This window comes from Heterocephalus glaber, unplaced genomic scaffold, assembly GCF_053883595.1.
Source record: "Heterocephalus glaber isolate CG9 unplaced genomic scaffold, H.glaber_assembly_v1.0 deba00001457, whole genome shotgun sequence".
Classification (NCBI taxonomy): Eukaryota; Metazoa; Chordata; class Mammalia; order Rodentia; family Bathyergidae; genus Heterocephalus; species Heterocephalus glaber.
Genome location: NW_028258305.1, coordinates 2,484,199 through 2,556,287, shown reverse-complemented (window position 1 = coordinate 2,556,287; position 72,089 = coordinate 2,484,199).

The window sequence follows — 72,089 nt, the reverse complement described above, 5'->3', positions numbered from 1 at the left end:
ATTCTCCTACGCACAGATCCTGTCCAAAATGTAATATGAAATTATCTTTAGCAACTCAGGGATGTAGTTGTTGAAACAAATGAAACCTGAAATGCAGAATGACTAAAATACAATGAGAGATTATTTCTTGCTCACTTAGCAGTGGCAAGTGATCCTTGTTTAAGGTGTTGGCTTTTCTCAACTTGAGGAACAGTCATTTGATAACCAAGTTGACAAAGGCTGCCATCTTCAACCCAATTTCTCCAAAGCCTTCTTATTTTTTTTTCTATCCAAAATACTCAGAAGCACTTGGAGTGGCAAAAGGTTGGTGAGGGAAATTTTCATGGACCATGCCTGAAAGTGATTTCCAGCACTTTTACTTTCTGACAGTATGCCAAATGTTTACTAAGTTTGCTTATCAAAGGTCTCACAAATTTTCTGCTTAGCTCACTCTGCATTTCCTCAATATGATGGAAACCCAATTTAGGTTCCATGTCTGAGAATGAGTAAGAAAATGTGATAGATATTATCAATAAAATAATTTACCCTGGCAATACCCTAGAGACATCAAGCTCAACCAGGAACTTGAACTGACTTTTAGGGTACTTTATTGAGGAATTAACCAAAGTAAATTATAAGCAAATTGTTGATTATAGAGTACCACAGTACTGCATTTGCATGTTGCTTCCAACTGCCCCTGAGGTATCTTGGTACACCATGTTTATTCATGGAAGGTCCTTTATATTTTGTGTAATTCTGTGCTTGTCACATGTTAGGGACAAAATTTCCCCATGCATGACTTTAAATTTATTAAATAAATATGGCAATATATTCCAGCTATTTTTGATTGCTTCATTTTAGTCTACCTTTCTCAAATGAATAAAAATATTTTCTCTAAGTTTTCCTATTGTATTTTATATTTATGAGTTTTTCATCTCTCTTCCTTCTCTTTCTGTCCTGCTGAATTTCTTTTCTCTCTAACACAAGAGGGCTGCAATTGATCCAGTGTAAAGATGCGAGGAAAAGAAGAAAAAATGTTTCATCCCATACCTCACTTGCATCTGAACCTGGCCACTAGCAGAGAATTTAATTTGGCCACCTTCTTTCAATGCTCTCCAAATCTGTATAGATGGCGGCAACATAATGGATCCCATGATGGCAGATTTCATTCATAAAACTAATGTCAGCAAGATTGCAAACTGTCAGTAAATATACTATCAAGAGGTTGCTAATAGTTGAAAAATTATTTTAAATAGTATAGGCATCTTCCTTCCTTATAGAATAGTTGCCTTCCATGTTTTTAATATTAAGAAATTCACAGGGGGCGGGGATTTAGCTCAGTGGTTCCGCTGCCTGCTGCGCAAGCTCAAGGGCCGGAGTTCGATCCCCGGTACCAAAAAAAAAAGAAAAGAAAAAATGAAATGGCCCATTTCCCCACATATATAAAAAGTCACTTGCACTGGCTGTTTTTGGGCTGAGGATTTAGCTTAGTGGTTCCGCTGCCTGCCCCGCAAGCGCAAAGACCCGAGTTTGATCCCCGGTACCCCCCCCCACTCCAAAAAAGAAAGAAATTCACAAATTGAGACCGATGTTCATACTGAAGGTAGCATACTCCTAAGTTTATAAATTTTAGGTATTCTAGTCTATCATCATAATTCGATTACTTTATTCTTAATAACGCTGAGTCATCTTGGTGTTGTAATGGAAATGACATGGATTTCTACATCAAAGAACCTTGAATTTAAATTCAGACATATCTCCTTTGAATCTCAATTTACATATTTGTAAAGTGAGGATAATAATTCTTATGGTCTAAAGAGTGGGAATTAAGTGACAGATTATGTGTACTATGCTTACATTTTAGAATCACTCAGATTTTTTCCTGACACTAAGGCTATCTTTGAGGAAGTTATGTCTGATCTCTCTGTAAACAAATAAATGGATAGATGAGTGATTGAATAAGTCCATCTAGTCAGTTTTCAAAAAATTTCTAAACTCAAGACATCAATTAATATGCTAACAGCCCTAAGTCAGAAACATGCTATCAACAAAATGGAGCAAATTTTGGGTTAAGAGTACAGTAGCCACAAATAGCACAATCCATTGTCCAGTCAATGCCACAAAAACATTTGGTATCACTTATTTCTGAAAACCTCAGAGCAGAATGTCCAAGAAAAATTTAATGCACCCTTTGCACCTTGCATTCATTATAAAGTGTCCTCTTTGATCCTCTAGTATATAGACATGGAGAAAGATGTCTGGAGACATTACTGTAAAAGCCTAAGAGAAGAGCTCTCTACCTTATCCCCACCCCCAAATTACTTAGACTATAAATTCAGAAACTCTAAAGTAGTTGAAATCTTATTAGAACATCCTACTAAAACATCCTAGTCAAGAGTTCTGATCATTAGAGATTCCTTTCCTGGCACTGGTTGAAATGTGTGTAACAGGGGGTGGGAGATGAGGATAATGCCAGAATCTCCCAGCTGCTGTATTTCTCTCTGTTGTGTTATGATTTGACTATAGAATGCCTTTAGTCATATCTTGAATCATAATATATTCCTGACAGATAGGATTTGTTCCTGTAAATGAGTGTTCCGAGGACATTTTCAACATTCTGACCTGCTCTTCTTGGAGAATGTATCTCTGACATTTATAATGGAATTGAACAATATAATAGGATTCACTTAACAATATTGCTATGCTCAAACTTTAATGCACTTTTTACTGAACAAGGGATGCCTGTTTTAACATTGTCTTGGTTCTATTTTCTGATAGACACAGAAGCAACAAAGGCATACAGGCTAGGCCTCTGCAAAAATGAAACCACATTTTCATTTTTTTCTATAGTGGAAATTCATATAATGAAGGCAAAAATAAAGCAACATTTTATCTTTTACTTTTTTGATAAAATTCTCTCCATACTTATGGAAGACAATATTTCAATTCTCTGCCCAAACTTTAGGACAGAGTCTGGTTTCATCCTGCACATTGAGCCCTTCCTAAAATCTTCCAGCATTGTTGAAGTCTCTGGAGCTGTGCTACTGCTTCCAAGTAGCTAATGTGCTGTTATTTTACAGTGCTCTGCCAGAGTTGCTTTCCTAAAACAAGAATCCTACTAGCTTTACCGTTTGGCAGCCTTTAGCATGTTTAAAAAAATCTATAAACCAGATGGCGGAAATACAGAGGAATCTGTTTGGGAAACCCAGGTTATAAATATATGCATGTTGGGAAAAGGGCAAAAAGTTGAGGTAAAGCAGCTGATGCGGCATTCAGAAGGGGACCCAGCCATGACCATTTTTAGAATAGTGCACTGAGATGTGTCTATATGTTTATTTTCTATTGTATTTTCCCTCTCCTGCTCAGGAAAAATCCAAAGGGGCTAGTCCTGGATATTTTCCCACACTGGAATTCAAAATGAATACTGACTTAAAAGGTTTAGTCAGTGTTTTATCTGCATGACAGTGTATTCTTCTATCAGTGTAGGAAAGGTGGTGGGGAGATATTGAGACTGTGGGACAACATAGTATAACTCAATACCCTGCTTTCTTGAATATCTATCTCTGTAGATATATACATATAGATATTATATGTCCTTATCCCAACCTTAACATCCAAGTGAACTAAAGCTAAAATGAAAATAAAATTTAATATTTAAAGAACAGGTTATCTTAAACTACTGTTCTGTATGTGTTGAGGGTAGGTAAGGAAAGTGGAACCATACAGTAAGAGAAAAAGAACAAACTTTACCCTTGTATATGGGTTTGTCCGGGGGAATAACTTGTGTAAGACCATTGCATTCATATGAATAGCAAGACTTTCTCATTTTTCAGTTATTAATTGCAACCTTCTCTCCTTCAATGGTCTTCAAGAGTTATAGTCTACCTACCACTGATTATATCAAGCCATTAAAAGGTTATCTTCTATAATTTTGCTGTTGTTTCTATATGGTAGGTACACTTTATAGGCATTGCACCAGAGAGGTAAACTAATGTAGCCCACATCCTGGAGATTTATACTCAAGCACTCACACAACATTGCTGTTCAATGTGCTAAAGTACTACAAGTAAGCCCTGCCCTTGCACCCTAAGGAAGAAAGTTGAAAACTATGTGCCACAGCCTCGTAGATATAGGTTTTTAGGGAGGCCTCTGGCTATTATCAATCCTCTTTCACTCAAAGGGTTCCTGAGATCTCTCTCCAATACTCCCAAGGACCTCCATCCTTCCTTAGCTGCTTCTGGTGGCCTGCCTCTCCTCTCTTTGCTCTTGGCCTCCACCACTGCCTGACACCACTGGCTGTGGCTATATTTCTGTTTTGTTTTTTCTTTTCTCATGACCTCAGCAACACTAACATAATCTCACTGGGTCTGCTCCTATGGCTGCTGCATGGAGGAGAAAAGAGAATTCTCTTCCCGGTGGTGCTTTAGTATTTATTGTTAAAGAACAAGTGAAACCTTGTAATATTCCTATGATCATCTGCATCTCTCAGCTTTTGTATCTTTCCTCTTCTTGAAGTTAGTCATAACAGTTATAGCTATGGTCGATAGCAGCCCTCCCATTTGAACTTCCTATCACAGTCACAATCTCAGCCTCCACGTTCCCATGGAGGGTGCCCAGGGAACTATCTAGTTTTCTGGAATGTTTTTCAGAGGTAATCCACAAATTCTACAAGAAAATTCTTCACAGTTTGACATGCTCAATTTTCAAGTGATTTTATAGTTTAAATTGATGCTCTTGCATCCTTTCCATGTTATTATTATTTACAAATGTCCTATGTTATTATTTAGGGTTCCCTGTGATTGCAAGGTGCTCAGCCCTACATGAGTTTATAGCATCAATTAATTATTTAAAATGGTAAATAATACATATTTATTCACATTAACTGAAAAAAGTGAGATGTTATTGTAATTTTAAAGTGTTTACAAAGGCTATTTTTCTCAAACATCAAAAAAAAAGTCAACCAGCAGCTTTAAGCCCCTATAAAATTCTCCAGAGTCCATTTGAAAGCTTATACAGGTTTTCAAGAAGACCCATGACCATAAGGTGCTGGATTATCTTGCCTCAAACTATCCCTGTAAGATGAGGTCCTCTACAGACTAAATTGTGTTCACCTTAAATTCATGTGTTGAAGGCTTATCATCAATGAGACTAGATTGGTGACAAGGCCTTAAAGAACTAATGAAGATTAAATAAGGACATAAATTTGGGCAATTATTAGAGAGTAGTAATTTCCTTAGAAAAAGAAATATGAGAAGGGGGTTGGTCTCCCCACCACCCTTTCCCACATGCCGCAGAAGAAAGGTCATGTAAAGACTCACCAAGGAGGCAATCATATCCAAACCAGGAACCAAACCTTTATCAGAACCTGGCTTTCCAAATGTCAGTCTCAGACTTCCCAGTGTCCAAAACTGTGAGAAAATAATTTTCTGTTGTTTAAGATAGCCAGTCTATGATATTTTCTCACAGCAGCCCAAGCAGACTGATAGACACTCCATCAAAATGAATCTAACACCTGGCTCACCAAGGCTAATCAGATTTGTATTTCCTCTGTTCTAGAAGCAGAACCCAAAATTCACATTCCCATCTGTTTTCAACAAGAGTAGAGGAAAACCAAAGTAAGTATCAAGAAAGGTAGCATAGCGGGAGTATGGCATAAAAGACATTTAATGTTCAACCCTCATCAGAGGCAACATGAAAAAGCAGAGAAAGCCAGATATCCTGGATTACGGAAAAAATGTAATTTATCTAACTCAATGAATTTTTATTTCAGAGCCAAATGCAAGTCTTTTCTGTCTGAGAACTGTGTTCTTGTTTATAAAATGAAGTCTGCCCTATCTCACAGTTCATTTATAGCTATTGCTGTGGAATCTGTAGAAGGATTTTCAAGGCACAGTTTGTCTACTTTCCTTGCATATTCTCTCATTCTGGCTTAAAAGAAGACAGAACCTTTCAGTTCTTTTCACATGTAAGGGCAGGAGGATCTTACTTGAAAATAATTGAGTTCCTTATTTTCTATAACTGTTCTCTTTCCCTGGCTCTTTTACCATTATGCTTAGACCTGGATTCTTCCATCTTTGTCCTATAGCTCCTTTTGTTTAAGCTCTAAGGATTTTCCTGTGTGGAAAACATTATATATTATTTTACATATATAACTTTATCTTTCCATGTGTGAATAAACTACAAATCTGTATTGTCATCTTTATCTCTCTCATAGGTTCTCATAAATCTAAGAGGTTCCTAGATATTTGAGAGAGGATATCACATATCACCAGCATATCATAGATCCCATATTCAACATGGAATTCATACCTTCCCCCACATTGTTCTATTTCATGTATTGTAAGACTGTTTAATGCTTCACCTACTCCTAAGTGAGGATTCTAAGCAGAATCTTCAAGGACATCAACTTATCTCCTTCCCTAGTTCCCATGCCTTACAATGTCATCAGTCATCAAATATTTTTGTTCCCTAGATTCTTGTTTATTTTAATTATATATGGCATATATTGCTGAAATCATTTTTTTCTAAAAGTGTATGGTCAACATGTAGAACTAGAATTGAATTTCATCTTTATTTTATACTTGGCAAACCCAATAGATTCCATTACTAATGCTAATGCTTTTCCTAGAAATTATTTTGGGATTTAATAGATTACCCTGTTACATACAGATCATAAGAGTTTACTTCTTTCTTTGCAATTACTATTATTTTGTATTTTTCTTGCCTTGTTGTGCTGGCTAAAATTATGACAATAAAGGTGACAAAGGGTGATAATAGTAGGTATTCTTGTTATTAGGTATCCTTTTGATTTTAAAATTATTATTATTATTATTTTTATTTTATTGATACATTTTAGGTATACATAGTGATAACATTCATCATAAGGAATTTGTACCTGTACATGATATATCTTATTTCTTCTTTTTTCCCCATTCCTGTCTCCTCCCTTAAACCCCTCTTCCTCAAGAAATTGAAAGTGTAAATAAGGACCAAAATGTATAATAGATATTGGTAAATGGAAAGAAAATGTTAAAAACTATTTTAAATTTTCACAACTAAAATGATGTTTGTGGCTAGTTTTCTTTTATAACTACCCTTCACAATTCCTTGTATTTTTAGTTTGTCAAGAGTCTTTTTTTAAATTGTAAATGAATGTTAGATTTTATCAAACTCTACTCCTTCACATTCAGCTTTGCTCTGTTAATATGCTAATGTACTAAACTAGACTGTGGACATTTTAAATTTTAAATTCATCTTTTAGCATAACTGAGTTAAATCAACTTGGTTATTTTTATATATTCTGAGATTTCCTTGGCTAATTTGTATATTTTTGCATCTATACTCATGGGTGAAATTAAGCTGTAAAGTTGTAATTTGAGGCTTCTTATTGTAGCCTCATAAAAATATTTAGAAATATTTTCTCATTTTCTGTTTTCTGAAGGGATTACCTAAATATTTACAATTGCCTTTCTAAAAAAACACGTACTGGAACCACTATTTTCTTCATGGAATTATTTTTAGCTATTGAACAGTTTAAAATTATAGGATAATTTATATTAATTTTCTCTTGAAATATATTTGATAATTCATATTTTCTTCAACTTTGTCCATTTTAACTAAATTTCAAAATTTATTGGTATAAAGTCATCCCTAACATTTTTTGACTATCTTTTGAAAGCCCTATTCATCTTTGTTTAGGCTTTCTGTCCTCAGATGGATCATACTAAGTTTTTAAAGGAAACTATTAATCTCTTGCTATGGAATCTTTGTTTTCTAGTCTGTTCATCTCTGCCTTAATATTTTTTATCACTTTTATACTTTTTTGTTGGTGTAGTCTTTTTGGTTTCTAACTTTTAGGTGGTTAGCTCCTATATTCCCAAGTCCTTCTTCTTTCCTAATGAAAGAATTTATGGTTATGCAGTTCCCTTTAAGTACTGTTTTAGCTGCATCTTTTTGTTTTTATAAATAGTATTTTTTACTCAGTTATGAGTACATTTATTTTCAATGTAATGTTTTATTGATAAATTATGTAAAGATGTTTTCCTATTTTAAAATATGTAGTTATTACTCAGTGATTTTTATTAATAATAACTCCTCTACACTGCCTGTAGAGAATATGCTTTCTATGATATCTCACCTTTTAAAAATTATTTAGACTTACTTTAAAGCCAGTTAAGGCTGGGGATTTAGCTCAGTGGTTCCACTGCCTGCCTTGCAAGCGCAAGGACCCAAGTTCAATCCCCGGTACCAAAAAAAAAAATTTCCTAAAGCCAGTTAAGTGGCTAATTTTCCTAAATGTCCCATTCTGCTTGGAATCAAGTAATTCTGTAGTCTGGGGAGATTGACAGTGTGAGTGACTTTTCCACTTTTGTCTATTAGATTATGTTTGTCAGTTGCCATATGGAAAATTCTATATATTCATTATTTTTTTGTCTGCTTGATAATTTGCACACTGAGAGTTGTATGCTATAAATGATCCAACAGGTAATTGAGTCATAATTTGTTTTTTTTTGTTGATTTTTCTTTTACGTATTTTGAAGTTTTTTAATAAGTACATGCATTCTTGCATTTTCTGATAATTTGGACATTACCAATGCTTACCTTTCCCTTAATTTAATTTTCATCTTTTCTGTGTCCTTCTGTGTTAAATATGTCTGAGGCTCATACACGTCCTTTTCCCTTGTATAAGTATTTCTTCTAGTAATTATTAATGGCTACATAGTTTTACATAATCTGTAAATACCCTACTTTGAGAAAATTTTATTAAGGCTAACCATTATGAATAATCGTGTTATAAGCTCTTTTATACATGTGTCTTTGTAAATTTCTGTTCATTTACTTACATAAATTCCTAAAACAATTTCTGGTTTGAAATTTATTTGAAAATATTTTGAAGCACATAGCCTTTTGAGAATATTTCCTTTAGAGAAAACCTTGAGCCAACTAACACTTTCAAAGTTGACTTTTTCCTATACTTTTATCTGTGTTAGTAGTCGATAGTTGTTTTGACAAGTAGAAACAAATGAGCAGGGGGCCGGGGATTTAGCTCAGTGGTTCTGTCGCTTGCCTGGCAAGCGCAAGGACCCGAGTTTGATCCCTGGTACCAAAAAAAAAAAACAAAAAACAAAAAAAACACAAATGAGCAAAAACACATGCTATTCAATGTATCTCATAGTTTTTGTCTTGTCTAACCATGGTCTTTACTTGTTTTTTTTTTTAAACGACTATTTTTGATATATAAGAAATCCATGTAGTAGGAATTGTCTACCTAAGAACAATCAGAGAGATTCTCCAAAGAACGGTAATAGTTCTTTAGGAATAGCAGAACATGACAATGGAAATAGGTGTGCCACAGATAATTAGCAGCGTATTCAATGAGGTTGATGCAAGTGGAGAACTTTCAGGATGAAATGAAGAAGGATGCATAAGATAGTTTGAAACAATAATTCATTGCTGTAGAGATCAATCACAAGGGTGGTGTCAGTCCAAAATTAAACAGGTAGTTGCTGGGCAGACATCTTGCAGAAATATTTTCTGTATAAAGCTACAATGGCCATTGTGTAAGCTTATGGTTCTAGTAGATTCATTTGTGAATACTTCTTGTTTTCAGGTATACATGCATGAGATCCCCTCCTTCATAGCTCCTGGGTTTTATTTATTTTTTGGCTAAGAGATGACAAAGTAACTCTATTTTGATTCTGATAACTTTCAGAGACTACTAACCCCCTTTCCTATAATTTAAAAATATTGTTAAACTTTTTAAATTTACCTTTTAATTTTATCAGTAATTTAATTTTATTAGTAGTACACATTCATTTTTATATTTCTCAGTAATAACATCTAATAGTCTATTTGTGGTTTATTTCTTTCTTGTTATTCTTGGAAAACAATCCTCCCCTCTCAAAAATTATATAAATGATCACTTATATTTTTGCTCAATATTTTATGGTTTCACTTGTGCTATACAAGTCATTATTTATTTGGAATTTCAATTGATAAATTCTGTAAATACAATTTCCTTCTCAAACAAGCAATTAGGTATTATACTGAATTTTTTTTAAAAGATCAATCATTCTTTTCTCACTGCTTTATAGTGTAGCTTTTATTGTATATTGAATGTATAAATATTCCACAGATGTTTCTAAGCTTCTTGGTTTTTTTCATGGATAATGTTTTTTCTTTGGCTATTTTTATGTCCTTGTTTTATAATATGATTTATTATCTAACAGTCCAAGAGCATGTCATTTTTTGAATTTTACAATATTTACTGAATTTTTATATGATTATTTATGCAGATGAACTTTAATTTTTGAAATCCTCCCACAAAACAAAATACCTTTGAATTAGATTTAGATCGATTTTATCAATTAAATCAGGGATCAACTCTTTCAAAAACAACACGACTTTAATTCTAATTGATGGAAAGGCAAAAAAGGCATCTATTTGACACCATAAGTATGGCAGTAGGTACACACACGAATGTTCTGTAAGAAATATTGAAATCCTGGAGTGCTTTCCTTGATATCCTGAACCTCAAGGAAATAGGGCATGGAAGGGAGCTTTTCTTTCAGTGACTTGGTTGCCTTTCCCCATGTAAAACATTTCACAGCTTGTCTCATTACAGCGTTTGTAAAAACATAGTCTGAAAGCAGTGGTGCATAAATGAATTATTTAAGTTTTGCAGCCAATCGTCCTGATCTTGCTTGCTGCTTCTTAATGCACTTTAAGCGAGCCCAGGGAGGTGAAGCAGAGTAGGCACTAGGTGGAATGTAAACCAAGTTTTATTAGCCACAAAAAGCCACACTATAACATTTATTAAGTATCAGAGACAGTGTGTTTAAATAAGTTTGATTTCCTGAATAATCATCAATGTTTCAACCATCTTCCTGGGATAGGAGCACTCCCTTGTCAAAAACATTTATTTTCTTGTCACTTTTGTTAATATAATGGGCTCTTGGGGTTTTGTGAGAGTTTCTTAGCAAATCATGATTTTCAACAAATTACTATGCGTCTCCCACTGAATACAGCTTTAACAGCTGGGGGGAGGAGAGGAAAGCCACACACATCATTGTCTGACAGTATATCATCTTATTATCAGTGCCACATTTAGGAGCTTTAGCCGCCCTAGGAAAATGAGGAGCCAGACACATTCCTGTGTCCTTTTCAGTCTTTCCTCCAATGAGCAGTGTCAATAAACTTGATGTTCCCCTAGTCTGGCCTGAGGCTAATTCTTTTTCTCTTTAGCTGTGAGTCAGCCTTTAGAAGCAAATAATTTATACCGTAGTTATCAACTCTTCCTTTCCTATCTTTTTCTTTTCCTTGATGCCAAGTGAAATGGACAAATACTAAAAATGTTTCTGAGTCCAGAAGTATCTTTCTAATCTTGTGTCAATAGAGTAGGTTGAGGATAAGTGTTTTCAGGGTTCTGTGCTGTATACATCTGCATTATAAATCCTTTTTACCTTTGGCTGAGGTCATTGTAACTTGAGACAGAAAAATAACACTGAGAAAATTAAATATACCTAAGTACTCAATGAAAAGACGCTGGCTGATGAATATTTACTACAACCAAGAGCGCACTTTAGACGACTGTGAAATACAGTGTGTTTGTGAAATTGTCTTCTCTATAACCAGAGGCCACAAATGGTAATTTGTAAGTGTGTATCTATGAGGATATGTGTGTGTGTGTGTGTGTGTGTGTTTGAATAGTGATTCTAGGAAGGAGGAAATGAATGAATGAACAAGCAAAGCAATAAACAAAGGAGAGAAATGGCCATTTATTCTTCTTTGGCATTGTCAGAAACAGTCCTCTGACAGGAAGAAGCTCTCTCTGCCTTCTCTGCACTGCACATAGACTTGTGACATTTTCCAAAAATAATGGGGAAAGATATCAGAAAAGAGCTTAGGAGCCACTGGACTTTGCTATCTACATAGCTTTTTGCAAGAACGGGCAGGTATTTCCCTCAGTCAGGTATCTATCAAGAGTGTAGTTGTCAATAAGGAGGTAGTTGTCCCTCTAGGTTTCTTATTTCCAAGGACACTCAGGTCTTTGAGTGAGACATAGGCTTATCTTGGGATATTTATTTCAACTTGGTAGTAAGAGTCATTGAAATTCATTCCTTCAATCATTCATCAAATATTCATTGAGTGACTATTGCACACAAGGACTCAGATGGGTTTGGGGTTGTTCTCCATATTTGACATGTTATTGAAGGATTTAGTATAGGAAAAGTAAATTTAGAACATGGATAATACCTCCTATGATGTGGATACACCCCGATGGTTACAGAAGCCCACAGGTGGGACACTGATTCCTTGACTTACTGTTGGTAGAGAGGAGGGGCAAGGAACTGTCAAAGCCTTTTGAGAAGGCTTTCTGAAAATCTGAAGCTGAAATCTCAATGTTGAGGAATAGACAATTCAGCAGGAATAACTGCATGTGCAAAGGATCAGAGGCAGGAAAGAGTGTTTGGAATATTTAAAGGAACTTTAAAATAATTTTTGGAACTCAGAGGAATAAACATGAGACTGGAGATTTAAGCAGGAGCCTTTTCATAGACAGCCTTGGTTAAATTTGCTGGAATTTTGACAGTTCTTGAGGTCATTATGTTGCATCAGAGACTTTAAGTTGAAGAGTTATGAAGATGGATTTGTAGAAAAGTCAAAGTTCTGTGTTTTTTACAAAAGGGAAAGACAAGAATCTGAGAGAGAAACTAAATGGTTAATTAGACTGAGAGTTGATGACCTCATCGCAAACATATCACTGGGAAAACACAGAGATGTTGGGCTGTGTGTGTGTGTGTGTGTGTGTGTAATAATTTTGTAACAAAACTGATGATGTACTTCATTTAGTAGGGAAGAGAAGAAAGAGTGGAAAGTGTAAAGCAGGAACAGAGCTTCAGGTCTAAGTCACAAAATAGAAACTAATTGTAGAGAAAGAGAAGACAGGAGAAGAAGTTGGTTTTAAAAGAGGCGTGGAGTCACAATCCCTGGGAGACAATCAGGTAAGAATTCTTTGTTGACACCGGACATTCAGATCCAGAGTCCAGTAGAAAGTTCTAGTTCTTACATCCACTGACTAACCATTCCATAGAGGAGATGGTAGCTACTATTACCTGCTACCTTCAAAGGACCATGCCAAGTATCTCCATAAAAAGATAAGGTTAAAAGTTAAAATACAAACAGTGTCAGACAAATGTTTTTCTTATCAAACATTGAGATGGTGGGACACCCCTAAGATTACTAATAAATTTTAAGAGTTTTTCTCCGATGTTTACCATTGGATATAAGGAATAAATTCTCCTTGAGTATCAGTGAAAATATATATTACATAATCTTTTCAAAAATTCCTACTGCTTAGTAACAGGAAACCTTTGTACTGAGTCATTTACTTTCAAGAGATTTTCTGTCTTAGACACTACAACACAATTTTAAAAAGAAGTCATTTTTATAGGGAATTTGAGGCATTATGAACCAATAGGAGTAGAAACTCTTGGACTTATTTGATAAAAAGTTAATGGAGATTTTCAGGGAAAGATTGAATAAAAGAAGGCTAATATGAGTTTACATCCTTCTCCTGGGGTTTTCTGTTGAGAACAAGCAATAAGTTTAGGGACTTCTGGGAGAGTCAAAGCAAGAAATAATAACAGTAGAACAACATTTTTGATGATAAGTAATTATCAGCTAAAGAGACATGATTCAGTGGAAGTCTTTCCTGTGTGTCCTGTGAGCAAGTGTGCATTTCCCAAGTTCTCTTTCTTTCTACATTCGTTTTTGTTCCTGGTTTACACTATCTTGCTCTAACTGGATCTGTAACACAAGTCTCACTAACATTTGTTCATTCCATTTACAGTTGTAAGTACAATGCTCTGATTTTCTGAAGACTTAATAATGGTTTTAGGGGTCTATTCTTTACCCTTCTGATGGGAAAGAAATGATGGATTTAGGTCAGAGTTTATAATATGTCGAAGAACTGCTAAGAAAATAAAAGGAAGACAGGCTGCAGTACCACTGCCCCCAGCACCAAAGATCAGAACCGCTCCCAGCACTGAGCAGAGGCCTTCCCAGATGTCGGATTACCACCTCCAGTGCCAAGGAGGTGAGTTGCAAAGGCGCCAGCAGCAGCATCCTCCCCATTGAAATGAGAAGACACATAAACAAATCTCAAAACTAGACTTCCAGATCACCTACAGTAACCCTAAAGGGAAATGAGATGAAACACTCAACCAACCTAGACTCTCTGAACTGTCAATAAAAGATGATCTGGAAAAAATGAAATCAGAAATAATTTCTCACATAACAGCAGAGATTGTGCTCATAGTGCAAGACATGATTAACCAATCTAGAGAGGAGCTGAGGAACATGATGGAATCCCAACATAGGAAACAAATGGAATCCATAAAACAGATGCAAACAGATTTCCACGAGATTAAAAACTCCACTGAAAGTCTATGCAGTGGAATGAGCCAATGTGAGGACAGAATTTCAGACATAGAAGATAAGATTGTAATTAGTGACCAGAAAAAGAAAAACTTCTTTAAAATAATAAGGGACCATGAGAGATCAATACAACAGCTGCTAGATGATGCAAAGAAGAATAACATAAGACTGATTGATGGGAGTTAATGAAGAAACTGGAGAGAGTGCAGATGACATTTAAAAAAACTGTTGAAGAACTGGAACAAAAGAACTGAAAAAAATCAGACCCCCCCCCCAAATTCAAAGACCTAATTCAAAAATGGGCATCTGAAATGAACAGGTATTTCTCAGACAAAGAAGTAAAAGCAACAAATAAATATACGAAAAAATGTTCAACATCACTGGTTATTCCAGAGATGCAGATGAAACAACACTGAGATTCCACCTCACCCCAGAAGTAATGGCTGCTATTAAAAAATCATCTAATAACAAATGCTGACAGAGGTGTGGGGAGAAAGGAACCCTCTCCATTGTTGGTGGGAGTGCAGATTGGTGCAACCACTGTGGAAATCAGTATGGAGATATGTCAAAGAACTGGGCTTAGAGGTCCCATTTGACCCAGCTATCCCCCTGTTGGGGATCCTCACAAAAGAATTAAAAGAATCTTACCACAATGATACATGTGCACCCATGTTTATAGCTGCACAGTTTGTAATAGTGAAAGCTTGGAAAGAGCCCAAGTGCCCATCAACTGCACAATGGATAAAGAAGATGTGGTTTGTTTTTTTATAAAATGGACTACTACTCAGCCATAAAGAATGAGAAACTAGAGACATTTATACCTATATGAATGCATATTGAGGCCATCTTCTTAAGTGAAATAAATAGGGAACATATGCATTAAATACCAAATAGTTTTTCTAGTGTGAGAAACTGAAAGTGTAACTAATGATACACATGGATGAAATGGCCTAATAACATATTTCTCAGATTGTGTTTCCATTGCATTTCATATGACTGCATCAAAATTTAAATTAGGGAGAAGGTTGTCTTATGTGGAGTCTGCTAACTAACTGGAGGTTTTCTTCCAGATAATTTATTTGTTCAATGTTGGCTTTGGGGAACATTTCTGAAACAAATTACATCCTCTGGTGTCCTGTGGGTGCTTGGGATGCTTTTTTAAATTATAGAGACAAATGTTTAAGTGCTTTTCAGTTTTGTTTTGGTTGTGTTCTACTGCATTTGAATATTATTGTAGTTTTTTCCCCTTGCATTGTTCTTCTTTGAGTGGCTTTAATTTTCTGTATGTGTGTGTGTGTGTTTGATAATAAAGTTATTTAAAAAAAAAAACTGTTCACAGAAGTGATGGCAGAAAACTTCCCAAGCAGGGGACAAGAACTTAACAGACAGATAAGTGAGGCATACAGGACTCCAACTAGCCTCGATCAAAAAAATCTACATATAGGCATATAATTGTTAAGATTCCAGAAACTCAACAGAAGAACAAAGTTCTACAAGCAGTAAGAGAAAAGAAACAAATCACATACAAAGGAAAGCTCATCAGAATCACAGCAGACTTCTCAATGAAAACCCTCAAGGCAAGAGAGCTTGGAGTGATGTATTCAATTCCCTAAAGGAAAACAGCCTCCAACTCAGATTGATGTATCCTGCAAAACTATCTTTCAAAATGGATGGAGAAATAAGATACTTTCATGACAAAGAGCACCTCAGAAACTTCATGAACACTAAACAAGCACTCCAAAAAATTTTAGACAATACCCTAGGAAAAGACAATGAGGACCACAGCCCCAGCAATTCCAACAGAATAAATCCACTGGACATGACAATAAATTAAGCTCAAAGGGGAAGAATTCAACAAAACAAAAAAGTCATGACAATGATAAGTCAATAAATATCAGTTATAACCATCAATGTTAATGGTCTCAATTCACCAATCAAAAGAAATAGACTGGCAGAATGGGTCAAGAAGCAAGATCCAACAATATGCTGCATACAAGAAACACACTTAATTCAAAAGGAAACTCATAGACTGAAAGTTCAAGGGTGTGCCTCTGTGCAAGCGTAAGGACCCAAGTTCGATCCTTGGTACCAAAATAAAAAGAAGAAAGTTAAAAGGTGGAAGACAATACTCCATGTGACAGGATCCTGAAAAAACAGGAGTAGGTATCCCCTTTGCAGATCAAGTGGATTCCAAACCAACACTGATTAAGAGAGACAAAGAAGGATACTATATTCTTGTAAAGGGAATAATTCAAGAGGAAGAGATGACAATCATAAATATATATATACATCAAACACTTGTGGGCCCAACTATATAAAACAAATACTAACAGACATGAAAAATCAGATAAGCACTAATACAATAGTAGTGGGGGACCTCAATATCCCACTGTCACAAATGGATAGATCCACTGGACCAAAAAGAAGCAACAAAATACTAGAATTCAATCAAACACTTGAAGAAATGAACTTAACAGATGTTTACAGAGTGTTCCACCCCACAAAATCAGAATACACATTCTCTTCAGCTGCACATGGGTCATTATACAAAATAGAAAACATAATCACTCATAGAATATGTTTAAGTAAGTGCAAAGGAATTGAAGTTATCCCCTGTAAATTATCAAACCTTAGTGTAATGAAATTGGAGATCAATAGCAAAAGAAACTGCAAGAATTTCATAAAAACATGGAAATTGAACAACACATTTCTGAATAAACAATGGGTCACAGAGGAAATTAAAGAAGAAATCAAACAGTTCCTACAATTACATGACAATGACAATACAACATATCAGAATCTATGGGACACAATGAAGCAGTCTTATGAGGGAAATTCATAGCAGTGAATACTCATATTAGGAAAACAGAGTGAGCTCAATTAAACAACCTCTTGCTGAATCTGAAGCTTTTAGAAACAGAAGAGAAGGTCAAACCCAAAGCTCATACAAGGGAGGAAATTATAAAGATCAGAGCAGGAATCGATTCAATGGAGACTAAGAGAACGATACAAAAAATCAATGAAGGAAAGAGTTGGTTCTTTGAAAAAATAAACAAAATTGACAAATCCTTAGCCAACCTTATCAGAAAAAGGAAAGAAAAGACCCAAATCCATGTAATTAGGAATGAAAAGGATGAAGTTACAATGGATCCAGCAGAAATCCAGAGGATCATCAATACCTACTTCCAGAACCTATATGCCAATAAGATGGAAACCACAGAATAAATGGACAGATTTCTAGGTACATATGAATTACCAAAGTTGAACGAAGAAGACCTAAAAATTCTGAACAACCCAATATCAACCAATGAAATTGAAAACATAATTAAAAATTTACCAACTAAGGAAACCCCAGGTCCTGATGGCTTCACTGCTGAATTCTACAAGACATTTAGAGAAGAACTACTGTCACTACTGTTTAAACTCTTTAATGAAATTGAAAGGGAAGCAATACTCCCAAATTCATTCCTGGAAGCAAGCATCACCTTGATCCCCAAAGCAAAGAAAGATCCAACGGAAAAAGAGAACTGAAGGCCAAACTCACTAATGAACATAGATGCAAAAATCCTTAATAAGATACTGGCAAATAGAATGCAGAAGATCGTCCAGAAGATCAGACACACTGACCACGTGGGATTCATGCCAGGTATGCAGGGATGCTTCGACATATGCAAATCAATCAATGTAATACACTGTATCAATAGAGCCAAGGACAAAAACCATAGGATCATATCAATAAATGCAGAAAAAGCATTTGACAAAATCCAGCATGCACTTATGATAAAAACCCTACAGAAAATAGGAATAGACTGTCTCTACCTCAATCTGATAAAAGGCTTCTATGAAAAAACAATAGCCAACATCATATTACATGGTCAAAAACTGAAATCCTTCACACTAAAATCAGGAACAAGAAAAGGATGTCCACTATCACCACTCTTGTTCAATATAGTTCTGGAAACATTAGCCACGGCAATTAGACAAGAGAAAGAAATAAAAGGAATAAAGATAGGAAATGAAGAAGTCAAATTGTAATTGTTTGCAGATGACATGATACTCCACATAGAAAACCCCAAGAACTCCACCAAAAGTATTCCAGACTTAATAACCAAATTCAGTAAAGTAGCTGGATACAAGGTCAACACACAAAAATCAATAGCTTTCCTCTAGACAAACAACAGACTCACTGAGAGAGAAATACAGCAAACAATTCCTTTTTCACAATAGCATTGCAAAAACTGAAATACCTAGGAATCAACCTAACAAAAGAAATCAAAGACCTTTTCTCTGAAAATTATAGGACTCTGAAAAGAGAGATTGAAGGGGATATCAGAATATGGAAAGACATCCCCTGCTCCTGTGTAGGAAGGATCAACATATTAAAATGGCCATACTTCCAAAACTGCTATATAGATTCAATGCAATCCCAATTGAAATCCCAGCAGCATACTTCACAGACCTTGAAAAAACAATGCAAAAATTCATTTGGAACAGGAAGAGACCCAGAATAGCAAAAGCAATTCTAGGTAACAGAGACATGTAGGGGGTATTATAACCCCCAACTTTCAACTATATCACAAAGCTACTGTGATAAAACAGCATGGTACTGGCAAAGAAACAGACCTGAGGATTAGTGGAACAGATTAAAAGATGCAGAAACAACTCCAGACACCCTCAGCCACCTCATCTTTGAAAAAGGAGCCAATCACTCTCACTGGAAGAAAGATAGCCTCTTTAATAAATGGTGCTGGAAAAATTGGGTTTCAACTTGCCAAAGATTAAAACTAGACCTACATATCTCATCATGCACTAAACTAAAATCAAAATGGATTAAAGATCTAAATATTAAAACAGAAACACTGCACCAGCTGGAACAGAGGTTAGGTAGAACTCTTGAAGACATCGGTGTAGGAAAAGATTTTATGAACAAAACCTCAGTTGCCCATGAACTAGCATAAAAACTCAACAAGTGGGATCTCTTCATATTAAAAAGCTTCTGCACAACAACAGAAACCACCAACAGTGCGAAGAGACAACCCACAATGTGGGAAAAATTTTCTCCTGCTCTTCCTCAGACAAAGGTGTACAATCTAGAATCCATAAAGAACTAAAAAAAATCAGAGCTCCCAAATTTAAAGACCCAATCCAAAAACGGACTCTGAAATGAACAGACATTTCTCACACAAAGAAGTAGAAATAGCAAAGAAACATGCGAAAAAAATGTTCAACATCACTAGTCATTCGAGAGTTGCAAATGAAAACAATGTTGAGATTCCACCTCACCCCAGAAAGAATGGCTGCTAACATGAAATCAACCAATAGCAAATGCTGGTGGGCCTGTGGATAAGAGGAACACTGCTCCACTCCTGGGAGTGTTGACTGGTGCAACCACTGTGGAAATCAGTATGGAGGTACCTCAAAGAACTAGGACTGGAAGTCCCATTTGAGCCAGCTATTCCCCTGCTGAGTATCTTCCCCAAAGAATTAAAAGAATCATACCACAGTGATATATGTACACCCATGTTTATAGCAGCATAGTTTGTAATAACTAAAACTTGGAAGCAGCCCAATTGCCCATCAACTGGACACTGAATAAAGAAAATGCATTTTTTTAATGGAGTAATACTCATCCCTAAATAATGAGAAATTAGAAACATTTATACCTAAATATCTAAGTTCAGATTGAGATGATACTCTTAAGCGAAATAAACAGGTCATACATGTGTAAATACTAAATAGTTTCTCTAGGGTGAGAAACTGAAAGTGTAAATAAAGAATAAAAGGCATAATAGATAATGTGAAATAGGGAGAAAAGGGGCAAAGGGGAAGGGGAAGTTGGAGGAGTAGGGGAAAGGAAAGAAAGGAATGGAATTAATATGAGAAAATGAAAAAATGAAACAAAGTCTTTGTAAATAGGGAGGGATGGAAGGGTTGAAGGGAGGGCAGGGGAAGGGGGGAAAATAAGATCCAAGAGAGATTATGTAACGGTGCAAATTTCCAATGATGAAAGTCATTATATTCTATACCTAAAATGTGCCAATAAAATTAATTTTACAAATAAGATTGTACTCAGCAAACACACAAGCATGGGGAGACCAGAAAACACACAAGGCAGGAAGCAGGTGGATTCAGAGAACCAGCCCTCTGACCACCACTGTCATGAGGATGGATAGTGGAGAGCTTTCTGCTGTGTGGTCTCTGCAATCAGATGCTCTAAAAAAACAAGAAAAGAAAGAAAAAGATGGGATTTATACAATAATAAATGAAGAAGACACATATTCTCTGAATAGAAAATTGGAGACCACAGTTCTTACCCAAATGTGCAGGAGACCAGAGAATATGTAAAAGCTCAAGGATTTGCATTCAGTTGGAGAGGAAGGCTCACAAGCTGCTCAGGACTGACTCACAAGGAGTGTTGCTTTCTGTGGGGGCTTTAGGGAATGAATGCATTGTAAGGTAATAACAAAAGCTATTAATGAAACCTTAGGAAAAATAAAACACATAAAAGTACACTAAGATATTCTCACAGTAGCAAACATTTCCAAATAATTATATTCTAATTCTTCAGTAGCGTGACTTAAATTAGTGGTCTTCAACATCAATTTGATCCCAAAGCTTCATGTGTGTGGCCAGTGCTGGTCTCCCCTTGCATCTCATTGTCATTCCTGACCTCTTCAGTACTTTCAAGCAGTGTGACTTTAAGACATATTGAAAATGACCCTGATTTTATGCTAAAGACTAATAACTTTTCTTGAATATGAAGCTTTGGAAAGATTCTTTTTCAGTGCTTTTGTGATTGTTCTTTATGAAATTTGTATCAGGTTACATGAGGATCTCTTCCATGGAAAGTCCTGTGTTCTGTTTCAAAAGATTTGGTGATTTGAACTGGTTTTAATCGTCCTCATTCATTTGTACCTAATTTTTTGTTATTGTATAATCACCTTTCTTATAGATTTTGGACTATAGTGTAATGTTTTTTAATATACTGAGGGCAATAGTGAAATGTTCTTAACACAAAATAACTGGTAGCAATGAGATGTACAGATTTCTTCCATGACAACCAGGCCACAACCAACTTACTGTTTTGGTCTTGTGATTGGTAATTCTTTTAGATGGATGGATAGATAGATAGATAGATAGATAGATAGATAGATAGATCATACAAATAATATGTAATTGTAATACTCTAAATACTCTAAATGGTAAAGAATGAGTTTCCTGACTCTCCTTCCCATGGTCATCACACTTACTAATTTCTTCACGCATCTATCTGTGTACAGTAGTCTCAACAAACAACTGTTCCTTTCATATAATGTTCTGTGTGTTTTAAACAAATTACAATTGCATTCAGTTTTGTATTTTTTTACTAAAAAAACCTCTCTAGAATATCTTTCCATTTCTGTGTATGTAATTAACATATTCCTTTAAATATTTAACTCATTTTACGTCATTTAAATTTTCCATGACTTATTTAACTGATTATCTTTTATTAATAGAGACTTTGGTTGCTTCTTTTTAGTTTTGGTTTATAACAATATAGTATCAATCATTCATATACATACATAATTATGCCTATCTGTGAGTATATCTACAAGATAAATTCCTAGGAGCAAAATTATAGGGTCAAAGTAAATAAGCATTTTTCTAGCTGATATTGACAGACTGTCTTTCACAAAAGTTGGATCATTGTACACAGCTCCACCAATATAGCGTGAGAGTGCCTTTTCACCAAATTAATACAGTGCATTACCAAATATTTTTTGATCTTTGTCAAACTTATAGGTGAAAAAATGGTTTATGATTTAAATGTTTCTTAGTATGAGTGATTTTTAAAATATATTTTAAAAGGCATCTATTTCTCCCTTTTTGGTCATGATTTGCAGAACAGGGTCTTCTTTCTTTGGGAAGAGTAACTATCTATAAAAGTTATGAGTGCTTTTTAACTGAAGGGCAGGCCAATCTAAGAAGGCCCTGCTGTACTTGGAAGGCAAATGTGTGTGTGTGCGTGTGTGTGTGAGCGTGTGTGCATGTGTGTGTGTTGAGGAGCTATGAATGTGGTTTTATGTATACACATATATGCCCACAAATAAAATGATTATTTTAGAATCTCATATTAAAATACTCTCATAGAATGGACAGATTTATTTGCTTAAAATAAGTCATCACATTTTGGGTTTTTGTTTATTAAAAAACATGCCAAAACACAGAAGCTGGAAGATACAGGAGAATAATAAAGAAATAAATTATTCTTTATGGTAAAAATATAAATTTTGAATATTTGCCACTTTGAGATGGAAAAAGCAGTTAGAAAGAATAGTAAGAAGCTGAAGAGATGAGGGAAAGCAAAGAAGGAGGAGAGAAAGAAGAGAGTACCCTGGTGACATTTTTACTAGGAGATAGTGTCAAGAGACTTAAAAGTTTGGAAACCTAATCATATCAAAGGTTAAATACTTTTTGTTGCTGCTTTAATGAGTGGAACATCTCTGTCATACACACACACACACATACACATCGCTTTTACCTTCAGAATAAATATATTTTGATCTGGAGGTATTTGGGGGAAAGTAAAATTTGAGCTTGGAGCAGAGTCTACCCAGGTGCTCTGTGATATAGTACAAAAGATAGTATGTAGGAGGTGAGAAGAATCAAATCTCTGAGGGTCAATACAGTGCAATGGTAAATCTGAGCCAGAAATAACTACATGATATAGACTCTCCATCAGAACTCCTCGGAGAAGTTGGCAGAGCAATGGTAGATGTACCATGAGTCCTCAAGGAAGTCACAAGAAAATCATAACAAGAAAGATTTAGATTACATGATTCATAATGCTTTTTGAATGGAGAAGGGCAATCTTAAAAGTTTGTAATTTTCTAATTCACATTCTCTGGGACTATGTTTGAATTTTTGCTGTCCTTTTCATCACTTGCAGTATGCTTTGGTTTAACTTACTATTTGTCATTCAATAAACATTCAATATTAATTGATGATAATAATGAAGATGGTGGCTGTGGCAGCTGTGATAGAAATGGGGCTAAAACACCTAATTAAGGAAATGCACTGCTGTTTTTACAGATAAGGAAGACTTACACAGTAAAGATTCCTACTTGGCATATGAAGGCATCTTCTTGAGTAATAAATATACCCAAAAGAGAGGAATCATCTTCTGGATCTTTTATCTCCAACCTGCCCATCAAGACTGAAGAAAGTATATCACTTTAATTTACAGATTACTTAAAGTAGCTACTTTCTAGTATTAGGGTCCCCATTAAAGCCCAAAGGCTTCTATTACCCTGTTTTTTCTAGAAGTCCACATCTAATCTTTGCATCTCTTATGTTCAAATTGGTATCTTATGAAAACATTATATTTGATAAGTGGCTTATATTTGAATTGCAGTTATTTGGGGGGCTATATACTTAATAATAAATATCCTCTTTTCCCTTTTTTACCTGAAGATAAAAATCCTTGTTTATTAATAAATAAATTTCTGCTATTTCTAAGTATCCAATCCATAAAGCTCATAAAGTTGCTCCTACTCTAGTATTATTACTCAACTTTATTTTCAAATGTTTTGGTTCAATTGCTGGCAATAATATTTCCTTCTGGCAAGGATGGACCTTTATGTAAGAGGGATGGAAGAAGGGGAAGTTGATAGATTTCTAAATGTCCAACACCCCACAGTTTCTGAATCCAATCCTGGTGATTTTTGGCTAGTTCTACTTTGTAATGTTATGAAACAAGGCACAAGATACTGCATCATTAATGTTCAGCATTCAAAACTATAATTGTGATTACAAACATTCATGTATTTATTTTGAACACATGAAGTTAAAGAGAAACAAAATTCATGATCATTTCTCTCATGTATTCAGTTTAAAATTTCAGGATTTCAGGGAACAAAATACAGAGAAGGGCCAACGTGTGGCATGAAGAGGAACATGAGGCTGTGTGTCAAATGGTGGTCATAAAGATTGTGTGGTCGAGTTGAAAGACATTTTTTCAAATCACCAAGCTATTGTGCTGTATGGGAGCCAAGCCTTAGTGAGCCAGGCAGTCAAATGGTATTATTAACCAAGACTACATCTAATTTGCCCTATTTCAAGAGTGAACCTGTTTTGAACAAGTCTGATTTCATTTTTAACTTTTTTCTCTACCTACCAAAGTTTTTTTGTAATTAGAAAGGAAAGTTCTAACATGGAAGACATAGGGAAAGATTGAATTTGGGTGGCAGCTTGCTTTAGGGTCTGTTGTAAAATGTGTTCCATCTTCTGAGTCGCTGGCTGGTTGATTTTTCAAAGCCAAGGGAGAATGGTGTCATGAGGATTTGGTTTCTGCTAATTGGGTTCTCTCAAAAGGTTTTGTTTATCTGAGCTCTTTAAAACAAAATCACATAAATAGCAATTCTAATACCTAAAACCAAAATCCAAACCAGAAAAATTTTCTGAGCATGGCTGTTCAGCCACAATGTTTCTGTCAGAGGTGAGGAGGTTGGTACAAAGAGTAAGAGGCTAAAGAAGGCTTCAAGGAAAAATGAAAGGGACTTAGTTAATAATGACAGCTACTGGACTCACTGTTCCATTATTTAATTGTAACTGCTGGGCTCATTGCCAGACCTTCAGAGAAAGCCAGCAATCGCACCAGGAGGTCTAGACTTGGTTTGGAATTCATATGATCAGAAATAGGAAACTGAATGTATCAGCTAAGAACTTGAACTCTAGAATCAGGCAAATTTGGGTTGGGAGCCTGAAAATACCACTTACTACTTCTGTGACAATAGGAAAGTTAATTAATTTCTTCATGCCTCAATTTGCTTCAGTTTCCTTAGCTATAAAATTTAAATGCTATTGATCTTATTAATCAGTTGACTTTTTGTTATAAAGTACAGCTATTTATTTACTTACATGGCTGTAAACTTGTGGACTCCAATTTTATTTAGGTGGTTGTGATCTACTATTGTAAATATTTATTTACTTTTGTAAATATTTATGGTAATGCTCAAAGTGTTCTGTATTTGTTCAGTGAGAACTCCTTCAAGCTAAGATCTGAGTTCATTTGCTATGATACTGCCATTTTAAACACTTCCTTACTTTTCACAAGACGAAATTATTTCAATTCATTTTTCCCCCAGTTGAGCTCTGGTCCCCAAGAAGCTCTGGTTCCTTTTGTGGAGAATGGTGACTAGATCACCAATACTTGGGTGATAAGCATGCATACTGCTGCTGGGGTTTCACTGCTATTAATGTCTCTTCATGGACAAGGATATATATCTTTCTAAACTACTTTCTTAAACCAAAAGATTTAGTCTAGTTATCCCGATTTTCATGTTTGTATTTCTCATCTCTCAGAGGAAGAACAATGACTCCTAGTATTCTTGATATAATGTTTATTTATGCAAGTCACTCTGTGGAACAAACTTGTCATTACATTGAATCTTTCCTTATTTTAATAGCCTCCTGAGCGTACCCTGCCCATTACTATGCTGTATTCTCACTCCTTTTGAGCCTATCTAATAGGATTTCAAGTAAGGTAGGATGGAAAGAAAGAACAAAGGAAAGGTGGGAGGGAGGGAGGCAGAAAGGAAGGGAAGAAATAGAAGGAAAGGAGAAAAGGTATTGTTTCTGGGTTCTGAGGACTCATAGAGTTTCTTTCCAGGTTCTTGTCTGAAACAAAGAATTGGATAAAACAAGCTCAAAAGTAGCAATGTTTTATATTTAAGAAAGGTAGGAAAACAAACATGCTCTGCAGAGGCAAATGTGGAGCAATTAAAAGCAGGAAAAAAGTACACTGTGAGTGTGAGGTCAGACCACTATGAAAGAGAGGGTACAGAAGCCAAGAGCTTAATGGAACCTGTCTTTGTATCTCCCAGTCCTCAGACTCACAACAGATCTGGGCTATCTGGAATTCTCTTGAAAAGAATTAAAGATATACAAGAGCTCTAATAAGAGAAGAAGGACCTGCCAAGCTGAGCTCTTGGAGAAGATGAGCATAAAATAGACGGATCTGGAACTTGGCAAATTTTTAGCCCTAAACTAACAGCCAGGAGCCTCATCTGTTGTTTTAATATTAAATCTGCTAAAACAAAAAGTCATAGTACAACCCCTGTCATGAGTGGGAACCTTAAAATTCTTCCCTAGTGTTGAGCTGGTAAACTATAAATAAAGCCAGTTTTTATATTTCCACAGCCCCTCTTTAGTCTTCTAGGCTGTCCTAAATTTGAACGACACAGATTCTCCTTTCTCAGAGCTCTTAAGAATCTGAAAAGAACAATAGAAAATTATTATGATGAGCAAAATAATGTCATTTTAGTCTTTAGATTATTCTACAAATAGTTACTTCACAATTTCCAGCACAAATTCAAAGATTATAAGACACATGTGGAGACAATTCCAAGTAAAAATGTAAACAACAGAAAGATCCCCAAAGAAACTAACAAAGCTGGAATTATTAGATTCATAATGTAAAATAAATATACTTATTATAGAAAAAATGAATAATTTGAATGTTGTTTTTGGGCAGGAACTAGGATATATATATATATATATATATACACACACGCACATACACACACATATGTGTGTGTGACACAGTCAATGGAAAAACATAAAATTTAAAGCTAAAATACTCCAAATAGGAGGTATTTAATAAACAATTGAAGAAAACATACAGTTATAAAGAAGACCTCATAAAGGAAATACAGGGACACACAAATAGAAAATAAAAAATTGGCGTGGAAGATGCTGAATCACCCCGCTGCAAACAGGCAGGTCTGCCCACGCCCTACCGAGGTCCCCAGTCTCGCAGAAGACACCGAATCACCCCACTGCAGACAGGCAGGCACCTGGTTCCACACTACAAAGAGGCAGAGGATACCAGACCACCAGACCAACATACTGAATCCTGATGCTCCCGGCCCAGACATAGGGGCTTCTGAGCTGCTGTCCCACTGTTGCTGGTCCAGAGAAAGGGGCTTCCTGGCCACCATCCCTCCTGCTGCTCCCAGCCCACAGGAAAGGGCTTTTGGGACACCATCCCTAGTGCTGCTCCTGGCCCCTGTCCCACCTCTCCCAGCTCAGAGGAGGTAATCTGTGCAGGCTCTAACAGGCCCCCGCCCCAGTTGAAATGAGAAAACACATAAATAAGTCTCAAAACCAGACTTAAAGATCACCTACAGCAACCCCAAAGGGAAATGAGATGGAACACTCTGATACTCAAACACCTGGACCCACTGAACTGGCAACAAAAGGGGATCTGGGAAAAATGAAATCAGAAATAATTGCTCAGATAACAGGAGAAATTGTGCCCCTAGTGCAAGACATGATTAATAAATCTAGAGAGGAGCTCAGGAACATGATGGAATCCCAACATAGGAAACAAATGGAATCCATAAAACAGATGCAAATAGATTTCCAGGACATGAAAAATTCCACTGAAAGTCTACACAGCAGAATGAGCCAATGTGAGGACAGAATTTCAGATATAGAAGATAAGATTGCAATTAGTGACCAGGAAAAGAAAAATTGCTTCAAAATTATAAGGAAACATGAGAAATCAATCCAGCAGCTGCTAGATGATGCAAAGAAGAATAACAGAAGACTGATTGGAGTCAATGAAGAAACAGGAGAGAGTGCAGATGACATCAAAAATCTCTTCACAGAAATAATGTCAGAAAATTTCCCAAGCAGGGGAAAAGAGCTTGACATACAGAGAAGTGAGGCATATAGGACTCCAAATAGCCTTGATCAAAAAAAATCTACACATAGGCATATAATTGTTAAGATTCCAGAAACACAACAGAAGAACCAAGTTCTCCAAGCAGTCAGAGAAAAGAAACAAATCACATACAAAGGAAAGCCCTTCAGAATCACAGCAGACTTCTCAACACAAACCATCAAGGCAAGAAGAGCTTGCAGTGACATATTCCAAGCCCTAAAAGAAAACAGCCTCCAACCCAGATTGATGTACCCTGCAAAACTATCTTTCAAAATTGATGGAGAAATAAGATACTTTCATGACAAAGAGCACTTTAGGAACTTCGTGAATACCAAATCAGCACTCCAAAAAAATTTGACACAATATCCTAGGAACAGACATTGAGGATCACAACCCCAGGAAGCAAAGCAGAATGAACCCATCTGTCATGACAAGAAATTAAATGGAAAGGGGAAGAACCCAACAAAAAGAAAAAGTCATGGCAATGACAAGTCAATATGTTTCAGTTATAACCATCAATATTAATGGTCTCAATTCACCAATCAAAAGAAATAAACTGGCAGAATGGGTCAAGAAGCAAAATCCAACACTATGCTGCATACAAGAAACACACTTAATTCAAAAGGAAACTCATAGATTGAAAGTTAAAGAGTGGAAAACAATACTCCATGCGACAGGAACCCAAAAAAAAGCAGGAGTAGCTATCCTCTTTGCAGATCAAGTAGACTTCAAACCAACACTGATTAAAAGAAACAAAGAAGGATACTACATCCTTGTAAAGGGAAGAATCCAAGAGTAACAGATGACAATCATAAATATCTATGCACCAAACACTAGTGCACCCAACTATATAAAACAAATACTAACAGACAGGAAAAGTCATATATGCACTAATACAATTGTAGTGGGGGACCTCAACACCCCACTGTCACAAATAGATAGATCAACTAGACTAAAAGTAATGAAATACTAGAACTCAATCGAACTCTTGAACAAATGAACTGAACAGATGTTTACAGAGTCTTCCACCCCACAAAATCAGAATACACATTCTTAGCTGCACATGGGTCATTCTCAAAAATAGACCACATACTCACACATAGAACATGTTTAAGTAAGTGCAAAGGAATTGAAGTTATCCCTTGTATTTTATCAGACCATAGTGTGATGAAATTGGAGATCCATGGCAAAAGAAACTCAAAAAATTTCATAAACACATGGAAATTGAACAACACACTTCTGAATAACCAAAGAGTCACAGAGGAAATTAAAGAAGAAATCAGACAGTTCCTTCAATTAAATGACAATGACAATACAACATATTGCGATCTATGGGACACAATGAAAGCAGTCTTACGAGGGAAATTCATAGCAGTGAATATACATATTAGGAAAACAGAAGGAGCCCAATTAAACAACCTGATGCTGAACCTCAACCTTCTAGAAAAAGAAGAGTAGGACAAACACAAAGCTCATACAACGGAGGAAATAACAAAGATCATAGGAGAAATCAGTGCAATGGAGACTAAGAGAATGACACAAAAAATCAAAGAAGCCAAGAGTTGGTTCTTCGAAAGAATCAACAAAATTGACAAACGTTTAGCTAACCTTGTCAGAAAAAGGAAAGAAAAGGCCCAAATCCATGCAATTAGGAATGAAAAGGGTGAAATGACAAGAGACCCAGCAGAAATCCAGAGAGCCATCAATACCTACTTCCAGAACCTATACGCCAATAAGATGGACAACACAGAAGAAATGGACAGATTCCTAGATACATATGAATTACCAAAGTTGAACGAAGAAGACCTAAAAATTCTGAACAACCCAATATCAACCAATGAAATTGAAAATGTAATTAAAAACTTATCACCTAAGAAAAGCCCAGGCCCTGATGGCTTCACTGCTGAATTCTACAAGACATTTAGAGAGGAACTGCTGCCACTACTGTTTAACCTCTTCAATGAAATGGAAAGGGAAGCAATACTCCCAAATTCATTCCTGGAAGCAAGCATCACCTTGATCCCCAAAGCAGAGAAAGACCCAATGGAAAAAGAGAACTATCGGCCAATCTCACTAATGGACATAGATGCAAAAATCCTTAATAAGATAATGGCAAACAGAATGCAGAAGATCATCAAGAAGATCATACACTCTGATCAAGTGGGATTCATCCCAGGGATGCAGGGATGGTTCAATATATGAAAATCAGTCAATGTAATAAACTATATCAATAGAGCCAAGGACAAAAACCATATGATTATCTCCATAGATGCAGAAAAAGTATTTGACAAAATCCAACATGCATTTATGATAAAAACCCTACACAAAATTGGAATAGATGGTCTCTACCTCAAACTGATAGAAGCCATCTATGAAAAATCAACAGCCAATATCATCCTACATGATCAAAAACTGAAATCCTTCCCACTAAAATCAGGAACAAGACAAGGATGTCCACTATCACCACTCTTGTTCAATATAGTTCTGGAAACATTAGCCACGGCAATTAGACAAGAGAAAGAAATAAAAGGAGTAAAGATAGATAATGAAGAAGTCAAATTGTCATTATTTGCAGATGACATGATACTATATATAGAAGACACCAAGAACTCCACCAAAAGTCTTCTGGACTTAATAACCAAATTCAGTCAAGTAGCTGGTTACAAGGTCAACACACAAAAATCAATAGCTTTCCTCTACACCAATGACAGACTCACTGAAAGAGAAATAGGGCAAACAATTCCTTTCACAATAGCATCAAAAAAACTGAAATAGCTAGGAATCATCTTAAAGAAAGAAATCAAAGACCTCTTCTCTGAAAACTATGGCACTCTGAAGAGAGATTGAAGATGATATCAGAAAATGGACAGACATCACCTGCTCCTGGGTAGGAAGGATTAATATATTGAAAATGGCCATACTTCCAAAACTGCTATATAGATTTAATGCAATTCCAGTTGAGATCCCAGCAGCATACTTCATGGACCTCGAGAAAACAATCCAAAAATTCATTTGGAACAAGAAGAGACCCAGAATAGCAAAAGCAATTCTAGGTAACAGAGACATGGCAGGGGGTATCACAATCCCCAACCTGTAACTCTACTACAAAGCTACTGTGATAAAAACAGCATGGTACTGGCAAAGAAACAGACTTGAGGACCAGTGGAACAGATTAGAAGATGCAGAAACAACGCCAGACATACTCAGCCATCTCATCTTTGATAAAGGAGCCAAACATCCTCACTGGAGGAAAAATGGCCTCTTTAATAAATGGTGCTGGAAAAATTGGGCTTCAACTTGCCAAAGATTAAAACTAGACCTGTATCTCTCACCATTCACTAAACTAAAATGAAAATGGATTAAAGATCTAAATATTAAAATAGAAATGCTGAACCAGTTGGAACAGAGGTTAGGTAGAACTCTTGAAGACATCAGTGTAGGAAAAGATTTTATGAACAAAACCTCAGTTGCCTGTGAACTAACACAAACAATCAACAAGTGGGATCTCTTCTTATTAAAAGGCTTCTGCACAGCAAGAGAAAACACCAGCACTGTGAAGAGACAACCCACAATGTGGGAAAAAATCTTCACCTGCTCTTCCTCAGACAAAGGTCTACTATCTTGAATCTATAAAGAGCTTAAAAAATCACACCTCCCAAATTTAAAGACCCAATCCAAAAATGGGCATCTGAAATGAACAGACATTTCTCAGACAAAGTAGAAATAGCAAAGAAATACATGAAAAAATGTTCAACATCACTGGTCATTCGAGAGATGCAAATGAAAACAATGCTGAGATTCCACTTCACTCCAGAAAGAATGGCTGCTATCATGAAATCAACCAATAACAAATGCTGGCAGGGCTGTGGGGAAAGAGGAACCCTACTCCACTGCTGGTGGGAGTGTAGATTGGTGCAAGCACTGTGGAAATCAGTATGGAGATACCTCAAAGAACTAGGACTGGAAGTCCCATTTGACCCTGCTATTCCACTGCTGGGGATCTTCCCCAAAGAATTAAAAGAATCATACCACAGTGATATATGTGCACCCATGTTCATAGCAGCGCAGGTTGTAATAGCTAAAACTTGGAAACAGCCCAAATGCCCATCAACTGGAGACTGGATAAAAAAAATGTGGTTTTTTTTAAATAAAATGGAGTACTACTCAGCCATAAAAAGTGAGAAATTAGAGACATTTATAGCTAAGTGGATGCACATTGAGGCGATACTCTTAAGTGAAATAAATAGGACACACATGAATAAATACCAAATAGTTTCTCTGGTGTGAGAAACTGAAAGTGTAAATAAGGACTAAATGTATAATAGGTAATGTGAAATAGGAAGAAAAGGGGCAAAGGGGAAGGAAGTGGGAGGGCTAAGGGAAAGGAAAGAAGGGAATGGGATTAATATGAGAAAATGGAAAAATAGGAACAAAATCTTTGTAAATAGGGAGGACTGGAGGTGTTGAGGGGAGGTCTGGGCAAGGGTGAAAAATAAGAACCAAGAGAGACTATGTAAAGGTGCAAATTTCCAATGATGAATGTCATTATATTGTATACCTAAAATATACAAATGATTAGAATGAAAAATTGATAATGCAAAATAGGAAGAAAAAGTCCAAAGGGGTAGAGGTAGTGGGAGGGGCAGGGGAAAGGAAAGAAGGGCAAGGAAAAATGATGAGAAATGGAAAAAATGGAAATAAAGTCTTTGTAAATAGGGAAGGGTGGAGGGCGTGAAGGGAGGGCTAGGAATGGGGTAAAAAGAAGAACCAAGATGCATTATGTAAAGGTACAATTCCCAAATGAGAAATGTAATTGTGTTGTATACCTACAATGTACCAATAAAAAATTTAATAAAAAATAATTAAATTTAAAAAAATAAAATAAAAAGAAAAGAAAAGAAAAAATTCAAGTAGTAATATAGAAGATATATTTAAAGGCCAAATAGTCACATGATTATAATTTCATTAGACAGTAAAATAGAATTTAAAAGTCTTCTAGAATTGATCTAAAAAGTCAATTCCCAAGGGCAAGAATCACAATGAATCTCATGCAAGACAAATAAAAAGAGACTTGCAGAAAAATATATTAAAGTAAAAGAGCCGAAAACAAGACAAAGAGAAAATATTAAAAGCAATCAAAGGGAGAAAATATATCTCCAAACGTTCCCCCTGGTGATAAACAGCTGATAATTTAGTAACACCAACGGAAAGCAGAACACAATAGCAGAATATCATCTTCAATATGTTAAGTGGGGAAAAAAACACACTTGTAATAGTTTTCAAGCACAGAGAGGAAATATACAATTGTATGAGTTGAGTATTGTTGACCTGTAATAAAGAAAAATCCAAAAGATGTTCTTCAAGAAAAAACTAAATTGGAGTATAGAGAAGGTTATAATATAGGAGCACATGAAGAGAAAATAAAATAGTAACTGCAGGTGTACATCTGAATAAAAATTGACCTTTAAAACAATAGTAATTTTCAGCATGCATGGACATAAATATGGACACAGAACTAGCTACAGAGAATCAAAACCAGTAATCACATTTGCAGAGGTGTCTAATTATTCTAACTAATCTCTGTAAAGGTTGGTGCAGGTCCACAATTTTTTCTAAAATATGAGTACAGAAAGTGAAATATACCTTTTTATATTTTATTTTTCTAGTAAGTCATTTTGGTTAAATGTTGCAAAATGTTTAGTTCAGAATAAATTTAAAATTTAAGAGAGCTGGTCCTTCATTGAGGATAATTTCAAAATCATCAACATGTATTTAAAAACTCTCTGCAACAAGTAAGAGAATAAATATTCTTTTAGGTACATATATGTGAAATATATACAAAAATAGACCAAGTATTGATTCACTAAGTTAATATATTTCAGAGGACTGACACCAACTATTGCATGAACCGGGAAGTCAATGCTAAAAAGATAACATAAAATTTCTATATGTTTAAATATTAACAAACATATTTCTAATTCATGAATTTGAAAACAAATCATAATGAAACTTTTTAAAATAATCAAAATGTTGATAAAACATAGTATATGTCATAACTTGTAATATTCAAATAATATAACACTTGAAGGTAATTTTGTATCCATCAATATATATAGTAATGATAATGGCTAAAATTAATGATCTGAGTATCTGTCTCATAAATTATAAAATCCAACGAAAAGTATAAAAAAGGAATTAATAAATATAAAAGAAAACAAACATATAATAGAATTTTAAAAGCCATAGGATTATTATGTAAAGAGAGTAAATAATAATGAAAATGAAAAGAGGGAAAGCACAACTACCTAATATCAATAATGAATAGGGAGACATTACAAAAGATGCTATAAATATTTAAAATTAGCAAGTAGATATTATAAACTTTATGATAAAAATATAACAATCAATGTGAAATCAACAAATTTTCAGAAAATATAATGTGCTAATAGGAGAAATCTTACTAGTCCTATCAAAATTAAATAAATTGAATTATTAGTTTGTTTGTTTGTTTTTGAGAAAGGGTCTCACTATGTAGTCTAGACTGTCCTTGAACTCACTATGTAGTCCAGGTTGGCCTCAAACTCACAGTGATCTTCCTGCCTCAGCCTCCCAAGCACTGGAATTATAGACATGAGCCACCACACCCAGTAAAAAAACTGAATTAATAATTAAAATCTTATCACAAAGAAATCTTCAGACCCCAGTAGCTTCATTGGTCACTCCTAACTCTTATTTATTGAAAAATATCTTTAATTGTATGAGAACAAAAATAGAAGATATACTTGACACATTTTATAAGGTAATAGTAATCTTGACACCTCCTTAAAAAGGATGATGAAAAGAGACATGAAAAGTCTCTCTCACCAATTAACTAAATTTTAGCAAATTGATCCCAACAATATTTGAAAAGCATAACATTATGAACAAGTTGGGGTGTTTTTCTCAGAATGTAAGCTTTTTAAAACTAAAAAAAGTGAAGCAAGTAAAATAATGCAATCAAGCAAAGCAGAAAAACCATGTACTTAAAAATGTTGTGAAACAATTAGTGAAATTTAATATTTATTCAAATAAAAACCCTTATTAAAAAAGGAAGTTTACCATAATCCTATAATGATTTCCTGTAAAAACAACAATTTGATAGTAAAACATTGTTCCTATTAAATTGGGAGTCAGAAAAGGATTTATCCAATTACTGCTCTATGCAAAATTGTACTGAGTAATACAATACCATACATGCATTCAAATATATATGCTAAGGATTGAAAGTACAAAACAATTTCATAATAAATTTCAGATATTATTTATACATAGAAAATCCAAGAGACTATAAAATAAAATAGATCTGCGTTTCTCTTGAATGGCAACAGCATTCACCATATTCTTTTATCACACTTCATAAAGACACTGATTAAAGATTTCCAGAACTACTATAATAAAAGCGGCAAGAAAAATGAGATGAATGTGTTCAAAGCGAGCAAGAGTATTTTTTTCCCCATTAACTTTATTGGTACATTTTAGGTATAAAATACAGTTACCTTCACCATTGGGATCTTGTACCATTATATGAGTATCTTGGTTCTTATTTTTTCCCCTTCCCCTGCCCTCCCTTCACTCCCTCCACCCTTACCTATTTGCAAAGATTTTGTTTCCATTTTTTTCCTTTTCTCATATTTTTCTTTTCCCTTCTTTCCTTTCTCCTACCCCTCCCACTTCCCCTGATCCTTTAGACCTTTTCTTCCTCTTATACAATATCAATTGTACATTTTTAAAGTTATAATATCAAGATCTAGGAGACATTACTACAGATTTTACAGAATTTAAAAGGATGTAGAAAGCATATTACAAAAATCCTATTTTAAATAAATTTGAAGTACCTTAAAGAAGGTACTTCCAAGAAGTACCTTGGAAGATAAATTAATGAAACTAACTCTGGAGGAAATATAAAATTTGAATAGCACCTATTGAAGAAAGTATATTCCTAGCTTTAAAACCTACCTATGTGACAACAACAGGCTCATATAAATTTTAACTGATAAATTATATCAAACATTTAAAGCAGAAAAAAGAAGGAACACTTCCCCCTCTCATTTTAGGAAATGAACATTATGCTAATGATAAAACTGGATAAAGATAATAGAAGAAAAAAGTATGAACATAGATTAAAAATTTGTTTAACAAAACAAACTATTAGAAGTCAGATCTGGCAGCATGCAGAAAGTGGTTTTATTATAGGGATGGCAGTGCTGGTTCAGCATTGGAAGATCCACCCCCAAAAGTCATCATTTTAACAGAGGAAAGGAAAAAGCCATATGATCCTGTCAGTAGTTGCAGAAAAAGTATTGGACTAAATTCTACAGCTCATGGTAAAAGCTATCAGGAGACTAGAAGTAGAACAGAACCTTCTCAACAGATCAAACACATGTACTCCATACTTCCAGCAAAAATGCCTTATATGAATGCAGAAGATAAAATGCTTTCTCCCTAAGGTGGGGAACAAGGGCAGATATGGCTACTCTTCATCTGTCCATTAAACTTCAGCAAGAGTATTTTGATGGGGATTAATACAAATGTTTATTTTACTGTAATAATTTTTAAAATTTAAATATTCACTGTATCTTTTATGACCCCTTGCATGCAGAGACATGAAAAGTTTCAACTAGAAAGATGCCCATAGATATGGTGCAGCTCAGTAGGGCATCCCCTTCCTAATCTAAAACATGAATAACCACTGGATACATGATTCTGGAAAAGAATATACCTACTGATTTGCCAATAAGCTTCTACCTGCATTTCCTTTTACAAAGAATATTAATACATGAGACAGTTTGGTGTAACCTTTAAGCCTTTTATTAGTTACAATATGTGAAAAGCTGACCTTCACATTCCACAAAAGTTTTTGTTCCTTTTGGCATTGACCTGCACATGTAAGATGATATCCCTACCAGATCTTCTCCTTCAGTAACAAAGATTTTACAGTTACATTGAAAGGGGGAAAAGGAATTTGATCATAACCCTATTTGGAGTTATTTGATTTTCCTCCCATTGCATTGGGAACTGAGAATATTAAATGATCTGAATGGCTTATTGATTTTTTTCTCTCTATTAAAAGCTGAAGATATAGTTTCTAAATACTGCCTTGAGGAAAAGTCTACTTTCAAGAGGAAACATAAGAAAACACATGATGTGCAAATAAGATTTTAGCCAGAACAAAGTACACTTCTGTGAGCCTTTATCTGCACAGCAATTCTATTCAGATTTCAACAAAAATTGAGTCCTCAAACTATTCTACATATGCTGATAAAGTAAGTAAATAATATCCTAAGAATGAAAAGTTAATATTTGACTACATTGCTTGCAAAAACATAAATCCTTCCTAAATTATTGAATAACTCTATTTTGTGTCTTAATATAACAAGATCTGAATGATGCGAATATTGTTTTTTATATCTCCTATATTCTCACCTAACGGCTTTCTCCATTTTTGGTGCAATTTGTTGCTTTTGTATGTAGTTCTCCCCTCATATATCCTTTTATTTTAAAATGTCTAACAGTAACTTTTTAGAAGAGTGTGGTCATCTGAATGAATATGTCTTTCTTTGTTTTTCAGGCTGGTCTTGAACTCACTGTATAGCCCAAGCTGGCTTCACACTCATGGTGATCCTCCTGCCTCAGCCTCCTGATTGCTGAGTATGTCACTTTTTTACTGTATTTTTATTGTCATGATGGGAAGTGATATAGTACATTGTTAGGAAAGATGAAAAGTTTATTAGTCACCCAAAACCACATATCTAGCCACACATAATGTCACACACCTATAATCCAGCACTCTTAAAGGCTGAGGCAAGAGGATCACAAGTTCAAGTCCAGCCAAGGAAATATAGCAACTTAGCAGGACCTTGTCTCAAAATAAAACAATTAAAGAAGGTCTGGGGATGGACCTCAGCACAACAGCCCTGAGTTCAATCCCCAGTAGGAAAGGCAAAACAAAAACAAAAAACAGCCAATAAAACATACCTTTCATATGTATAAATGACTAACAGACACATGAAGACTCTCAACATTATTATGAGAATACTATATATCAAAAATCACAATGAAACTGGGCGTGGTGGCACATGCCTGAAATTTCAGCATCCTGAGAAGATGAAGCAGCAGAACCCCAAGTTCAAGCTCAACTTGGACAACCTAGTGAATATTTACTGAATTAATGTGACACTATTTAGAAACAAAAAATAAAAAAGGCTGAGGATGTAGTTCAATGTAAAGGCCTTGGGTTCACTCCTCTGTGCTGGAAAAAATAATACTGTACAAGATATCACCACATGATACCACTAGGATGGCTACAATCAAAAAATCAGATGAAAATGTAGATATGAAGAAACTAGAAGCTTCATTCACTGCTGGTGAGAATTTAAAGTGGTGAAGTCACTTTCAAAAATGTTGTGGCCATTCTATAGGTTTGATAAGTGCATAAGCTTTATCCACCCCCACAATGATATACTTCATATCTTCCTGAAGCTTCTCCTCTGTAACAGCTTATCCACCACTTTATAATTTCACAACAGGTTTGCCTATTCCAGAACATCATATAAATGAAATTGTCTGATATGTAACCTTTTGATCCTCATTTCTTTTACTAAGAAACATAAATTTGAGATTCAACAATAGAGTTTTGGAAATCAACATTTGTTCCTTTTTATTACTGAATAGTTAGTGTTCCATTGTATACATGCATTATAGTGTCTCTATTCACCAGCTGAAAGATACTGGAGATGTTTCCCATTAACATAAGTTATGGCTGAGCAATCACATTCAACTCCGTGTGTGTGTGTGTGTGTGTGTGTGTGTGTGTGCGCGCGCTCGCGCACATAAGTTATTTTTTCCTCCTGAGTAAATAGGAGTGGAAATTCTGGCTAACACGATAAATGTATGTTTAACTTTCTAAAAGCAAGATGCTGAAATTTTTTCTATAGTGCCTGTACATTTTATATTCAGTCATGTATGGAATTTCCCATTACTTCACATCCTCACCAACACTTGATATTGAAAGTTTTTCTTTTCTTTCTTGCTATTCTAATAATGTGTAGTATTTTCTCACTGTGACTTTAGTTTGCCTTTCCTTAATGGGTAAATATATTGTTAGTGTTTGGCTAACTTTTTAAAAAACTGGCAAACATGATCATATAAAGATTATCTCATTAATTCAGAGTCGGTTTATTATTTAAAAATCAAATACTAGGGCCAGGGATTTAGCTGTAGCATCCCGCCTGCCTCGCAAGTGCAAGGTCCTGAGTTTGATCCATGGTACAAAAAAACCCAAGTACTATAACTCATCAGGTTAGAAAAAACCCAAAATAAAATGAAAAAAATCATCTCAATAGATACATGAAGGACATTGACAAAAATCTAACACCTTTAATGGGAAAGTACCCTAGGATAAAATAAAAGTAATGGAAAATTCCTCAAGCTTATAAAGACATCTATGAAAATCTTGGAGCTAACATCACAGGCAATAATGATAGACTGAATCTTCTTTCTCTCAGGTAATAACAATAGACAATACTCTTACCACTTCTTTTGAACATTATCTCTCTAGACGGTAAGACAATACAAGAAAAGAAATAAAAATAATCTTTATTGGAAAAGAAGTAAAGCTTTATTTGCAGGAAATATTATGTAGAAAACCTGAACAAATTTATGAAAATGTCAACAACAAAAACTGAGTTTTGCCTCATTGCGTCATACAAGATCTGTAACAAAAATCAGAAATTGAAATTTAAAATAATGCCACTTGCAACAGAAAAAATATATAAAACATTTAAGCATGAATCTAACAAAAGGTATGAAAGACTTGAATATTGAAAGCTTTAAAAATGCTCCAGAGAAAGTTAAATAAGACCTAGATAAATGGAGGCATATACCATGTTTATGGCTAGAAAGACACAATATCGTTATGATGTCAACTCTGCAAATTGATCTACAATGCAATGTCAATCAAAATTTCAGCAGATTTTGAAAAAATTTAGAAATTGATTCTAAAATTCATCTGGAATGTGAAAGACATAGAATGGCCAAGGAAATGTTGAAAGAAAAGCAAGTCATATTTTACAGAATATTTTACAGATTCATTATAAAGTGTCATTATAATAAGTGTTGTATAGACATCAAGATAGATGAATATAGCAATGAGACACAATAGAATTCAGAAAAAGAGCCACATATACATTGGAAAAAATACAAGTCAAGAAATGACAGGCTTTTCAATAAATTAGGTAGAATAATTAGATATACATTTGAAAGAAAAGTAAATCCTTACCTCTCACTGTAAAATGTGAGCCCCAAATGGATTATAAATCTGCATTTACAAATATGAAAGTTAAAACTATAAAACTTTTAGAAAATATAATAGAGCACTGGTATTGAGTTAGGCAAAAATGGTAAGACATGATACAACATAAAAATTGCAGTCTATTAAAACCAAATTGATAAACTGATGATCAAATTTAAATGGATATTTTTCAAAATCCCAATTCAATTATGTTTCTGCAATACTGGAAATTGAACCCAAGGCCTCACATCAAGCTATATCCCTTAGCCTTTTAATTTTTTATTTTGAATCAAGTTCTGGCTTAGTTGCCCAGACAGGGCCCAAATTTGCAAAACACTTTCACAGAGTGCTGAGATTTCAGATGTGCACCACCATGCCCTACTAACATTGTTCAAATGTGAAGACCTTACCAAAGATTCGTTTAAAATATTGTCTCATAATGGTGATAGTGTTAATACTTCTCCTATGCGTAATCTTTGGGCAAAAGTATTTAGTCTTTCACCATTATACGGGACAGTGTTTTCTGTAGTTGTGTTCCAAAAATCTTTTATTAGATTAATAAAGTTTTATTTTTATTTTATTGAGAGATTTTTTTACATGGAATTGATAGTGGATTTTATCAAAGGATTTGGTTTTGTCTATTGAGGTAATTGTATGTCTCCTCCGTTTTCAGTTTGTTGATATGGTTAATTATATTGACAGAATTTTAAATGTGCAACCAATCATATATTTTCAGGATAAACTGCATTTGATCATGATGTTTTATACTTTTCTATACTATTGAGTTTAATTTTCTATAATTTTTTGCACCTATTTTAAACATTTCTTATATTTTGCCATTGTGATATTAGCATAAAGCAAGCCTCAAAAAAGGCATTGAAGAGTATTCCTTTCTTTTCAATTTCCTGGAGGAAATGACAAAGAATTCCTATAATATTTTCCTTAAATATTAGAATCCTATTATCCTTAAATATGAATTGATATAACTCTCAAGTGAACCCATCTGGAATTGGAAATTTCTTTGTCAAAAGGTTTTCATTACAAATTTCATTTCTCTAATGATATCAGTTAATAAATTAATTTATTTCTTTTTTAAAAAGCTTTGATTTGGGCATTAAAGAATTTTTCCATTTCTTCTATATTGTCAAATGTATTGGCATAAAGATGTTTAAAATATGTCCTTACAATACATGTAAAGTGATGACACTTCTCTCACTTATAACTTATCTCCTTTTTCTAATGTGTCTGCTAGACTTTTATTAATTTTATTGATGTTTTCAAAGAGCAAGCTTTGGACTTCATTGATTTTTCCCAACTGTTTTTAATGTTTTCTATTTCACTGACTTCTGTTCTGAACTATATCATTTCCTGTTCCTATTTTCTGCTTACTTTGGGTTGAATTTGATCTTTGTTCTCTACTCTTTTGTGGTGAAAGTTGAAATTATTGATTTTAGATCTTTGTTCTATTCTAATTTAGGCATTTATTGGTTTATTTTTTTTTTCTGCTTCTTTCCGTGCCTGGAAATTTTTGATTGGTTTCCAGCCATTGCAAATGTTACCTTATTTGGATGGTGTATATTTTTAAACATTTATGTATATCCCTGGGCTTTGTTTGAGACACAGTTAATTTACTGAAAAACAGTCTGCTCCTTTAAGTATTTACACCTAAGATTTGTTAGGCAGAATCAGAGCAATGTGTTTTGTAGAACTGATGATTCCTCATTGCTGAGACAAGACCTTTCTCAGGATGCTTCCAAATAACCTGTGAATTTTTCCAATCTTACTGGTGGAAAGAGGTTCTAATTCTGATCCTGTCTGATCTTCAGGCACTAGTTATTTCACCACTTTCCAGGTGTACTTTCCACCTGGGTAGCCTCCTCACACACCTGTGGAGATCGTTACACAGCAGAGCACTTGAGGGGGATCCTCCATAGCAATTTGGAGTGCCGCAGATTTCTCCTCTCCAATATTTTATCTGTGAACAGAGCTGGTCTCCTTGAATTCTCAGCTCTATTGCCTCAATTCAGAAAGTCCACCAGGTTCTGCCTCAGTTTTTCTTCTTGAACCACACCCCAAAACTCTCAATGGCATTAAGCTGGAAAATCTTAGCTCTCACCTTGCATGTTTCTCTTAAGTACTTTTACCTTAAATCATTGTACCATATATTTTCCTATTATTACTTTTCTTCAGTTGGATTGGTAAATCCACTCCCTATTACTCTATCACAACCAGAAACAAAAAATTCAAATCAGGATTCCTTTTCAGCCATAAAAAAATGTAGGTTCAATCTCCTGACTATTCTATCCTGCCTTGTTATCTCTCTGATGCTTTCATCTGGATTTTTTAAAGCATTTATTACAGCATTTCTATTGCTCAATATGAATTTTGTACATATTATTAACGGAAGAAAAATTTTTACTGTGCACTGAACTTTCCATCTTTTAAACATATTACATCTTTTAATGAATGCTTGGTGTATCAGTTAGAGGAGCAGATTTAGTATATTTAATATATATATTATGTGTTGTACAATATTATATATAAAATATTATATGATAATAGGATTTACAAAGTAGGCTTACACACCTGCAGAATCAGGTGTAGAAGAGTACAAAACAGCTATCTGCATGCTAGAGAGGATCTACTCAAAAGTTCAAAAGTTGAATACCTGGAGCTCAGCACAAGGTCCCATGTGAGCCTGTATCAGGAAGCCAAGTTTCTGTTGGAAGGCTGAGAGTCTCCACTGGCAGGTTAAAGAGTCTACACTGGAAGCCTGGAGACAGATGTCCAAAGGTGACAGTGAAGACTGGAGTTCCTTGATTAGTGCCACTCACACCTACGGTGGGTCTTCCCTCTTCCGTAGGTCAGTTATCAGCACACACCCAGAGCAGTGCTAAACCAATCAGCTAGGCCTTCCTTATACAAGTCGACACCACAGCCAACTACCACATTTCATCTCATTCTTCCAGTCTGCCATTGACAAATCAACTAAGAGTACTTTTACAAGTATTTCACCCTTATGCTATGGTCTTTAACAGGGTTAGATATATAGTGTTATCATGCACATATTCCTGCTCCAATTTAATTATGATTTTTTTAAAGTTAGCCTTAAAAATCTGTGTGATGAAGAGGCAAATCTTTTACCATTTTATTTTCATAAAATATAATCTTTATTCTTTCCTAACTATGTATATAACACAAATATATTTAATGCCTTTAATGTTAAAAGTCCTCAAATAGCAAGGATTATTAAAACAAAATAAAACACAAAACTTGAAATAAGTTAATCCATAAATATATTCAGTAATCAGTATTTTAAAATAACTGTTTAAGTGGAAAACAAAATGAGATTTTTCTAATTGTATTTCAATTCGATTGATATAAATTAAGACTCATGAGAATAATGAATTTGTGCTCACATAAATGTGCTCACATATTCCTCTACACAGAGATAGACTCAGGTATGTTAATTTAAACAGGTGAACAGGAACAGACAGAAGTCACAAAAGGAGTTTGCTTTTGGAGCTTTAAATATCATGTGAAATAATGAAGTAAAGATCTATGGAAGCTTAAGTGTAGTGTGTTTAGTTTGGTTTTTTTAATAAATCAGATTTTATAAAGCTTTATTTCAGAATCATTTCAATCAGTTTTTAAAACATAGGTGGGAAGAAATACAAATAAATATGATGTGATTCATAAGAAATAAAGTACCCTTAAGAGCTGAAGATTTGTCCTTTGTATATAGCTCTTGCACCACCCAGTAGGCACATCACTGGCGCAAAACTTGTAGCTTCTCCAAAAGTTTATCATAGAGCATGTTCATCAAAGACCACGGAGTTTCTGAGGCCCCCAGTGTTCCAAACTTCTTTCAGGATACACCATAATATTACTGTATTTCTCTGAACAAACAATTTTGAATTATTCAGAGGCTAAGGATATAGTTGGTGACTTTGATAAATCAAGGTCAAAGGAATAATCAGGTCAAAGCTGTTTGTCCAACATGTTTTCCAGTAACATGAAACTAGATCTTTATATTTTCATTTAGATTAATTCCAACTTCTCTGTCTAGAGGCTCCCTTGCAATTATAATTTTAAAGTTGAAAAAAGTTGTGAATTGTTTTTTGACATCAGTTTGGGTAACAGATTTATGAGACTATTATTCTTTTAAAAAGAAAATTACTTAATTATGGGACTTTAATTTCAAATTGTACATTCTGTTCAAAGAATGCAAGGTTCTTAATAACCATGATGTTGTGACAAATATTACTTCCATGTTACAGTCACATTTGATCCTTCCAATTGGCCCTGGGACTTCACAAAAATGAATACAGTGCATAGTCACTTTAATTGGTTCAGTGATTTCCCTAAGTAACACAGAATAGAAATCTCTCTTTTTATATATGACTATATAGTTATGTGGCCATATGTCTATGTGTATGTATGTGAGTATGTATATAGACATCTTGGTTCACCACATCAATTGTGAAGCCAGATAAAGTGTGACAAGGAATTCATAATCTTCGGACATTCACTTAAACAAATTCCTCATTCCATAAACACTACTTCAGCCTTCAAACATAAATAAGGAAAAAGGAACTGTTCATATCATCTCTCCAGATGTTTTTTGTTTTGAGACTGCATATAAGCACTGAGCCAGAGGTCTCTGAATCCTGGGAACCTGGGAAGTTTGTACCTCAGCCTAAACACAGAGATTATTTGGCTTGAAGATGGAAGTAGGTAGACCCCATTTTTTCCATTTTTTACTCAAAAAACAAAATTCTTAATCAAGAAATAACTTAAGGAGGAAAAACTGCCACAGCTATTATGTCCTAAAATGCATTTAAAAATGTAAAGAATTTAGATATCTGACATTATCATTTTTTACCCCTTGGACTAAATGTGGAGTGGAAAATATGTATACTAAAAGCATAAAAGTAATCTTTGGTCTCTAAGGCCTAGCTCTAATGACAGCGACTAGTGGACTTCACTAAATTAATCTTGATCCTTAAAACTCCAAATACACTAGTTACTAAATGAATTAAAATATCCATTAATCTTTTGGTTAACTTCCAAGAGATAATTCTCTTGGAAAAGAATTTGTCGTTTAAAAGTACTGGAATGGTGGTATAAATGCCCTCCCCCAAACTCTCAGATAACCAAAAATGATCATGAGATTGCCCTGCATAATAAAATAAAGAATTTAATCATAGGTTTGGAAAGATATCTGAGATCCAGAAAGTCTGGATGTTTTGTGGATGAAAACTGAAAGATAGAAGAAAACTCTCATCTGACCCTTTGGTAGTGGAAGGACTGTAAGCATTCTTTTCCCAATTTGACAATGAATCAGACTTTCTGAGGTGTTCATAAGAATTCTGGTTTTTTAGTATCATCACAGACCTAAGCCCAAATTTCAAGACACAAATTCATTGATTGATTGATTGACTGATTACAGTTCCAAGGATTGAACCTAGGGCCTTCACACTGAGCTACATCCCCAGAGTTTTTTGTTACTGTTATTATTTTGAGACAGGATATTGGTATCACTAGATCATTAATTGTCCTGCCTCAGCTTGAACTTGTGCTCCTCCTGCCTCAACTTCCTAGAGCTTCTTTTAGACACCAACCTTCTTAATCTGCATGTTCAACAGACTTCACAGGTGATTAGTATACATGTAAAAACTTGAGAACCTCTGGCATAGGAAAAACAGATGTCAGGTTGGATTTAAAGAAAGCAAAAAGTTACAATGTGACCATATCTTTGGTTAAAAACAGTTCTAGTTATGAAATACTAGCTAGGAAAGAACTTTTTTGTGGAAATCAGTGAAATAACTGAGTTTTGCTGATTAGTTGCCACAAGACCCAAATAATCTGTACATATAGTTGAAAAGTAATTGTTATCTAAATTACAGTAAAATATTTTGTTTTATATTTTAAGAAAATTTTTCTGTGATATGAGTTTATTACTTTATTAGAAAGAAGAGCCAAGTGAAGCCAATTTAGTTTTTCTTTGGTAATTGAAGATTTTGTGCTATCTCTAAGCCATAATTGTAATCATCATTTTAAATAAAATAGGAAATTGGACTACTCTGTATGAAAGGATAAAAGAAAACTACAATAATAATGGTAATAACATTAATAATAATAAACCTGTTAAACTGATAATCTTGAAGACAACCATTGCAAACCTTGGCAAATATACTTTCAGTGTCTGGAAATATATCCACACAGCTGTTCTATTTATTATTATTTGCAAAAAATTAGATGGTATTTTAGTTTGGTAATAAATTTCTGATATTAAACCACTTTGACCTAAAAGTAATGTCATATGGTTTTATCTATTCATACATTTTGGTGCTTTTTTCTTTAAAAATATGTTTCCATTGAAAATCACTATAATTGTTACATGGTTTTCCATTATGTGGCAGTAAGGAAACCTATTAATCCCCTCCTTTACTGAATATTTGATTTTCTTTTTTTCTATTGTTAATAATATTTCCATAAATATTCTTATAAATAAATCTATTCCACTTATTCCAGACTTCCCCTGCTGAAGGCTACATTGTTACAACTAGAACTTCTGGGTAAAACAATATATATCACAGATATATTTTTAGCCTATTGTTTTTCTACAACTTTTCTGTGTTAATGTATACTTTCAAGGGCGGTACTTAAACAGAAGAACATGTTTTGTTATTCACTACTTATACTAGCTACTGATATATTAAATGTGATAAATGTTTTAGAATAAAGCTTTTAATATGACTCTATGCATCTCTGTGTATGTTGTAATAGGCAGAAAGAAGGAGAGAGACAGAGATAGAGACAGAGAGATAGAGACAGAGAGAAGGTAGACGACCCATATGCATTGATGTCATTAACTTTATACCACTGGTTTACAAATATAAAGACTATGATATTTAGAGACTGAATACTGTCTGCACTAGCTAGATGAAACTTTGTGTCATTCTTCAAGTCAATCCCTCAGGTGAAAACAAGTATTCAGTGAAAAGAATGTAAACAAGTTTCTGGCTTTTTTCCCACACTGGGCCGGTAGAAGCCTTATCTAAAACCGCCTTTTCACTTTCTAGCATCAGTGTTTCCGATGCCCATCACAAATGTCAACTAAATTTTGAGGTATCTTTCCTCACCTGTCCTTGACTGTGTAGTCAGAAAGCAAAGATAATAAAACTTGCAACATCTATTTTCGTCATCAGCTGGAGCCGGGCTTCATGTCGAAGGACAATAGCATTATAAACTATTGTCGTTCGTTGTGCTGAAACTAATAATTGAGTAACTACAGCCATAGCTCATTCAAGAGGGCTGGAGCAGCAATTACATGACTGATTAGGATTAAGGTAAATACTTAAACAAAGCAGCATCTTCTTCCCAGAATTCTACTCCATAAGATTGGATCGGATGTCGCATGGTTGGCAGTGAGGTAGGAACACAAATTCTGGGGAATTGGATCCTATACACCCATTCTGCTACTCGCTAACATCCTCTCCATAACTTACTTTGCCCGTGACATCTGGCTGCCCTATGACTTCACAAGTGCCTCCCAATGCGGTCTCCTGTTTCTTGTGGGAGCTGTACCGACAGGATCACAACGTGGTCATTCCTCTCCATGTAGCCCTAGGCTCTGACACTGTGGAGGCCCACAATGAAAGGATAAAGAAAGCAACAATAGTATTTTTTAAAATCACGATGCTTTCTCAATTTTTATCAAAAGTTGAATCAATAAGTGTCATCCACATGTTCCCAAATTAGAGAACAAACCTAGGAATGTTGAGGACCCCAATAGACCATAATAAAATTAACTTTATTAACTCAACCATTTCATATCAGTAGAAATTATTTAAGTGAAAAATAAATTGAGTGGGGAAGAAAGCAGTATATTATGACAAAAAGCCAATCAGTAGAGGGCAGAGAGTTGGGGACAGATGGGATAGGATGGAATGGAAAGGATGGGAAGGAAAACTTTAAAAAATTGGTTCCCTTCCTTCCCACTATTTATTGGTAATTTATTGTAAGAGATAAATAAACCATTTACTTCTAACTCATAGATTGTGCCTTGGACAAAATGAATTTTGATTCTGGTTTTCTTGATGATCAGTACCTGTGTGAGATGCAGGGGCAGTAATTAGGGAAATGCAATACCCAAGTTCCTGGCTTGGCTGGGTAGGGCCACACTGTAAGCAGAGTTAGAGGCCAAGGCTCTTAAAAACACAGATATTTCCACAGAAGTGCCAAGCCAATCATGCCAGAGTTCATGGAGCACCAGCCACACTGCATTTTAAACCATTTTCTCTAACACTTCAAGCAAATTCCTGAATTCTGACTTTCATACTAGCTGCTGAAGAATCCCACACTCTCAGACAGCTAGCTCTTCGTCATTTACCTCAAAAGTCAAATTCTCAATGTGCCTTTTTCAAGTATTCTATCAAATATTTAACTGCTCTTCCCCAAGCCCTGTCTCTTATTGGCCACACTCCATTTTATTGTCTTCATATTATGAGTATATATGTTTACTAGTGATCACTCCCCACTGAACCCTTAAGACCTAGGAGAATGGGGATGCTGTCTTAATCATCATTGTAAAAACTCAATGGATATTTGTTGAATGGGGGAATGTATACAGAACCTCAGCTCTGTGTATGTTTTACCAACATTGGGACTCTTTATATCAGTTTTCTTTACTTTCACTATTTTATCACTTAAATGAATTTCATAAACAAAATTAAAAACAAGGTAAAATGGACTATGTGGAACAAGCAAGTTCTTCTTGGGAATTCAAGAAACAGGAAATAACAAAAGACAGGCATAGATGCTGGCTCCAGACATTTTGTGGAAGGGATTAATGAGAAGCAGGCTGCTATCAGAGTGTCCTACTTGTGACTTAGGTAATTACATTGCAGGTACAAGAAGAGGTGTTATTGAAATGCCAAGCTAGTATATGGGTAGAAGCCTTACACGAATTACAGAACATCAGAGCCTCTAAAGCAATCCAACAGGAGGTCGTAATTCTATCTTAGTTTTAAGTGCTTGTAAAGGAAATGTCTAGATAAAAGCAGCTTTCACACAAAAACATAAAGAATCTGTGTTTCTAGAGTCTGGGTAATGTTTTGTTAAATTTTGAGTAGTTTAGTGTCAAGTCAGAGAAGCACAATGAGATTAATAGCTGCAATTGGAGGGTGGGGGAGAACATCAAACTGGAGCATGGAGCCGAATCATGTTTAGCCAGGGGTAACAGGAGCCAAGAGGATTTATGAGCATTCCCACATTCCTGAGATTGAAATTCTGCTTAGAAGTTTCTTAGGTTTCTCTTGCTTTGGAATATTGCAATTATTAAAAAGAAAAGCCACACGAGGGTTATTTTGACAGTCACCCAAACAATTAAATAGTCTAATTCCAAACTAGTTTATATTCTAAAACTTGTTCAGAGAAAACTCTTTCTAACATCAATAGATGTTACTCACCAAAGGCCTGATTAATGAAAGGAGAGCCGTAGCACTGTCTGAGACAGAAAGTTGTTCTGCAATTAGGGGACAAATGATCTTTCACTCTTCTGGCTGCAGATTATTTACATTGGCTATATTTAGAATAATTTGATATATGACAAGATTTATGAAACATGGACAAAACTTACACAAAACATACACAAGTGCTGCTGACAGTGTGGAATCTCTCCATACAATCTACATGGAGGTAAAACTATCCACTTCTACCCTACAACCAAGGAGCTGTATCAAAATTTCCCATAAATGAAATCATTTCTCATGCTATCCCCTTTTAAAATCAGCTCCTACTGATACTTCGTATCAGCAAAAGTTGCTCTTTACCTTGGGCAGCAAGAAGGTACAGATTGAATCAATGGTTCTGCCTACACATGCCTTCATATAGACATGTAGATGCAAATGCACATATTTATATTTATGAATGCATACATAATGAAAATAAAGTTGACAAGTAAAAAATTTGGTTATATTATGACCTGGATCCATTTTAATAATTAAACTGGCCTTTTTAAACAAAATCAAATTGACTTTCAAGCTAAATTTAGAAAGTTGCTTTTGTCTGAAAACAGAACCATTTTGTAAATTACAACCTGTAGTGTTTAAATTTTGCTTCTTCCAATCCATTTTGCTATACATCTAAGTACTTGAACTTATTGTAGTTATAGTTTTGAGGTTTGAATCTAATTCTCATTTTATGGAGGGCACAGTCTGTACATCTATGTACATATCCTATGTAAATACGCATGAGTTGTTTGAAAGCAGAAACTTTGTCTTTTTTAGATTATATATTATTTTCATAGTATTTAGCATAAGCATCTTTCAGTAGTGCGTAGAAAGTTAAATTTAGTAGTGCCACTTTTCATTTTAACTGTTTCTGTGTTTTCTCATTCGTTTCCTTTTTTATTACATCCATAGTGCAAATTTACATAAAATTTTATTTTATGTAAATATTTTTCTTTGAAACATCTTGTTCTCATTTAATACCCTTTGAAAAATGTTAGATTGAATCCAACTATCCTTAATTTGAAGTAAAAATAATTACCTATTTTAAGGAAGGCTATGTCAGTTTTTAAACATCAAGTTTTAAACCAAATTTCAACTTTCTATTGGAATCTCCTACTGTGAATAAAAATTTCAGAAGATTGCTTATATAATTTTCCACTGTCTACTTACTCAATTATGTCTTCCCAGACTAAATGGAAAAGGCTTTTGTAATAAGCCAGCTGAGAATGTATGTCTAGATTTAATATTTTTCTTCTTTCATACCTATGCTCTATCTATACATATGTATCCATTCCACGGTTACCTGAGGGAAAAGAATGAATATTTACCTAATGCCTATTTTATCTTAGGGGTTATTCAAAAACTACATAGTACCTATAACTAAATCATCACAATGACTCTATGGAGTTCTTATCCCCACTTTCACTTATAAAATGAACTTAGAAGTTAAATAATTTGTCTGAAGTCAAGCATCTAAAAAGTGACATGAGCAGAATTAAAGTATCTAATTATGAAAAATATAATCTCCAATCTTTGAATATAAATATCCTATAAGGTGATTATCACAGATCTCTTTATAATTTCAAAAAGTAATCATAATCAATTTCTGAGAAGGGGAATGCTTTTGACGTTATCAGTTTTTTATTTACTGACCTTAGCACTTTTACATTTACTGTGAGGTTTGCAAACTCATGAGGGGTGAGATTATGCAGTAATGAAATTCATTCAGTAAAGTATTGTATCAGAGTATCATTGTATCACTAGTCCTTGAAGGAAGAAAATCTGCCACAAAACTAAGGCAAAACATGCTCTAAATGAAATAAAAGCCACACGGGAAAGCTCCTCCAGTGCTCCAGGCCTTCTACTTGCAGGGCAGTGATGGAGGCAGAGAGGGGATGTAGAAAACCAAAGTAGAGCGTATAGGGCCAACCCCCACTGAAGACCACAGCCCATGGTCCATATTAGGATCTTCAGCTGTCAACTGGCCACCCAAGATGTGAGTTCTGGTTCCGCATCTTCCCGGTGGTGAGAAAACAGCTTCACCTGGTGTTTAGGGAAGAGATCTCTGGCTGCCAGGCTGCTTGAATCCGAATCCCATTTGGCCACTTCAGTACATTTGCTGCTTTTCCTATAGGAAGTTAATCTGTGAAGAAAAAAAAAACCAAACTAGAACACACACACACACACACACACACACACACACACACACACCCCAAAAAACCCTCCCTTCTTCTCCATGGCCCTACTCCTGAAGTGTTATTCTTATTTATCCAAACCTATTATTTCTTAAAGAAAGGCAAGACACTTAGATTAGCATAGCACCTAGTTTTAGTAATTGCATCAACATATTTAGTCTTTAATTCTTACATCAGTGGTAATGTAAAAAACTGTAATTAATATACTCTACCTTGACAAAGTTAGAACATACAAAAACTACCAAGTTTCTGAAAACAAGGGAAGAACTGCATTACAATAAAATAATTCTTATACAATCTCAAAATAAAATAAAACAACCCAAAACATCATGAAACACAACACATAATAAAAATGGATATGCGTGTATTTATTTTTATGGATATGATGAAAATCTATAACACTCTTAACCTAAGATTTTAGCTATAACACTCTTAACCTAAGATTTTAGCTATAACACTCTTAACCTAAGATTTTAGGATGAAATTTTTAAAATTCTCTGGTTGGCATCTTGGCTATTACTACACATGATAAGAAAAGATTGAATAATTGGTTTGAAAAATACCCAGGTGTTAATGTGCTGGTTCATTCAAGCATTCCCTAGAGATCTGGGGCCCCCTCAGGGATGCAGTACTGTTCTGGTCTAGTGGGTGCTATCATCACTGTGACCTTTACAGAGTGGCCTAAATGAGTTATCACTAAATCTCACGTGAGTACTTATTGTGCTTTGCATTTTTTATGATTCAAATCTCTTTCAAGAGATGAGTAGTTCCTAAAGCTATTAGAAGAGTGGTTTATAAATAGGAAGTAGCTATAGTTGCAATTCATTGGTTTCTCAAAAGCTGTAATTGCTACATACATATTTTTATCTCACAAATGTTAATTGAAACATTGACTAAATAACAGGAAAATGGCAGGACTATAAATAACAATGGTACTTAAGGAGTACAGATGATTGTTTTTAGAAAAATAGAAGATATGAGGTTTTTTTCTTCGGGGAGGAAAACTAATAAAAATAAAATTTTTGATAAGGATAGAATACCACCATTTATGGCATCTCTCTTCATGTATTGTTTGTTTTAATTTTACTTTATTGGTACATTTTAGGTACACAACATAATAACATTCATATTGGAAATTTGCACCTTTACATAATGCCTCTTGGTTCTTATTTTTTCCCCTCCACCTGCTCTCCCTTCAACCCCTCCATCCATCCCTATTTACAAAGAATTTGTTTCCATTCTTTCATTTTCTCATATTAATTCCATTCTCTTCTTTCCTTTCCCCTACCCATCTCACTTCCCCTTCCCCTTTACCCCTTTTCTTCCCATTTCACATTATCTATTATACCTTTTACTCCCTATTTACACTTTCAGTTTCTCACACTAGAGAAACTATTCAATATTGACACATGTGCCCTATTTAATTCACTTGAGTATCACCTCAATATGGATCCATTTAGCTATAAATGTCTCTAATTTCTCATTTTCTATGGCTGAGTAGTACTCCATTTTATAAAAAAAAAAACACATTCTCTTTATCAAGTCTCCATGATGGGCATTTGGGCTGTTTCCAAGTTTTAGCTATTACAAATTGTGTTGCTATGAACACGGGTGCACATATATCACTGTGGTATGATTCTTTTTGTTGTTGTTGTTACATTCTTTTATTGGTACATTTTAGGTATACAACACAATTACATTTCTCATTGGGAACTTGTACCTTTACACGACACATCTTGGTTCTTATTTTTCCCCATTCCTAGCCCTCCCTTCACCCCTCTCCACCCTTCCCTATTTACAAAGACTTTATTTCCATTTTTTCCATTTCTCAGCATTTTTCCTTTCCCTTCTTTCCTTTCCCCTGCCCCTCCCACTACCCCTACCCCTTTGGAACTTTTCTTCCTATTTTGCATTATTGAGTATTCATTCTAATCATTGGAACATTTTAGGTATACAATATAATGACATTCATCATTGGAAATTTGCACCTTTACATAATTTCTCTTGGTTCCCATCTTTCAAACTTGCCCTGCCCTCCCTTCAACCCCTCCACTCCTCCCTATTTACAAAGATTTTGGTCCTATTTTTCCATTTTCTCATATTAATTCCATTCCCTTCTTTCCTTTCCCCTACCCCTCCCACTTCCTTCCCCTTTGCCCCTTTTCTTCCTATTTCACATTACCTATCATACATTTTAGTCCCCATTTACCCTCTCAGTTTCTCACACCAGAGAAACTATTTGGTATTTATACATATGTGTCCTATTTATTTCACTTAAGAGTATCGCCTCAATGTGCATCCATTTAATTATAAATGTCTCTAATTTCTCATTTTTTATGGCTGAGTAGTACTCCATTTTATTAAAAAACCACATTTTCTTGATCCAGTCTCCAGTTGATGGGCATTTGGGCTGTTTCCAAGTTTTACCTATTACAAACTGTGCTGCTATGAACATGGTTGCACATAGATCACTGTGGTATGATACTTTTAATTCTTTGGGGAAGATCCCCAGCAGTGGAATAGCAGGGTCAAATGGGACTTTCAGTCCTAGTTCTTTGAGGTATCTCCATACTGATTTCCACAGTGGTTGCACCAGTCTACACTCCCACCAGCAGGGAAGCAGGGTTCCTGTTTCCCCACAGCCCCACCAGCATTTGTTATTGGTGGATTTCATGATAGCAGCCATTCTTTCTGGAGTGACGTGGAATCTCAGCGTTGTTTTCAATTGCACCTCTCGAATGACCAATGATGTTGAACATTTTTTCATGTATTTATTTGCTATTTCTACTTCTTTGTCTGAGAAATGTCTGTTCATTTCAGATCCCCATTTTTAGATTGGGTCTTTAAATTTGGAAGGTCTGATCTTTTCAAGTTCTTTATGGATTCGAGATAGACAACCGTTGTCTGAGTAAAAGCAGGTGAAGATTTTTTCCTACATTGTGGGTTGTCTCTTCACACTGCTGGTAGTTTCTCTTGCTGTGCAGAAGCTTTGTAATAAGAAGAGATCCCACTTGTTGATTGTTTGTGCTAGTTCACAGGCAACTGAGGTTTTTTTCATAAAATCTTTTCCTACACCGATGTCAAGAGTTCTACCTAACCTCTGTTACAACTGGTTCAGCATTTCTATTTTAATATTTAGACTTTAATCCATTTTGATTTTAGTTTAGTGCATGGCAAGAGATATACGTCTAGTTTCAATCTTTGGCAAATTGAAACCTAATTTTTCCAGCACCATTTATTAAAGAGGCCATCTTTCCTCCAGTGAGGGTACTTGGCTCTTTCATCGAAGATAAGATGGCTGAGTGTGTCTCGTGTTGTTTCTGCATCTTCTAATCTGTTCCACTGGTCCTCAGGTCTGTTTCTTTGCCAGGACCATGCTCTTTTTATCATAGTAGCTTTGTAATATAATTTAAGGTTGGGGATTGTGATACCCCCTGCCATGTCTCTGTTACCTAGAATTGCTTTTGCTATTCTGGGTCTCTTCTTGTTCCAAATGAATTTTTGGATTGTTTTCTCAAGGTCTATGAAGTATGCTGCTGGGATCTCAATTGGAATTGCATTAAATCTATATAGCAGTTTTGGAAGTATGGCCATTTTCACTATATTAATCCTTCCTATCCAGGAGCAGGGGATGTCTGTCCATTTTGTGATATCATCTTCAATCTCTCTTTTCACAGTGCTATAGTTTTCAGAGACGTGGTCTTTGATTTCTTTTGTTAGGTTAATTTCTAGGTATTTCAGTTTTCTGGATGCTATTGTGAAAAGAATTATTTGCCCTATTTCTCTTTCAGTGAGTCTGTCATTGGTGTAGAGGAAAGCTATTGATTTTTGTGTGTTGACCTTGTACCCAGCTACTTGACTGAATTTGGTTATTAAGTCTAGAAGACTTTTGATGGAGTTCTTGGGGTCTTCTATATAGAGTATCATGTCATCTGCAAATAATGTTAATTTGATTTCTTCATTTCCTATCTTTATTCCTTTTATTTCTTTCTCTTGTCTCATTGGCATGGCTAGTGTTTCCAGAACTATATTGAACAAGAGTGGTGATAGTGGACCTTCTTTTCTTCTTCCTGATTTTAGTGTGAAGGATTTCAGTTTTTGACCAATTAGTGTGATATTGGCTGTTGATTTTTCATAGATGGATTCTATCAGTTTGAGGTAGAGTCCATCTATTCCAATTTTTTGTAAGTTTTTTATCATAAATGCATGTTGGATTTGGTCAAATGCTTTTTCTGCATCTATGGAGATAATCATATGGTTTTTGTCCTTGACTCTATTGATATAGTTTATTACATTGATTGGTTTGTGTATGTTGAACCATCCCTGCATCCCTGGGATGAATCCCAGTTGATTAGGGTGTATGATCTTCTTAATGATCTCCTACATTCTATTTGCCAGTATCTTATTAAGGATTTTTGCATCTATGTTAATTAGTGAGATTGGCCTAGAGTTCTCCTTTTCAGTTGGGTCTTTCTCTGCTCTGGGGATCAAGGTGATGCTTGCTTCCAGGGATGAATTTGGGAGTATTGCTTCCCTTTCAATTTCATTGAAGAGTTTAAACAGTAGTGGCAGGAGTTCCTCTCTAAATGTCTTGTAGAATTCAGCATTGAAGCCATCAGGACCTGGGCTTTTCTTAGTTGGTATGTTTTTAATTACGTTTTCAATTTTATTGATTGTTATTGAGTTGTTTAGAATTTTTAAGTCTTCTTCGTTCAACTTTGGTAATTCACATGTATCTAGGAATCTGTCCATTTGTTCTGTTTTCCATCTAATTGGGATATATTTTCTCAAATTAGGTATTGATCCTCTGGATTTCTGCTGCGTCCATTGTAATTTCATCCTTTTTATTCCTAATTGCATGGATTTGGTCCTTTTCTTTCCTTTTTCTGATAAGGTTGACTAAGGGTTTGTCAATTTTTTTATTCTTTTGAAGAAGCAACTCTTTCCTTCATTGATTTTTTGTATCATTCTCAATCTCCATTGCACTGATTTCTGCTCTGATCTTTATAATTTCTTCCCTTGTATGAGCTCTAGGCTTGTCCTCCTCTTCTTCTACAAGCTTGAGTTTAAGCATCAGGTTGTTTAATTGGCTTCATTCTGTTTTCCTAATATGAGTATTCACTGCTATAGATTCTGATATGTTGTATTTTCATTTTCATTTAATTGAAGGAACTGTTTGATTTCTTTTTTAATTTTCTCTGTGACCCATTGGTTATTCAGAAGTGTGTTGTTCAATTTCCATGTGTTCATGAAACTTTCTCAGTTTCTTTTGCTATTGATCTCCAATTTCATCACACTGTGTTCTGATAATTTACAGGGGATAACTTCAATTCCTTTGATCTTATTTAAACGTATTCTGTGAGCGAATATGTGGTTTATTTTGTAGAATGACTCATGTGAAGCTAAAAAGAATGTGTATTCTGATTGTGTGGGTTAGAACACTCTGTAAACATCTGTTAAGTTAATTTCTTCAAGAGTTTGATTGAGTTCTAGTTCATTGCTTATTTTTTGTCTGTTTGATCTATCTATTTGTGACAGTGGGGTATTGAGGTCCCCCACTAGTATTGTATTAGTGCTTATCTCATTTTTCATGCCTGTTAGTATTTGTTTTATATTGTTGGGCCCACACGTGTTTGGTGCCCAAATCATATATATTATTTGTTTGGTGCCAAAAATCATATATATTTATGATTGTCATCTCTTCCTTTGGACTGTTCCCTTTACAATGATATAGTGTCCTTGTTTGTCTCTCTTAATCAGTGTTGGTTTGGAATCCACTGGATCTGCAAAGAGGATACCTACTCCTTTTTTTTCAGTATCCTTTCGCATGGAGTATTGTCTTCCACCCTTTAACTTTCAGTCTATGAGTTTCTTTTTTAATTGTGTTTCTTATATGCAGCATATTGTTGGATCTTGCTTCTTGACCCATTCTGCCAGTCTATTTCTTTTGATTGATGAATTGAGACCATTATCATTGATGGTTATAACTGATACCTATTGACTTACCATTGCCATGACTTTTTCTTTTTGTTGGATTCTCCCCCTTTGAGTTTAATTTCTTGTCGTGCCTGATGGATTCATTCTGCTGGGCTTCCTGGGGTTGTGATCCTCATTGTCTTTTCCTAGGATATTATCTAAAATTTTTTGGAGTGCTGGTTTGGTATTCATGAATTTCCTAAGGTGCTCTTTGTCATGAGAGTATCTTATTTCTCCATCAATTTTGAAAGATCATTTTGCAGGGTACATCAATCTGGATTGGAGGCTGTTTTCCTTTAGGGCTTGGAATACATCACTGCAAGCTCTTCTTGCCTCGAGTGTTTGCATTGAGAAGTCTGCTATGATTCTGATGGGATTTCCTTTGTATGTTATTTGTTCCTTTTGTCTAACTGCTTGTAGAACTTTTTTCTTTTGTTGAGTTTCTGGAATCTTAACAATTATATGACTATGTGTAGATTTTTTTTTTTTAATCAAGGCTAGTTGGAGTCCTATATGCCTCACTTATCTGTATGTCAAGTACTTTTCCGCTGCTTGGGAAGTTTTCTTCCATTACTTCAGTGAACAGTTTTTTTATGTTGTCTGCACTCCCTCCTACTTCTTCATTGACACAATCTGTCTGAAGTTATTCTTCTTTGCATCATCTAGCAGGTGCTGGATTGATTTCTCATGGTCCCTTTCAATTTTAAAGCAATTTTTCTTTTCCTGGTCACTAATTGCAGTCTTATCTTCTATATTTGAAATTCTGTCCTCACATTTGCTCATTCTGCTGCATAGATTTTCAATGGAGTTTTTAATCTCCTGGAAATCTGTTTGCATCTGTTTTATGGATTCCATTTGTTTCCTATGTTGGAATTCCATCATGTTCCTCAGCTCCTCTCCAGATTTATTAATCATGTCTTGCAACTATGGACACAATCTCTGCTATTATCTGAGAAATTATTTCTGATTTCATTTTTTCCAGATCCTCTTCTGTTACCAGTTCAGGGACTTCAGGTGGTTGAGTATCAGAGTGTTCCATCTTGTTTCCCTTTGGGGTTGCTTAGGTGATCTGGAAGTCTGTTTTTGAGGCTTGTTTACATGTCTTCTCGTTTTGATGGGGGCAGGGGGTTGTGCTGCTGGCACCCACACTACTCACCTCCTCTGTGCTGCAAGTGCTGGAACCTTGGGCTGAAGCCTCCTACTTTGTGCTAGGAGTGGGGTGGCCTGTCAGCCCAGAAGACTCCTCCTCTGTGCTGGGAGTGGTGGTATGTTGACCTGGAAGCCTCCTCCTCTGCACTGGGAGTGCTGGCACATTGACCTGGAAACCTCCTCCTCTGTGCTGGCAGTGGTAGCATATTGGCCTGGAAGCCTCTTCCTCTGAACTGGGAGCAGTGGCACATTGACCAAGCAGCCTCCTCCTCTGTGCTGGGAGCAGTGTCATGTTGGCCCAGACACCTTCTCCTTTGTGCTGGGAACCTCTCTTGATGTATTGTTGAAGGCCACTGATGCCTCCATCTTGTTATTAGGCTTCCCAGCACTGCTACCATTTTGTGCTTCTTCCTGCTGAAGAACAAGCCAGGAGTCTACATGTGTACAGCTGTTTTTATCAGCTAAAGATAGTTTGACTGTATTAACTCCATAAATTTGAAAGATCCAGCAAGGCTTCTATGGCATAAGGGCTTAATTTTTCATTCTAATAATAACTGGCTGCCAGTTGAAGTGAATAGGAGCAAAAAGAAACATTACTGTTTTGTACCATGATTTCTGACAATTGTACTACTTAGGAAGCCCTTGACAGGAAAGGGGTATCTCTCTCCATCACACCTCATGTGCAGTAAAAGCATGAACACCAGAGAAAGGGTCTAATGGTAAAGGCTCACACTCATGGGAAAGTGACCTGGCTATCCCACACTTAAATCCACATTTAGCCAAAGGCCTGATTTAGGCTAAGGCACTGTTTCAGGTCTTTATATAGTACTATGAATTTTTTCTTTTTTCTCAATTACAATACTCACATTTGAACAGCTCCTTAGAAAATTCTCATATATTTCTTTCCTTCTTTTTCTTTTTGTAACCTACCCTTCTACCATTATATGCATAAAAGTTGAATAATTTAATTATTCATTTGTTTGTATAGATTTTTTGGTTGACAATTTAAAAGAGTTACTTTTGAAATGCCAGGACAAATCTTGATATATTTAAGTGAAAATAAGGTCATGGAAGTTTGTGCCAACAAGCTACTCAGGCTTTATGTAGTTATTGATTTATTTTCCTAATGGGACTGAATATTACCAAATAGTTTTTCAGTCTTTAAAAGGGTGATCACTTTCTATAAGGAAAGCTTACTGAATTCAAATGCAAATTTGCTACTTTGGGAATGCAGTGGATTTATCAATAAATCAACATTATCATTTACTGACATTCTCTCTCTCTTTCTCTTTCTTTCTTTCTTTCTTTCTTTCTTTCTTTCTTTCTTTCTTTCTTTTTTGTTTTGTTTGCTGACTAATGATTTTGATGCTTTAGTCCCAAAACTTTAAACATTTTTTGTTTTCTTTAAATCATTAGTGAGTGATTTTCCTTTTCTTTTTAAAACTTTTCTATATTTTCAAAGTTATCTAAAATAGTATCTATTACTTTCAAAACTTGGAAAAGGGGGAAATCTTACATATATAATTCTTTAAAATGCCTCTCAAATTGTTTAACAACAATGTTATGCATGTGGAAATTTACAAAAGAAAAGTACACCATAACTGATAGGTAAAAATGTACCATAACTGATGTGTGCAATCCCATTTTACAAGAAAGAGCACTAAGGTAGAAAAGAGATAAAGGGTCATGTGTAAGTCAAGTTTTAAAATTCAGAACATTTAACAGAGATTTAATATTATAAACTTAATAGTTTGGGTTCAATTTCTTCATTGTCCCAATAATGTCCTTTATAGTTATTTTTTCTCAGTACAGGATGCAAGCCAGGATCTCTTTAATGTTCTTTAATATGAAGCAATTCATCAAAATTTCTTTGTCTTTTATGCCTTTGAATCATTCAAAATACAGATGGATTGTTTTATAAAAATTATTTTACTTGGTTATTTTACTGTTTCCTTACTGGGTTCAGGATAAACATCTGGCCAGGATACTAAATAAGTTCAGCTTTCATCCCACATTATTACACAAGGAGGGACATAATGTGCTCTTTATTGGTGATTTTAATTATGATTCTTTAGTTAAGGTATCACTGTAACAAATACCCCTAATATAAAGAGGTCAACATTTATCCACTCTCTTTTCATTTTTTTAAGACAAAGTATCTAACAATACATAGTGAAAGTACTCCATTAATCACTTACATTAGTCTTTCCCCCATTAAACATAACTATTTTGTTTGAAATCAGCTAAACTTTCACTTCTCTTTGCATTGAGTTTGAGGGTTTTTTTCTCCACACTGCTGTTTTATTTTATTAAGTTCTCAAAATAGCTATATGATTCCAATGTAAAAATCATACCCCCCAATAAACTATACTCAGAGAAAATTACTCCCTGAACTATAAGCTCCAACCTGAGCTTTCTCCTATAAAAAGTCAATTTTATAACTTTCTGATGTATCCTTTCCTTTATTATTATAATAAGAAGTAATTTTCCTGATTTCTCCTTTCTTGCATAAAAGGTAGCATACTATATATAGTCCTGTCCACTTTATTTTCTCCTCTTAGTAATCCATATTATAAGTAATCTCTATCAATTCATAGAGATTTTCTTTATTTTTCTTTACAATAACATAATATTCCAAGTTATGTGTGTACCATTTATTTGATCTTTGCTTGAGCACTTCAGCAATTGATAGTAATTTGTAATTACAAGTGATGCTTGTTAGAGACAAATCCTCAGGGTAAATTACTAAAAGTGGGACTTCTGAGCCAAAAATATTGTGTAGTTTTATTAGATATCCAACTCCCTTTCAAAAATTGGTCACGTTTTAATTGCCAAATTAAACAGGGAATTCAATAGGATTCAGGTATCTTTAATTGTAAATGTAAATTTAATAGTATCCAGTATATTTAAATTTGTAGTTTTCCTTTATAAATGAAATAGGACATCATTTAGTAGATTTGAAGGTGATTTGCACTTCTATAAAAATTATTTGCTCAGGTGCTTTGCTCATTCTGAATTTAGTCTTTTTTTCTTCAATCATAAAACATTTCTTACATGTTTAAACAGTAGCCCTTTACCTGTAGCTAAGACACACCCAGTGAATCTTATTTCTGAATTGGCCATTTGTCTTCACACAGATGCTTGCCAATGTTTTAGTTATATTCAGGTTAAATAGGTTAATCTTTTATTGCTTCTGAATTTTGAATTATACTTCAAGCTTTTACCTTAAATTTAGATTATAAGGGTGCTATGATTGATTTATCCAGGATTTATATGATTTCATTTTTATGTTTATATATCTGATCTACTTGGAGTGTTTATGTGGTATGGTTTCAGGAGTGGGTTTTTTTGTTTTGTTTCATTTTTTTCATTCTTTAACCAAATAAATATATAGTTATCCCAACATCATTTATCTAAAACTCCGTTTTTGTTCCTGATTTGAAACTTCTTTGTTGCATAACAAATTACCACATAGACCTGTATTTATCTCTGGATGTTCTCTATTCCATTTATCTGTTGATCCATTCAGGTTCCCATGCCACAGTGTTCTAATTATAGAGGCTTTGTAGTACATTTTAATGTTTGGCAGGGGTAGTACCTGTTCCTAACCCCCCAAAACTTTTTATTTTAGGGGTTTCCTTTCTCTTTTGCATTTTCAATTTTTCATAAGTACTTTGGCATTGATATTTTAGTTCTAAGTACAAAGCTTGATGGATTGGGAACATATTAAATCTATACATTAAAAGAAATGATATCTTGTTGATATTGGGACACATTTTTCACTAAAGTGTATTATTTTGTCTTTCAGATATATTTTATGATTTTTCTCATGTTTTGCATATGATTTTTTTAAAGTTCATATTTCAGTGTATCTATTATAATTCCTGCCAGCATAATTGGCTTTATTTCTTCCACTATATTTTCTAACTGGTTATTGTTGTTCTACATAAAGACTAATGAGTTTTGCATGTTCATTTGTTGCCTGCTTCAATGATGGCTTACTTTTTTGTTTAAGCTAGTTTTAATGAATTATATAGGATTTTTCAGCAGTTCTGCTATCATTTCATCCTCAAATAAAGGTGTTTTTCATTTTTTTCTTCACAAATATGCAAGTTACTGAGTTTTTATCCCTTGTCTAATTGCATTGGCTAAAAACTCCAGGTTAAGATTAAGTATAGTGGACAGACTAGCTTATTCTTAATCTTAATGTAAATTATTCTCCTCCCTTCCTTTTAAATGATATGCCACCTTCTTCTTTGAAGGATATATTTATTTTATAAGGCAATCACATGTTCTTACATTCTCAAAATTATTTTTTCAAATTAAAAGTTGATATTAAATTTTCTCAGTCTTTTTATTGCCATCCACAAAGAATAAATAATATTGATCAGCATTTTACCAATTGGTATTGGTGTTTCTCTTTCTGAAGGTGATTTTATCTCTTTCTTCTATAACATTGGATATTATCTATTTTATCCTTTGTATCACCAAAGATACCCTTTTTCCTTGGCCTCTTCACCCACATACGTGTAGAGGTAGAGGAAGCTCTGTTCAAATTTGGTCAGTGTTTCTCTATTTACAGGCAATACAAAGTTCATGATAGTCTCAGTTACAGTAATGCTGAAGGCACAGGTTGTGTGGTTCTATTTGCAAGCCTGTTGATCGAGAGAGAGAGAGAGAGAGAGAGAGAGAGAGAGAGAGAAATACAGCCCAGGCAGTTACTATTTTTTGAGTCAAATCCCTTTAACTTGAATTAGATATACTGGACTCTCTGACTAGAATGTTTTAAAATGTCGTATTTGATATAAAAACTAAAGGTTATTACTTTCTATTATTCAATTGACCCTTCTAATACTATTCTTTGGCAGATAATCAAGCATTTTGAATGAAGCTATGTGTTAATTTTTGCACGGTCATCCTTTCCAAATGTAAGTGCTTCTTTTTAGAATGGGATGCACATTTTCTGATCCAATTTACAAAGGACAATTATCTATTGATTTGTGTAATGTCTACATATTTCCAGAAAGAAAGTCTTAGGAAGACTCATATTTCCTATTTGAAGAAATTTCAATCTATCACTCTCAACCTGCCCCAAATAAGAAAACAGGGGTGGCAGGAGAGGAAGGGGAAAGGCAAGTGGGAAAGGAAAAATCACGAGAAAGAAAGAAAAATGGCAACAAAGTCTATGTAAATAGGGAAGGGTGGTGGGGGTGAAGGGCGCACAAGTAATGGGGGAAAAAATAAGAACTAAGATACATCACATTCAGGTACAAACACCCGATGATAAATGTAAATGTATTGTATACCTAAAATGTAGCAATTAATATATAAATTAAAAAAACAGAATCAGTATTAAAAACACAAAAGTGTAAAAAACTTGGTCTCATATAAAATTAACATGAATGTAATGATGTGTAACCCATTAAAAAGTCATCATTTGGTGGTAAAGAATTGTTCATTATTCACACTGCCAAAAATCTAAGCATAAATCTATGTATTTGATAAGAATAATCAGAAACCACAAGAATAAGAAATGCTAGTGATGGATAAGATAACAGTACAATCCACTAATGTTAAGTTTAATGTGTTCCTTTCTTACATAGAAAAAGCTGTCAGCTATTATCTTTTCTTAAAAAATAGACACACAGATTGGACAAGGGATATAGTTCCAATCTCAGGTAGGTAAAACTGATGTGTTTCAAGTCCTGAAAAACTAACTGAAATAAAATCATAAGTTTTTGTTGAAAAGTCTCAGAAAATGTAAAATATTTTAAGTTTTATATTCTTTTCTGTCTGGAAAACATGTCTGAAACTTTAGGATCTTTAAGCAACAGATTATGATGTAGACTTGAACAGTTGAGAACACATTTTCACTAATTTGAAGACCTTGATCAAATTGGCTAAAATTGGTCAAGTATTTATTGTATAGGGAGAAATGATAATAAATACACATTATATGCAAATTCTTAGTGATTGAATGTTCAATTCAACTGAACCAATGCCAATAAATTTCTAAAATAGTCCCTTAATTTGTTAGAAAATTTAATACCCCACAGAATCTCTAGAAATATTTGTCTTAAATATATTAAGCAGTATAAATTTTGCATATAAATATTTGTCTTAAATATATTAAGCAGTATAAATTTTGTATACAGGACAAGTGGTATATTTTTAATATTATAAAATTTCCATCTCTGGAAGAAAGGAGATAGAGTATGAATAGCATATTCTAGCACCTATTTACTTCACTGTATTATCTATTTCATTTCTTTTATTACTTAGATTAGCTCTCAAATTCCTTTAGGTTCTTTGAAGCCAAACAAAGTAATTGTGATTAACCCCGTATGGAGCTTTTTGATCACTGAAAATACTGTTTAATTGTGCTGTTGTTGCTACTAATTCAGAGAAAGCAGTTTGCATTTAAACATGGTTGCTGAAAAAAAAAATTGAAAACAAAGCTGTACTAATATACTAGAATGTACACCGAAATTATTTCTTTATTTAAAATTCCTGATTTTAGAATCTAGAGTAATACTTTATACATGACATAACCTTCAGTGAATATGTTGAGAGAATAGAGATTGCTTATCTATATAAATGAGATATAAAAATAGTCAATTATAGTACTTCTTAATAAAGTTCCGGTTAAAGATATTTCAAGGCAATTGGTTACAAATCCTTACCAAAGACAGAATGTTACTCTAACACCCCATTTAGAATTACAATTTCTGAAAATTCATTATGGTGTCTGCAAAATAAGAGATTTGGATAGAATTTTAAGCTTCGTTAACAATCTGTAATTCTAGGAAAAATTAACCTTATTGTGGACGCTAACCAAACTCATGTACAAACTCTCTATGTTGATAATAAACCTGGTATGAAGTATATATTAGTAAGATGTGTAGTAGGTAAGCTCAAGTGTTAGTTGATGGAATCTTGAAGAGAAATAGATTTGTTCCTATAGAAATTATGTAATCCTTGGGGTAGAAGATGGATGAAAGGAATTCCCCTTGTTAATAATGTGTAGCATTCTATGCTATCATGAAATCAACCAATAACAAATGCTGGTGGGGCTGTGGGGAAAGAGGAACCCTGCTCCACTGCTGGTGGGAGTGTAGACTGGTGTAACCACTGTGGAAATCAGTATGGAGATACCTCAAAGAACTAGGACTGGAAGTCCCATTTGACCCTGCTATTCCACTGCTGGGGATCTTCCCCAAAGAACTAAAAGAATCATACCACAGTGATATATGTATGCCCGTGTTCATAGCAGCACAGTTTGTAATAGCTAAAACTTGGAAACAGGCCAAATGCCCATCAACTGGAGACTGGATCAAGAAAATGTGAGTTTTTTATAAAGTGGAGTACTACTCAGCCATAAAAATGAGAAATTAGAGACATTTATAGCTAAGTGGATGCACATTGAGGCGATACTCTTAAGTGAAATAAATAGGACACATATGTATAAATACCAAATAGTTTCTCTGCTGTGAGAAACTGAAAGTGTAAGTAAGGACTAAACGTATAATAGGTAATGTGAAATAGGGAGAAAAGGGGCAAAGGGGAAGGAAGTGGGAGGGCTAGGGGAAAGGAAAGAAGGGAATGGGATTAATATGAGAAAATGGAAAAATAGGAACAAAATCTTTGTAAATAGGGAGGACTGGAGGGGTTGAAGGGAGGTCTGGGCAAGGGTGAAAAATAAGAACCAAGAGAGACTATGCAAAGGTGCAAATTTCCAATGATGAATGTCATTATATTGTATACCTAAAATGTATCAATGATTAGAATGAATAATCGATAATGTAAAATAGGAAGAAAAGGTCCAAAGGAGTAGAGGTAGTGGGAGGGGCAGGGGAAAGGAAAGAAGGGAAAGGGAAAGGAAAAATGATGAGAAATGGAAATAAAGTCTTTGTAAATAAGGAAGGGTGGAGGGCATGAAGGGAGGGCTAGGAATGGAGAAAAAAATTAGAACCAAGATACATTATGTAAAGGTACAATTCCCAGGGAGAAATGTAATTGTGCTGTATAGCTACAATGTACCAATAAAAGAATGTAATTAAAAAAACCCAAAAAATAAAATAATGTGCAGCATTCTAAAACTGCTAATAGGTCATTCTCATATATGGCACTCAAGTGACTACCTTTGGGGAATCCCAGATGATTACAACTAAAGTGGCCATTATGGAAGTCAATAACTATGATGGTATTTAAGAGGCAATTCTTTTGTAATACGATGCAAATGTCAAAAGATATCACCAAAGCCTTAGGGATTTTGAAAGTGACATGAAATGCGCAACAATATTTAATGTACACAAGAATACTTACCCAAGACATAGCTGTGTTCATTGTGGCTTCATGGAAAGTTCTCTAACTTGATGAAACTGGAACATGTGTATATTTTAAGTGTTGGAAAGCAATCAATGTAACAGGGCAGAAGTAAGTACCATTGGACAAAAAATGCTCTGCATCAGGGAAATGAATAATAATCCTGTGGAAGAGGCCATTATGTGGCAGTATATGGTGAGGTGCTTCTGAAAAGAATCCATGCTTTCATCTTTTTATACGTGCATACACTACTTTCATTTATCTTAGTACCTGCTTTGCACTAAATTTCAGAATTCCTTGATATGGTGTCAGTGCTAATTTCCCACTTGTAGTCCAGATGTGCTTTTTCAGTTCACACACATAAAAATGTGTCTATTTACTACTGGTAAGATATGGTTGAGTATATCTTTAACATTACTACAGGATGACATGTTACAAAGCAAGCCACTGTCTTTTTCCACTTTCTGTGTCATACTGCACATAACATTATTCTATGAAAATATGTCCACTCCCAGCTAACTCATAATAATTATTTTAATCTGTTTAAAACAATTGTTTCTTTTGCCAAAAAGCTAGATTAAAGCAAGCAGGTACAACCCCTGCCTCAGGAAGGTAAATTATTTATAGCCACTGACCCACATCTTTACTTGATTTCTTGGAGTACTTTGAAAAGTTTTATGGGAATTATCCAACATATCTAAGTCTTCCTGTTCAGATAATTGCCACTTAAGGATCCTTGATTTCTTCCTTCCTTCCTTCCTTCCTTCCTTCCTTCCTTCCTTCCTTCTTTCTTTCTTTTTCTTTCTTTCTTTCTTTTTATTAAAATTTACCATAAGATTTATCATTTCAATAAACTTTAAGTTTACACTACAGTATAGTTAACTCTAGGCACAATGTTTTACAGCAGATCTCTAGGAGATATTCATCTTGCATAGCTGTAACATTTTACCTGTTGGATAGTAACTTCCCATTTCTCACTTCCCCTCGCCAGCTTCTGGAAATCACTGTTTTATTCTCTGCTTCATGAATTTGGTTATTTTGGATAACTCAAGCTCTCTTGCATCAGCCAACTAAGACTCAGATTCTGTTTAAAATCTAATCTGAAAGGAAATTTTAAAACTGTGATTTTATGGTCTTTCTCATGATAAAATTTATTGCAAGACATTTGGGAAAATAAATAAAATATGAACAGGAGAATTACCTATGAATAGTATAAAATGTTTTCACACATTTTACTCAACACTTAATAATAAACTGTAAAAAGATCAAGCTTTTGAAACCAAAACTGAGACATGGTCTGTAATGATTTGGGCTATTTCTGACCACTCCATCAGTGAACAGACTGAAAAACTTATTTTTGATTAAGGCATGTCATGGAGAACAGCAACAAAAATCTCCTACCCAGCCTCTTGGAAGCAAAGTTGTATAGTATGTTTGTGATTCAACACTCAAGGACTAGACATCCCCTGGATAATTCAAGATCCATAAACTTAATTCCTGATAGTAAGCTGATCATACAAAAGTCATATTTGTATCTTGTGATACCATAATCCCAACTTCTCCCAGAATTGGGTTTCTCTTTATTTATACATGAACACATATATATATATATATAGTGTGCTTATAATATCTTGACATATTTTATTGTGCAGAAATATACTACTAATTCAGGAAAACTGAAGCAACACTTTCAAATGCGAGCAGTTTGAGGAATTGAGTTTGCCTTAATTTCTATTTCTGGAGCATATCACTGTGCAATAGAAATCCAGATATCCTCACCTAGCTCAGTGTTGTAAGATAATTAGAGGCCCCTAGACATGAGCATCTAGAACTACCTAGCATGTTGGGATGACAGCCAGGCCCCACTGCTTGCTATTCATTACTTATACTTTTTGTAGCATATGTGGCTCTCACTAACTACTGCCTCCTTCCATAACTTAAACTGTCACTTCATTTTAACCCTAATTGTGTCCCAGATCCTTACCAAAATGATATTAGGGTCCACCAATTCTGTCTCACAAGGTCACTTCTGCCCAGTCATGACAGAAAGTACTCTTCTGTCTTGAATTCTACATCAGACCTGGTAATATCTCAAAGCAATGATGCAATGATTGCCTTTATTATCAGTGAGGTATGTGGTGCTGTGTCTCCATGAATAATCATCTAAAACAGAGGTCTTCAGAGTATTTAAGTGAAATACTATGTGGAGTTACATAGTTGAAGTAGAAGTAGAGTCTGGAATGCTTTCTCTTGTTTGTCTTCCTTTCTACCCCATTCCACCCTTACTATTTTAAATCCTGGGCTACCTCTGAGAGTCTCCAGGTCTGATCTAGAATTTCTTAAAGTTCCAACTGACCATACTGCCCTGTTCAGCAGATGAATGCTGGTGAAATGTTTACTGACCACACACAGTGGCTTCTCAGGCAGAAGACCAAGTCTGATATCTCTGACTTATCTGTCCATCCCAGACCAGTGATTGACACCCACAAGCCTATTTGCTTGTATCTATTTGCTTCATATTGTCCAAACTCATAGGTTTTTGCCTTGGAGTTTGCTATCCAGCTGTTCAAGCCTACTTTTCCCACAACATCCACCATGCCTCCAAGTGTAATCCCAGTCTCTGAGGAAAACAGATATGAGCTGACTTGAATTAGGCTTCTTCTGATGGTGCCAAACAGATCTCCAATATGTGATTGATTTAGAAAGAGTTTATTCTGCAACCCAAATGTAACATGTGTGGGACTTGATCCAATAATACCAAGTAGTGAAAGCTGGGTAGAAGAAGTGCAAGAGTCACAGAAAGTTGCTAGGAAAATACTTTCCCTAAGTACCTGAAGCTAGTTGCCCAGTATTTAACAATGCAATGCTCTGTCTTTTCAATTTAACCCCTCATTGAACTAAAGTTTTCAGAACATCTTGGTGAACTTTTGATACCAGTCCCCACTTTCTCTGAATGTTTGTTGTGTAGTCACAGAGTACATCTGTTGGCCACTTCCCTTTTATCTAGGATTAACCCAGCATTCCTGATCCCTGGGCAGCCACCAGCTTGAGGCACACCCAGCATTTAGAGTGCATTATTGTCATTGCATGAATTGTTAGAAAAAATTTCAGGTTTTTATGAAAGCCTAATGCTTTTTTTGTGCAAACATTAGCACTCTGAGAAAATATGAGAAAAAATGTATTCTTTGTCTAAGTATACTTTGAAAATAGTTTAACTATACTTCTGTAAACAGAAAGTATAGGGCAGAGTGAAGATATGAAAGAAGAAGGAAGAAATTCCATGTGGGGAAGTGACTGAGAATATTTGTATAGTATACTTTCACATATGTTGAATACACATATATATGCATCCAGAATATACCTAAAATACATATATAATGTAGGCATATGCACCTATAATGTGCATATATGTATACATAAATATATGCTCAAAGTTTCTAACGATACCCCTAAAATTTTGTTTCCATGTTCAGATATCTTTTTATATGTTAATTTGACTTACAATTAACTAGGCTTTAGTAAAAATAACTAAGAATAAATAATAGCACCAAAGTCTACTCATGAAACAGATATAAAATCAAACATAATAGGTACAAAACCTAAAAGTGCTCCATATAAATTATATGAACACAAGCATAAAATAGACACACTACTAAAGAGGTATCATTCTGTCTAAAGTGGCAAGATACAAACTGTTGGGAATTTCGCACTCATTGTGGTTAAATTTTTTTTAAGTGTAAGAATATTCTGTGAGGAAGATATTTTATCATCCTTGGGTCTTAAACCTGAGAATTTGATGTTTCACACAACTTCTTTTCTCTATGAAGAACACATCCATACTTGTTGTTTAAAAAACACAGAAATCTTAAACACACACAAGAGTCATTAAATGATTTCCTTGTTACTTAGTTTTTAAACATTTATTTCAACAGATTGAGGAGTCATTGTTTTTCTTAATGAGATAGATTGCAAATCTGAATCTATTTGCCCCATTGGGTTGTTGAATAAGCTGTGAGTAATATGACTCTCAGCTTCCAAATGCTCTATACAACCCCCTTTTTCTTTTGAGTTATGTGGGTTCATACCCACTGAGTTGTATATTGGAAAAAAATAAAAGTAAGACAATTTAAACTATAAAGTTTCATATGAGCTCTAATTTATTTCACATTTTTTAGAGTCATTTGCTACCACTAAGTTTATTGATGCATTTTAGATATAAAAGGCAGTTACATTCATCATTGGGATCTTGTACCTTTACATAATGTATCTTGGTTCTTATTTTTTCCCCTTCCCTGCCCTCCCTTCACCCCCTCCACACTTCTGTATTTGCAAAGATTTTGTTTCCATTTTTTTCCTTTTCTCATAGTTTTTCTTTTCCCTTCTTTCCTTTCCCCTACCCCTCCCACTTCCCCTACTCCTTTAGAATTTTTCTTCCTATTACAATATCAATTATACATTTTTTAAATTACAAT